Consider the following 72,089-nt stretch of genomic DNA (forward strand, 5'->3'; position numbering starts at 1 on the left):
GTATCTAAGGGTAATTATCTTACTGTTGTTTCAAGAATTCATATTTATTTTTCCTTCATTGCACAATAAAACATATTTGTTGAAGGGCACATTAGAAATAGCAAAATTTTAAGGTCATTCATCCTACTGTCCAAATTTAACTACTATTAAGGATTAATAGCAACCATTGACTTTAGTCACTATGTATAATATGTATACCTGTATTGGTTTCTTAAATGATATCATATAGTTTGGAAACTCATTTTCCTTAAGAAATATAAATCATTAAGACTCCTTCAGTCACAAATGACAGGATACTTAATGCCATCTGACTTAAAAGAGGAAAGTTATTGGCTTTTATACTAAAAGGTTGATAGATTGAGACATGGCTTAATCTACTGTAATCATTTGACACTTTAGACATCTCTGTGAGGTATATCGGCATACCTTGTTTTGGTGAGCTTTCCTTTATTCCACTTCGCAGATACTATGTTTTTTACAGATTGTGGCGACCCTCCATCAAGCAAGTATGTCAGTGTCATTTTTCCAACAGCATTTGCTAACTTTATGTCTTTGTGTCACATTTTGGTAATTCTCACAATATTTCAATTTTTTTCATTATTTATTTGTTATGGTGATCTTTGATAAATGACCTTTGATGTACTATCATAATTGTTTGGGGCCCCCCTGAGCCATGCCCATATAAGACAGTGAACTTAATTGATAAATGTGTGTATTCTGAGTGCTCCACTGACTGGCCATTCCCTCATCTCTCTCCCTCTCCTTGGGTCTCCCTATTCCCTGAGACACAATAGTATTGAAATTAGACCAATTAATAACCCCACAATGGCCCCTTTCACTGTTCAAGTGAAAGGAAGAGTTGTGTATCTTTCACACTAAGTTAAAAGCGAAAGATGATGAAGCTTAGTGAAGAAGGCATGTTGAAAGCCAAGACAGGCTGAAAGCTAGGCCTTTTATGTCAGTTAGCCAAGTTGTGACTGAGAAGGAAAAGTTCTTGGAGGAAATTAAAAGTGCTACTCCGGTGAACACACTAATAATAAGAAAGGGAAATAGCCTCATTGCTGATATGAAGAAAGTTTTAGTGGTCTAGCTAGATCAAACCAGCGACTACATTCCCTTAAGCTGAAGCCTAATCCAGAGCAAAACCTCAACTTTCTTCAGTTCTATGAAGGCTGAGAAAGGTGAAGAAGCTGCAGAAGAAATTTTGAAGCTAGCGGAGGTTGGTTCATGAGGTTTAAGGAAAGCAGTGCCTCCATAACATGAAAGTAAAAGGTGAAGCAGCAAGTGTTGATATCAAGGCTGCCTCAAGTTCTCCAGAAGTTCTAGCTAAAATAATCCATGAACGTGGCTACAATAAACAACAGGTTTTCACTGTAGATGAAATAGCCTTATATTGGGAAAAGATGCCATCTAGGACTTTCATACCTAGAGAGGAGAAGTCAGTGCCTGGCTTCAAAGGACAGGCCGACTCTTGTTCGGGGCTAATGCCGCTAGTGACTTTAAGTTGAATCCAGTGCTCACTGACCATTCTGAAAATCTAGGGCCCCTATGACTTATGCTAACTCTTGCCTATGCTCTAAAATTGCACGAATAAAGCCAGGATGACAACACATCTGTTTATAATATGGTTTACTGAATACTTTAAGCCCATTGTTGAGATCAAGTGCTCAGAAAAAAAAGATTCCTCTCAAAATATTACTGCTTATTGACGATGGTCACCCACGAGTGCTAATGGAGATGTACAACAAGATTAATGTTGTTTTCATGACTGCTAACATGACTTACATTCTGCAGCGCATGGATCAAGGGGTAATTTCTACTTTCAAGTCTCATTATTCACGAAATATATTTGGTAAGGCTATAGCTGCCATAGATAGTGATTCGTCTGGTGGAACTGGGCAAAGTAAATTGAAAACCTTCTGGAAAGAATTCACCATTCTAGATGCCGTTGAGAACATTTGTGATTCATGGGAAGAGGTCAAAATATCAACATGAATAGAAGTTTGGAAGAAGTGGATTCCAGCCCTCATGGATGACGTTGAGGGGTTTGAGACCTTGGTGAAGGAAGTAACTGCAGATGGGTTGGAAATAGCAAGAGAACCAGAAATAGAAGTGGAGCCTGAAGATATGACTGAATGGCTGTGATCTCATGATAAAAACTTGACAAAATGAGAAGTTGCCTCTTATGGATACACAAAGAAAGGGTTTGTTTTTGTTTTTATTTTTGTTTTGTTGTTTCTGAGATGGAATCTACTCCTAGTGAAAATATTGTGAAGACTGTTAAAAATGACAACAAAAGCTTTAGAATATTACATCCACTTGGTTGATAAAGTAGTGGCAGGATTTGAGAGGACTGACTCCAATTTTGAAAGAAGTTCTGCTATAGGTAAACGGCTATCAAACAGTCACATGCTACAGAGAAATCATTTGTGAAAGGAAGAATCAATGAATGAAGCAAACTTCATTTTCTTATTTTAAGAAATTGCCCCAACCACCTCAGCCTTCTGCAACCACCAGCCTGATCAGTCAGAAGCTGTCATCATTGAGGCCAAGACCTTCCACCAGCAAAAAGGATTATGACTCTCTAAAAACTCAGACGGTGGTTAGTATTTTTTAACAATAAAGTATTTTTTTTAAGATTTTTTTTTTTTTGAGAGAGAGAGAGAGCACATGAGAGGGGTAAGGGTCAGAGGGAGATGCAGACTCCCTGCTGAGCAGGGAGCCCGATGCAGGACTTGATCCCGGGACTCCAGGATCATGACCTGAGCCGAAGGCAGTTGCTTAACCAACTGAGCCACCCAGGCGTCCTAACAATAAAGTATTTTTAAACTAAGGTATGTATATATATTTTTAGACATCATACTATTGTACACTTATAGACTATGGTCTAGTGTAAACATAACTTTCATATGCACTGGTAAAACAAAAAATTCACTTGAGTTTATTGCAGTGGTCTGGAACTGAACCCACAATATCTCCAAGGTATGCTTGTGTACTGTGAAGGCAAAAACAGATGTCCACTATGTAATACAGGTACATATGTTCATGTGTGATTAAAATAGATATCGTTACGTATCAACAAATGTGCTTTTATAACATTTGGGGGGGGAGTACTCTATTTTTAGATATTTCATGATTTATTTAATCAATTTCCCATTGTTGAATGTATGCGGTAAGTATAAAACAGTGATTACAAAGACCAACTCAAAAACTAGCTGGTTCACTTTGGACAAGTTATCTAACTTCAGTGATCTCATCTGTAAATGAATATAATAATGGAATCAATGTAATGAAGTTATTTTAAGTTTGAAGTGAATAAATTCATGTAAATTATTCAGAGCAGTTCCTGGCATGTAGTAAGTATTTAATAAAGGGTGATGATATTACTACTACTACTATTACTTCTTGATGTCAAAGTAAAGAATATATTTCCATATAGGAGATAAGAACTTGAGCACATTGTTCCTATCTTCTTTTCCTCTTTATGTATAGAAGCCTAGATTCAGAATCTATAATAGTGTTAATAGATTTGCAATCTATATTAGTGTTATTATGGTTTTAATCTTTATCTTACAATTCGTTCACATACTTTGAAAATATTTTGACATTTGCAATTTGTTTTGTAGCTAAACCTACAGCTATGTGTGTTTAGAATGCTTCAGTGTTGACAACCAGCACTACTTTATACCATAATCTCTCAGCCGCTCATTTTATTTTCTTTCTCAATGTATATATTTAAGAAATGTTTTCCAAGATATATAGGTGTTACATGTTCTGTGCCTACTCATATTTGAGTATGCATTTCTGATTTTGTTACACATAAAAAAACAAGTTGACTAAGTGTGGAATTCTTAAAATTATTTCCTTTCAAAGTCTTGTGGATTTAACTCTATTTCTATTAGTGTGGTTGTTATTGCTTTGGCATTCTATTATGCGTGTCAAGACCACTTTTTGTTTTATTTGTAAGTAAACTGTCTTCCCTGAACCCTGTTTGGTTTTGCTTTATACTTTGCCAGGATGCATTTAGGCGTAAGCCTTTTTCATTAGTATTGCCTACAGCATGTTGATCTCCTTCAGTGGAAGGCGAAATTTTCTTCTCCTAAGGAAAATTTTCTTCTAGGATATTTTTCATTGCTTTCCTATTCCATTTGTGGGTTTTCTGGTTCTTGTTTTTGTCTTTGCCACACAGTTACACATAAGCTAGTTTTCTGCCCTTCTCCTCGTGTGTAATTCACTAGTTGGATAGTCTCCATTTGCCCCACAGATCTATTCTCCATCCTTCCCCACCACGTTCTATGCTCTGGGAGTTTGACCTCTGTGACCGTATAACTGGTTTTCCTGGCCTTCTGCCTTCCGGTTGTCTCTGGCCAATGAGAGATGTTTCCAGAATACAGGAGGGCAAGAAAGTTGCGTCCTTTTCCCTCAGCTCCAAACTTGCTGGGTCAAGGCTAGGCTGTGCATCAGCCACAGTGTCAGCAGAACTTCCACTGCCTTCTCTAGGTTCCATTACTTGCTGCTGGCTCAGCCCTTCTGACCCCGGGGGGGAGGTAACTGGTCTACATTATTGCTAGTTCTAGATGCTTCATCAATCTTTATTGGTTTCCCTTAGCCCTACCCATACCATTGCATAGTTCTTTCATTCACCCTCAAGTATTCTACTCAATTATCTATTTATTTCCTGCAAGAATGTTTTCTTGTTTATTCATATAACTTTTTTTCTCTAATTCTCCTCATATTTTTGTCCTTTTCTTTGTTCTGTGAAAGTTTCTTAGTTTGCCTGTGATAATGGCTCTTTAATGTCTTCAGTTGAGGTATTAATTCTACTCTATGCGTGTATAGATATACTATATATAGATACCTAGATATAGATAGTACACTTGATTTACTTACTTACCCAGTTTCTTTTCACTTCATTTAGATACTTTTTATCTCAATCTTTTTTCTTTTAATAATTGTCAGTTCTTGCTTTGTAGGAGATATGTTTTTCCTTGCTATTTTGCTAGGTTGCCAAATGTTTACTGAAATTTTTCCTTAAGGCTATAGACCATTTTCAAGGACAAAATCTTCTGGATCTTCTTGTTACCATTCTCTTCTTTTTAGAGTAGCTTTCCCCGTCTTGCTGCAGGATCCAGTTTTTTGTTTTGTTTTTTCTGTAAGTATCCTGGACTGAGGTGAAAGCTTTACAGTCATACTTGACCCAGATGAGCTCTTTCCCCTCTTTCTTCCAAGTACCTCCTGGGTTGTATGTTATTTACATACATGCAAAAAGATACTGGACAGTGGGGATGATGCACCCTGGAAAAGTACCTGGGGATGGAGCGTGATGGTTGCCCCGCTCTTCACTCTTACAGGTCTCATGTTAAAGTAATGAAGATATATTAGGACAGTTGTAAAGGGTTTGCCTACTTTTTTCAGGTGACTCCTTTTTTCATGAGACAAAACTATGATATACCAAGAAACAGTGTGTTATAATGACTAAGAATGTTCTAGGCTTCACTGTCAACATCATCATTTACTAGCTTTATGTGAGTCCCTTCACTTCTCTGTGCTTCTGTTTTTCTCAGATGAAAAATAGAAAAAATAATAGTAACTGAACTCATAGGATTATTGTGAAGAGGACATGATGATGAGAACAAGTAAAGTCTTAGAACAATGCCAGTCATATAGTAAATATGCCAGTTATGTATCACATAACTGTTTGCCATTATTGCTGTGAGTTGCAGCCTGCAGAGGTTTTCCCTTAATCTGACTCCTTTATAATTAGTGTCAATTATCCAAGATCTCAGTTGTGAGTCAGTTGTCAGTTACAGTTTCTGATGTTGCAAGTTTTTTGTTTCTTCTCTGTTTTCCCATGTACTTTATGAAAAAGGCAGTGAGAAGTTCAGGGATGACTTTTAGACCTCTTTGGAATACACTGGACCACCAGTAAGCTGCGATTCTGAGCCATCCTTTCTGGACACTGCAAAATTGCTTTCATTAAAATGAGTTTGGGAGTAATTTGCTAGCCTTTTTAGATTGAGGCTGAAAAGCCTAATTTATATAAGTCAACATTGCAATTTAGAATTTGGGAGATGTTTTATCCTGAGGAAAAAAGAAGAAATATCTGGTAGGAAATATATACTGCATTATCAGAGAAAGAGACACTACTAAGATGTGCTTCAGTAGAACACATCTCTAGACAGTCTGAAGCCAAGCTTCAAGCCCTACCTGGCTGCCTCCCTCTGTTTAAAACTGCTCCAATGAGCCCCACACTTCCCAGCGGAAATTGTAAAGGCAAAGATTATATTTGCTTTGGAAATGCTTGAACAAGTAAGAATTCCTTCCCCCCTCTATCTCCCTCAGTTTGCACAGGCTTATGCAGAATGATTGAAAGAAAAGGAAAACAGATGAAAAATGGCCTCGAACTTCAACTATTAATATTATCCATGTTTTTTATCCATGTTTTTATTGTGGAGTTTCTAACATGTTTTGGCTCATTTGAAGTTCCCACAAAAAGACATTAATTACATAATAAAAAACGGGAAGCAATTGGGAACAATATTAAAATCTGAAGCAGCTCAATAAATAATAATTTGTCTGCTAAGGTATCCAAATCCATGTTTGCTGCCTTTGACTTTTTGAGCCCAACTTTTAAATTTCGTGCCCTTTCTATAGGTACAGATTTGTAAGGTGACTTATGATTTAAATTACCTGGAACTACTAAAAATTACTATCAAAGCAACTATTGAACTCTTCAATTAGTCTTTACCAAACTAATATCTTATACTATCAGTATGGTTGTATTTTAAATAGGGTCAACAATGTAAATGAGCCAGAGAATTGATTGAATATGAATTATATAGGTCCAAAATACAACAGGGAAATAAATTGTTTCTACAGTAGCATTTTATTTAAGTTATGTGATAATTATCTCCACTCTAAACCAGGCATGCTGAGTATTCTACCAAAACAAATCAATGATAGAAATTTAGGACGCCATAGTGTGTACGTGCTAAACCTGATAGACCTACCTAACACATAGTGAAGTAAAGATTTGCCCATTGTCTACTTGTGTAATCTAATATGGAGAAACAAAATGAGAAGTTTTTTTTATTTTTTTAAGATTTATTTATTTATTTTTGAAGATTTTTTTTTTTTTTATTTGAGAGAGAGAGAGAGCACACGAAAGGGAGAAGTATCAGAGGGAGAAGCAAACTCCCCGCTGAGCAGGGAGTCCAATGCGGGACTCCATCCAGGGACGCCAGGATCATGACCTGAGCCGAAGGCAGTCGCTTAACCAACTGAGCCACCCAGGAGCCCCCAAAATGAGAAGTTTTAATTAACCAGAAAATTAACAAATCTCTGCTTGATTATGGCTGTGTAGATGAAAGCTCAGGGACCTCTCTGAGCGGTGTTTCGTTTTTAATGGCATGCTTCTTGAGTCTTTGCAAAGAATCAGTCTCAGTAATGTACACAGAATGTGGGTTATACATGTGTGCATTTTTCCTCAAGTGAAAAATATAAATACTATATTAAACTGTGGAAAAGAGAGGACCACACATGTGAATGAAAGAAACTTCAGAGACTAAAATAAAACTAATTGCGGACTTAGAGCTCTTTCTGGCAATATGTGCTTTGGTGAGGATGTTGGGGGAGTCAGGAACCTTCATGTGTGAGAAGCTGCAGGATAATCATGTCTTCAGCCAAAAGGCATGCAGAAGCTATGCTGCAAGTTTTGCTTCCAAATCAGTGGAGGGGCAGGTTTTATGTTCTAGAGTTTACCCATACAGGAAGCAATTGAGTTTCTGAAGATGAAAGCCTGTAAAAGGTCCTGGGAACTAGCCAACAACGGCTAATATCACTGACAGGATATAATGGATGATTTAAAAAAATATGTGAGGAATAGAGATATAATCTCTGGGTTACTTGATTGATCTTTCATAAAGAAAGATTTGATATATACTTAAATATATAAAAACTTAAGTATTTTAATCTAAGAATAAAGTTCTGTTTTCAGTGCTATTTTCCTATTCTCTGATTTTACCTAATAAGAGAACAATATGAACCACTCAAAAATGTAATTATATTTAAAGTGTTACTTTTTTTCAAAGATTTTATTTGTTTTATTTGAGAGAGAGAGTGAGCATGAGTGGGGGTGAGGGGCAGAGGGAGAAGCAGGCTCCCCGCTGAGCAGGGATCCCCATGTGGGGCTCGATCCCAGGACTTTGGGATCATGACCTGAGCTCAAGGCAGACACTTAAGGAGCTGAGGTACCCAGGTGCCCCTAAAGTGTTATTTTTAAATAAAAGTGACAAATTCTAGGTATGGATCTCAAATTGATTGGAGCATTTTGTGTAGAAAATGGAGTCCCATGTTGTCATTTACACTACTTTCATACATATATTTTAGCAATGGTGTTGCATGACTTTCGTAAAAACAGAAATTCTAACTTTCTATGTGCCATAATTTTATAAAAATCTTCTTTGTAAATTTAGAAAAAACAGAAGTTCTGACATTCTCTTTGTCATTATTTTACAAAATCTTATTTCTAAAACTAAGTCTCAACAATTGAAAACACAAAGTGAGTAAAATTTATGATCAATTTTCCTTCCCCTCACGTTTCATGGGTCTTTAAACACCACAACTTCCTGACTTTGCTCTAATGAGATATTCCTTTCTGCCTTTCTTTTTCAGAATGTATCCCCCTTCTTTCCCTGTGAAAACAACCATCTTGGACTAATTTCTTACTTAGTAGGCTTTGCTAGAAAACTAAGAAAATGATTCAACCTAAATCAAATGGGTGGTAACAGGGTTTTGTTGTGTTTTGGTTTTTTGTTTTTATGTCACTTTCCCAGCGAGAAAGAGAAAAGCAGTCCCTGACAACCAGTCTCTGTGATTGCTGGCTGGCAATCACAGCTAGGTCTTGGTGTTCTCCTGTTAAACACAACAATCTCACAGAACATCAACACGAGATGAGGGTAACTCTGGGATCATGACGGATCAAGGCAAAAACAAGACTACTCTGGAATAAGGTCTGAAAATAACAAAACATGAACATTGTCCCTGTCACAACATACCAAAGACCCCTCTGTCCAGATAATATGAATCACTGTTTCATATTTACCAATGACAGCTTTAGTGACCCTCTATTCTTTCGTTTTCTCTACTTAAAATTCATTAAGCTACTCAACTATAGAATTAACCCCATTTGCTGACAGCATTCAATCCACTGTGAATTTTCTCCTCCTTGAATCCTTCCCCAAATCACCTAAGACAAGATCAGATCCTATAAGAAGTCATTCCTAACTCTTTCTCTATGATTCTCTCATTGCAATGAGAAATAAATCCAATCCAATTTTATTTGCTTATAGGTGTGTTCTTGGTGGTCTTTTGTGTGGATGACATTGAAGCCAGGTAAACAACCAAAGTATAGCTTCCAAAATTCAAACTAGTGACAGAAGTGCTGATTTTCAAAAAATAAATGGGCAATGCTGAGATTCTATTGGTCAGATAAACTCTCTCTCCAAGATGTAAGAGAATATCGCTTAAGTTCTTACATCCATTTTCATTTACTCAATCCTTCCTTTACATTGTTTCAGTAAACAAATATTTACTGAGTTTATTTACTTGATCAAGGCACTGTGGTAGGATCAAGGAATAAAAACAAAAACAAACAAACAAACAAAACCCCAAAGTTCCTGTACTCATTAAGCTTACAGGTTAGGCCAGATATTAGAAAATAATTATCTATGGCACCTGGGTGGCTCAGTTAGTTGGTTGAGCGACAGCCTTCGGCTCAGGTCATGATCCCGGAGTCGCAGGATTGAGTCCCACATCGGGCTTCCTGCTCAGTGGGGGGTCTGCTTCTCCCTCTAACCCTCTTCCCCCTCGTGCTCTCTGTCTCTCATTCTCTCTCTCAAATAAATAAATAAAATCTTTTTTAAAAAAAAAAGAAAAGAATTATCTACAAGTGCAAAGAATGAAGAGATATTTGTCTTATTCACTTGGATATTTCCTCTTTCATCACAAAATTAAAACGGCTCTAATCAGATAGGTATTCCTATGTTGTGCCATTTATTCAACACATGGGGAATAAATGATCAATTTATACACTACTGTGTTAAAGGGTCTACAAGAAAAAGGCTCTCCTTGCTACCATAACTGAGATTTTGGAATAAATAGTAAATATTAACTATGATTCAAGGTATAATTTTTTAAAAGTTTTTCTTTTTTTTCCTAAAAATTTATTTATTTATTTGAGAGAGAGAGAGCACGCACATGAGCAGGGAGAGGCGACAGAGGGAGAGGGAGAGAAATCTTCAAGCAGACTCCCTGTTGAGCACAGAGCCTGACACGGGGCTCCCCACAAGGCTCGATCCCAGGACCCTGAGATCATGACCTGAACCAAAAGCAAGAGTCAGTGGCCCAACCAACTGAGCCACCCACGCGCCCCAAAGGCTTTTCTGATTTGATTATATAACCCTAGGTACCAAGAGTTTAAGTTCCTTTCCTTACCAATGGGAAGCAAGATGAATCTCTTAATGATTTTAGTATTATAAGATATGGAGGGGGATAAAGAGTAGCTTAAATTACAGCCTTAACACTTTGCAAAGTTTTTAGTGAGTGAATTTCTAGATACATAGATGAGCTATTGATAATGATGTTTTCCCACGGTAACAATGGGAGAAGTTTCTTGGCCAAGGATATGACATCACTCCAGAGGCCACGCATTGAGCTAAGTATGTATCATGTTATATCTCTTAACATTTATTCATGCCTATATTCATTCCTTCAATTATTCATTTATCAACCTAAATTTGTTGAGTATCAATAGGTTCCAATAGGTTCTAATACTGGTCTAGGTCCTGGGGACACACATTAATCAGAAAATCACAGACATATATATAAGGTTACAGCTGTGATAAATGCTAAGGAGGAGGGACACATGGTGCTCTGAGAGCATCTGATGCGGAAAGCAAAGTGACACTATTGGATGGATCGGGAGGATCTTTCCTGGGATGGTGTTAATTATGCTAAGATTTAGAAGAAATGAAGATGTCCACAGCAAAGTTGTCATATGTATTATCATAACTACATCTTAGAAGACAGAATAGAGTCTCAGATATATCTAGCAATGGAAAAGTGGGTGAGCCAAGATTTGAACCCCTGTCTACAATTTTTACAATCCAACATGTATCCACCACACTGAGTGACTCTGCACATCCACCTCTTAGGACATTGCTGCTGGAATTATGTGAACACACCTGTCTTCCCAATTAAACAGAGATATTCTAGAGGACAGAAACTGTAGCTTAACTGACACACAGTTCCAGATACATAGTGTCACTCTCTGAAGGTTGACTAGATGATAAATAATCAATATATTCAATGCAATTTTGTTCATTTTAGAGATCGTTTTTAGGGAGAAGGGAGTTTGGAGAATTTATGTATCTTAAAAAAAAATGTCTCTGGAAGTTTCAATTGTTGCTGTTTCTTTCTTTTCTCTCAATTACAGAGGTGTTTGTCCAAAATCTTTCTACTGAAAGTAGGACTCAACTTAGAACTACACTTTTTTAAATGGCCTTTGTGGTCTATCACTGTTCGAAGGCTTCCCTCTTTGATTTCCTACAAAAATCAAAGCCAAACCGTGGTTCATTTTAAAGCAATTGCATATTTATGTAATATAGGTCTTGATTCAAATTATTTTTCTTTCCTCAATTTTTTGTGTATTTATTTTATTATCTTGTTCTGTATATGTTTTACAAGTCACCTCTAATCCTTCTTGGAATATGGCAAGATATAAATGAATAAACAAATATTATTTTAAAAGGCTTCACAAAAGAATTTAAGATTTAGAGAATGAACTTCCATTAAATCTAGTTCCATTATTCTTCTCCTGGTTTGTTTTTTTTTTTTTTTAGTTTAATCTCTGTATCAGGGGAAAATTAAGAAAAGATCTTCAAGTGCAAAGAAAACAGAAAAGGGACCTAAAGGGGATGGGTGAAGATGAAGTTATAGAAGCAGTTAAGTCATTGTATCTTGATGATGATGATGGTTGTGGTGACGGTGATGAAGGAGGCATAGGGGATAATTGTGCGGATATTTTCCACAGGACCTTCGTACTAACAGTAAATGGTTCTGTCATCTGTTTCTGATTCACTGCCAAGTGCCAAAATTTAGTGGGTAAATAAAAGTAATAAAAAGTGAAGGATAAGGATATTAAGACCAGTGAATGAGCAAAGTAAAACGGGGAAAAAAGCAAAGCTAGGGTGAGGTTGAGTGGAAGAAAGGATGGGTGTTTTATGGAGCTGGTGTTATAGAGGATTTTGTTTTCTTTGTCTTATTTTCCTAAAACAAGAATACATTCATGGATTACATATGTAATTAATTTATTTCGAGAGCAGCTGCCTACAGAGCAAGCTCTGTGCCTGGGATTTCCACATTTTAAAAGTTCACCTATATCACAATCACTACATAAGCAGCAATCTAGGGAGAGCCCAAAACTTATTTTTTCCAAAGTCCTTAGGTCCTTTCAATCTTAAACTGATTATCATTAAGTTTCAAAACTGTGTTAACCTGAAGTCTCTTATACAGATAAATAACTAGGTCTTCTAAAACTGAAGGACACTTAGTAAAAAACCTAATCTAAGGTTAGTTTTTAAAGCAGATGCTATTTTGGTCAAACTCTTCTGTAAAGGGAAGACTTAAATAGACGATTTGTTGTTAACACAAAGGAATTTTCAGAATCACCAAAAACGTGAGAGTTGTACCAGTTTGATACAGAGAAAAGAACCCAAGTTTTGGGAAATTATGACGTCTGAGCTAATTTCACTGTCTAGTTTTATACAGAGCTCTGGACCCCTGAAAAGAAGAAAAAGGACTTTTTCCAGTAGTATTTTATGTTAACGTGTGCGCAAACACCAACACTATGGAAGATTTGGCTATAACAAAACCATATGGAACTCTAACAAGCCCATATGGAACCATTCCCTTAAAGGGGAAATGTCAGCTAATGGTTTTCACCAAATCATGCTGCTCATAAAAGTGGAAGGATCAAGAAGGTAGAACAGAAAACAGTGGGTAAATTAATTCAGGGAAACTCTTGTACATTATTTGTTCGAGCAACCAGGACACCAATAGTTAGTGAACATGTATGAAAGATGCCAAGGAGGAATAAAAAGAATATGACTCAGTCCTTACTCATCAAGAGATTTCAATCAGTACTCTCTCTAGACTTTAATTTTTGTAATGGCTTTAACAATTTTAATAATAATTTAAAACCTGCAAGTTGCTATATACATTGCTTCTATTCTTGAGAGAAGTGTATTTTTTTTTTTTGCCTTTCTGCGCCACTCTACTTTGATCGACATGAGGAGATTCAGAATTCCCTTCCATCTTTAAAATATTATACTACACTATACTACAATATAATTTGATGATTCTACTTCATACAGGGCATAAGTAAGTCCATTTTTAATTCTATCCAAGTGTATTTCATTGCAATCATATACCTTGTATAAAGAAGGCTCATGTTTTCAGTGTATAATAAATTTTTATTGTTTATTTAACAAAAACTTATTATATAATCATACACTAGATAATGTGTTAGAAGCTGGGATAGAATTCCTAGACTCACGGATCTCACAATGTAGTGATCTTTATGACAGTAATACACAGGACAAAGATTTAAAAAACTACTTTCTCAAGAATCTGCTTCCATTTTTCTTTAAAAATTTTTAGGGGCACCTGGGTGGCTCAGTCGGTTAAGCGGCTGCCTTCGTCTCAGGTCATGATCCCAGGGTCCTGGGATCGAGCCCCGCATCGGGCTCCCTGCTCGGCAGGAAGCCTGCTTCTCCCTCTCCCACTCCCCCTGCTTGTGTTCCCTCTCTTGCTGTGTCTCTCTCTGTCAAATAAATAAATAAAATCTTAAATAAATAAATAAATAAATAAATAAATAAATAAATATTCTTTAACTTTGTCGGAAGGAATCCATGATCTTTATTTGGCCTCAGCAGCACACTAAGGTGCTCTGGGAATATTATCAGGAGAAGTAAAACTATGGTGGGTGACACACAGTAACACAAGCGGTTCTAATGGGTTAAAAGAACAAGAACCATGAGACAGTGAGAAAAAAGCAGGGAGGATGAAAAATTATAGAGAAGCGAGCCAGAAAAAAAGTCTACTACTGTGTAATTATCTGTTACTTAAGGATGTGGTCCCTGTGGTTTCGGATAGACTTGTTTGAGGCATGTTTGTCTGCAGGGTTGGCGGGGTTATAGGCAGGGATCGGAGGACAAACAAAGATAAATCTTGTTGGGGAACAAACACGGAAGGAACTGCACTATGAAGTCTTCCAGCTTCTGAACATTCCCAAATATCTCCTGGATTAGCTTGTTGGTAGCTATAGAAATTACATGTGTTTCTGAAGAAGCAAGCAAGCAAAGAAATTAACTGAAAAAGTCCTGATGACATTTTCCCATGAGAACAAGGGAAATTTTACTAGCGAAGGGTATGGCAGCATCTAAGAGGCAAGGCACTGAGCTAAGGATGTGCCATTTTATGTCTCTTCATCTTTTTATTAATCCTAATCTTTATTCAGGTATATCTTCATTTTTTAAATGATCCGTTCATCAATCTAAATTTATTGAGCACCTACTAGGTTCCAAATGCTAGACTAGGAACCAGGGACACACAGTAATCAAAGACTCACATAAGTATCAGATTCCAGCTGTGATAGTGCCAAAAAGGAGGGGTACACAGTGCAATAAGACTGTCTGATGAGGAAAGTGACACCATTAGATAGGGGTAAGAAGAGCCTTCCTGGGATCACGCCAAGATCTAAAAGAAGTAGAGGAATGAGCTTTAGAGATCTACTGTACAACATTGTAACAACTATAGTCAAAATATGATATACTGCACTTAAAAATTAGTTAAGGACGTAGATCTGATGTTAAGTGTTCTTTCCACAATAAAATAAGAGAGGAAGGAAGGAAAAAAGGAAAGAAGGGAGATAAGGAAAGGAGGGAGGGAGGAAGAAAAAATAAAATGTTCATAGCAAACCTATGTTTAGGTATTATTATCCTTATTATCCTTCCATCTCTTAGAAGAAAGCAGGAAGTCTCAGTTATATCTAGCAATGGAGAAGTGGAAGAGCCAGGATCTGAACCTGTGCCTCCATGCTTATCTATCACATTGAGGTACGGTGCATATCATGAGCTCATGACGCCATTAATCATGATGCTAGGGCCAAAAGGAGCCATGCTTTGGGAAAGCATCATCAACCTCACCTCCAGACAGGTGGAGGTGTGTTCTAAGACTTCAGTGCTTGCTTCAGTATCCTTTCTGACACTTAGAGCTTCTCAGTGGTAAGTTCTTCCTTAGAGCAAATTGTATTCTGATTGCATTTTCTGTTAGCTTCTATTTCTTATTTCCTAAGCAAAAATGAAAAATGTTGACCATACTCTCTCATAGTTGAATGATGACAACAGAGCCATAAAGCCAAATTCCATGAGCCACCTTTGAAAAGCAAGTCTTGTTACTTCATTTTCTTATCTTGAAATAACATGGATTGCTTGAAAGAAATAACGACGTTGCTTTTCATATTTAGAAAAGTCTGTTTTTTGAAGTTTGTTTTATAATGAGGTCTACTCTGTACCCTCCCAATCCCTCTTTTGTTTTGGAGGCCTGACTCTAGTGTCACAATTCGCATTGACTAAGTCCCTCCGAAAATTCAGTGGAAGGTTAGGCCCAGGTTTCCTGAAGACTTTCGTCTGTATTGTTACCCCTCACTCCAAGACTGATTCTATTTTCTTAAACATAATTGCTTACTTTTTCTCATGTATTCACTTGGACTCATATTAAAAATGTCCTAGACCCTTTTCCTATTTCCTCAAATGTTGTTCATTATGTCTCATCTTCTATTCTTATGGTTTTTCCATCCTCCTTCCCCATCTCCACTCGGCACATGTTCTTGGCACATGAGTTTCAGTCTCCTGGCTTCAGATGAGCGTAGCCCTGGTTTGCTTTCTTCTTTTCTGCGGGAGTGGGCTAGTATTGGCAGGGAAAATGAAAGAAGAATATTAACTTTGCTGTTCCTTCAATAAACACATATTTATTGAGAGCCTAGTGTGTGTGCCAGAAACCAGATCAGATGTTTGGTTGTAATGATGCAAAAGGCAGATATGTCTCCTCATACTGTGACACATCCTGCGATATGGGAAGTCCCTTAGATCCAGAAAACAGGAACATCTAACCCAACTTGTAAGGTCAGTGGGAATATACCTAGATCAATGTTACCTGAGTTGAGATTTAAAGGACCAGAGCAAGTTTGCCAGATAACCAAGGTCAACCATGGGAAGAGAGAAGAATATTTCTGGCAGAAGCTATAGCATATGTGACAGAGAATATAATGACAGTAGTCATTTTCCTAGTTTTCATGCAGACTAAGGAATGCAGAAGAACATATATTAATATTTTATTCTTTTAGTTGGGACCGGGGTAAAAGCTTACATCCTATATTTAGTATTATATAAATAATTCCCTTATAAGCAATTGCCTCTACACTTTGGGATCAGATTATTACCTATGTGGGGGGACTAGTGGTCCATGGACTGTAAGAGTTATAGATTTAAAAGAACTTAAAGAAGCTCCTCAAGGCTGGAGCAGACCACAGGAGGGGAGAAAACCAGTGTCTGGGAAGAGGGAAAATGTGGTAAGAGATGAGTCTCAACTGGCGAACAAGGAACAGAGGGGGCTGTACCTCAGAATCCATGCAAAGATAGAACATGACCATAAAAGTAATGGGAAGCCAGTTTTAAGCCAATTTCTGTTGTTTCACAAGGAAAGGTAGCAGGCATTGTATTTTATCCATCCCCTTTCCTCCTTATGACTGACTTCCTTTGCTCTCCATTAAGCTACAAATAACAGCAATAAAGATGAATTGAAATGATACTGTCTTCTATCCCAGTTTTTTTTTTTAAGATTTTATTTATTTATTTGACAGAGAGAGAGATAGCGAGAGCAAGAACACAGCAGGGAGACTGGGAGAGGGAGAAGCAGGCTTCCCGCTGAGCAGGGGGCCCGATGCGGGGCTCGATCCCAGGACCCTGGGATCATGACCTGAGACGAAGGCAGCCGCTTAACCGACTGAGCCACCCAGGCGCCCCTCCTATCCCAGTTTTATGAGAAATAACCCCATTGATCATTCTAGGGTGGTTTGATTAGAATAAACCCAGATTCAAATTATCACCAAAAACACTTTCTTACCATCTCATCGTGGACAGCACTTAAAGGAGTAACAATGTGAAAAAAATGTAGAGATCTGGGGTCTGCTGTCTAAAAGCTTCTCGTTCACCATTCTGCTTGTGTTCTCCCGCGAACTCTCACCGTTCCTCCATCACTCCTCAACCTTTTTTGTGTCATTAGCGAACAGTACATCCAACCCAATCTTTCTCTTGAGTGATACCAAGAGATGCCAAGGAATTTGGCAGCATTCTATCTAGAAAGATATTTTCTTCCCACCCCAGCAGGACATCAGAGAGTGACAAAAGTAGCCATGATATGAAACCCAACGAGGTTTGGTTTCTCTTGGCTGACAACTTCATTTCAGGACCACGCTTTACCAACACACCCAGACTTATGCAGCTGGAAGGTTTATTTCCATAAATCTAGATGACTCTTTAAAAATAGAAGCAATCTGTTCCTTTTTCTCCAGACACCCATTTCTTTATAATTAAGTCAGTATTAAGGGGATTTCCCACCGTCTTTTATCTAAAGCTGCAGAGAGGATGACTCATTCCTGCCTAAGGTGGGTTTAACAGATCCTGGGTAAGCAGTATGAAAGTGTCACAAATTAAAAAATGGCTTAGTATGAGAAGAAAAGACGCCACTCACACTGTCCCTCGTTAAGGTTTGGGATTTGAACTGCTGAATTCTGTTCTTTAGGACAGCTCAGCTGTGACTGATGCTTTGCTCTGGAAGGTAATTGGTCTTACCGTATAGATCAGTGTCCTCTTTTCTCCAGCAACACGCACTCACGCTATGGTGCTTATGTCTTTATTGAGACATCATGTCACTCCTTTTATTATTGATTATGAAAAGTAATACCCTCCTGCTCCTGTACATGGGATCAGGAGAACACCTGTGCCTTCTCTCTTTTAATCCCAGGAAAAGTATGAGCTTGCATTTGGAAGACAAATGATCACTTTTTTTTTTCATTGACAGAATTGGACTAGTCCTAGTTCTCAACATAGTTACAAAGGGGGGTGGGGGGGAGTACCGGCAATTGTAATCTGATTTTATTTTATTTTTTTGGTCTTCTAATTCTTCTAAGAATCTGTCTTTGGAATATAGGACAGGAGCAGAATACATCACCAACAGTAATAGTAACAGAGACAGGAGAGAACTGTTTATACTTTCCCAATGTTACTTATCGCTCTGAATTCTGGTTTTATTTTTATTTGTCTTTCTCAGCATTAGACTGGCATCCATAAGGACAAGGGCAGGGTCAGATTTATCTCTCTCTATGCCCAGCACAGAACACAGTGTCTGACACAAAGAAAGTACTCAAAAAGCATTTGTTGGCTATGGAAATGACTAGGTCCCCCAAAGCATAAGACATCACCCAAACAATGATTTCTATTATATTATTTTTCACTCTCAGGAAAGTTCTGTTGCATTTGCCTGTGGTGCCACATCTGGATTTAGAAGAAACCACGTATTCCTTCACCATTAAAAGGCAAATGCACAGTGACTAGGCCTCCTCATGTAGTAGGCTGCTCATCGGTCAAGGTCTGGGAAAACAGTGACTCAGGAATTCCAAAGCCTAGGTTTTGTCTCTGCCAGTACCTTACTTCTAGCGACCTCCAGCAAGTCCCCAAATGTGACTGGGCCTCCATTCTCCTGTTTGCATAATAGAGAAGTTGTACAGAGGAATTTCTAGCTTGGAGAGCTTAGATTTATGGGTGAATATCAAAGCAATCCTGGGAACTTCCTGAAATTGTGTGTAAAATGTTATGGTTACATGGATAAATGCATATATGTATTTTCTGGGAGGAGAAAAGGGGTGTTTATACTTTTCATCAAGTTTTTTTTTTTTTTTAAGAAAAGTAACTTAAAAAATAAAGGTGAAGAAAATCCTGAATAGATAACCTCTGATGTCCCTTTCTCCTATAAAATGTCTACACTTCTAAGAAAACATCTAAAACTTCCTCAGCCACAATACTTTTTTTCCTCTGATTGTCCTTTCTGCCCCTGATCTTTCACTGCCTCATGATACTTTAACTACATATATGTCCTGCTTAAACTCCATCTACATTATTAAGTGTGGAACTAAGCCTTTCACTTCTCCAAAGGCCCACACAAATTTTTGTAGATGTTTTATCCCAGAACACTGACTATTTTCCTGCAAAACTCTGTCTTCCAGGATCAGGGCTATAAATATTATTGACCCAAAAAGAGCTCGGGAGATAGTAGAAGGAAAAAGCAGAAAAGGAATTCTTACAGCTAAGCATGAACAAGTGGTAAGAAAAGAGGGAAAGAACTATGTGTTTGGAGCAGAAGGAAACCCAAAGTTTTTAACAAGTGGTCAGTTGCCTCTGGGGAACATAAAGGATGAAGGAGTCCCCCCTCCCCAGCAATTTATCACATACCCCACTTCTAGACTATTTATGTTGGAGGATTTTCAAGTAATAATATAATATTATATATTGCAAATTATTATAATACATTAGCTGTGTGTTACAACTAAGTGAATTGATAATGTTCTGTGACATTCTCATAGGTTGATATTTTCCTGGCAGTAGAGATGTGTTGCAGTGGAGAAGGGGGCAAATGTGGGGTTGGGGTAATACTGGGGTGAGAACATTCCAGATGGCCACCGGTACACAAAGATTTCCTGCATAGTCTTGTCCTCCCCCTGTAATTCCAGACCCAGCAAGCTTCTTAGAGGCTGAGACAATCCTGAGAACTCTGCTTAACCCAGATTGTTAGACATGATTCAAATCAGGCCTTAGCAACCCAAAGAGCACCCTTTCATTTGGTAGTTCAAGTTGTGAATTAATTAGTTAACCTGCTACCTACTGTTGCAAATGATGAGTATACATTGGTACATAAAACACAGTCCCTTCCTTGCAGAGCTAAAAGTCAAATGCATTTCAAGACACCCTGGAGGTTCTGCTATCTCAGAAGGAGAAGACCTAGAGGTCCACACTCACAGACTGGGGAAAATCTGGGCACAAAGTGACCAAGAAAGTCCAGATCTTTTCAGACTGTCTGATGATGTTAAAAAAGATCATAAAGGTCATATTGGCTGATTGCCTTTGGCCTTCCTTCCACAGGATATGTTTGGAGAAAGATGAACAAATGATTAGAAATGACCACTTGGCCCAGTTGGACAATGAGTGGATGAAAGGCAAGGCCTGAGAAGGTTGGGAACTAGATAAACAAGAAGAGAATGACAAACCTCTTTTCCAGAAGTGTATAATGGCACTTAAAAAAGAGGAAACCTTACCACACGATCCTGATGACAGGTGCATGCAGCATTTCTCTCAGCTCTGTTATGGTTAGTTAATTCCCCCTGGTGATGATCAGTCAAATGGAAATCACTGCCTTGTTTGAATTGAGTCAAGTTTTCTCTGTCCATCTCTGTCCTCTAGAACTATGTCAGCTCCCTGTGAAGGAAAGTAAGTTTTAGCTATCCTTCAATATCCTTACACAGCAATTTACTGGGGGTGCACCCTTGGGAAACCGAAAGTGAATAAGAGTAGCTTCCCCTCTAATTGGCTTTCTTGGATTTTGAAACGCCTTATGTATCAACTATCCATGGGTCCTGCTGTGGACTGAATTGTGTCCCCCCAAATTCATATGTTGAAGCCCTAATTCCCGAAGTGACTATATCTGGAAGTAAGGCTTTTAGGAGGTAATTAAAGTTAAAGGAGATCATAAATGTTGGGGTCCTAATGCAGTAGGATTGGTGGCTTTTTAAGAAGAGGAAGATATCTCCCCCCTCCCACCCACTCTGAAGAAAGGCCATGTGAGCACACAGCGAGCAGGTGGCCATTTATAATCTAAGACAGGTCTCACCGGGAACACAATGGGGTAGCACCTTGATCTTCTACTTCCTTTCTCCAGAACTGTAACAAACAAATGTCTGTTATGTAGGCCACCCAGTCTGTGGTATTTTGTTACGGCAGACTAAGACAGGTCCTTTCGGCAGACTAAGACAGGTCCTTTCGTTGTCTCTCAACAATGCTCTCACCACCCAAGAAGCAGGGCAAACATGCATAGAAGTAAAGGCAGAGGTGAAAGAGGGAATACGAGTGTGAGGAGAGTCAGGAGGTAGCTGGGATCATGGGAAGGACTAGTAAGGGTGCAGACCTGGGGAGATCGGGGTGGATGTAGTTACCACTCTGGCTCAGCAAGCAGATGCATGGCCATGACGTTCAGCTTTCATGCACCTGGGAAACACACACCATCCACATGAAGTTTTTGTTATGGCGAGATAGTGTCATGGTAAAGAGCCTGGGATTGCAGAGCCAGACTGCCCTGCCTGAGTTCTAATCTTGCGTCTTCCATGTGATCCTAAAGAAAATACCTGGTTCCTGAGCTGAAAAAAGGGAACTTGATGGGACTTAACCTACTGAATATACGTGTGATGGGGAATGAGTTATTATATAAACCACTTAGAACCATGGCACATAATGTGTGCAATTTCAGTGGTAAGTATGACTTTGCTGGTATGGTTGACCATATACTGATCTGGTTTTCATTTCCACTGTGGAATGCCTTTGAAAAATTTTATTTCAGTGTTCATGAAGAAAGGCACTAATGATTCCCCTCAAAAGAGGGGAAACAAAATCTGAACAGAAAACAAACAATCCCAAAGAGTGGATTGGTTTTGCCAATCCTGAATTTTTTTGGTTTAGGGTTCATTAGAGTTCGTTTCCTGTGTTCCCAAGGGGGTCAGAGACAAAGAGTTTTAGAATTCACTGTTAGCAAATACTTTCAAAAAGATTTTTTAGACCCCAAATAAATACCTATTTTCAACATTAGATAAATAATGGGTTCTACATCTTCACTCAAAGTACTATCATAAATACCTCCTAATTTTGTAATCTCCCAAGAGTTCGTTTCATTTCGTAATTTTTTTTCGTTTATTTCATTTCACTTTCACTTTTCCAGTATGTTCAACAAATGAAGACTTCACAGAAAGAAAGTACAAATCTCTAACAATGCCAGCACATTTTATAACAAACAGATTGGGGGCCATTCAGGTTCAGATGGGAAGGATATTTTCCCCTCCTGGCCTTCTAACCATCCACAGAAATCTAAGTCATTATACAAAAACTAAAATGATGACTGGCAACCATCATTCACATTGTTCTTCCTGGATCGCCATAAATGGACTCCAGCTGTTAGGATCACTTGCAAATTCCTTTTGCACCATCGTTATTATACATAGAAATGCTGTGGAATATCGGTGGCTCTTGCGCTGGTGTACCTGGCTATGTGTCGGAATGTTTACCACCAACCCAGCACTTCCGGCTCAGTTAATATTGATGGAAATCACACCCAGACATTGTGCATCCTGTCTCCCTCTACTAGATTGTAAACTCTCGGGACAAAGATTTTTTTTAGTTGTGATTATGTTCCAAGCCTAAAAAATGCTAGGCACATAGTAAGTACTCAAAAATATGTGGTCAATGAAAGAATGACATAAATAAAAATTGGGGCAATTTAAAAGAGAATGCTAATGTCAAAATAATCCATCAAAAAGAGGATATGAAGCTTTCAGAGTTTCAGGAGTCTTAAGGGAATGAGGTGGCTTTTTTTATTCCTTTTAATAAAAAATAATTCCCTGGGTTATTCTAAATTTGCACTTAAGGCACATTTTCTAAGAGCCCAGAATCTTCCAAGCAGCTATTCCTGGAAAAGATTAACAGAAGTGAGAGAGCCACAATTAAAGTCTTACTCAAAGTTTGAAAATCACCTTTTAGTATTTAAAGAGGCATTAATCATGATCATTAATCAATAGAAAGGAATGTTCACAGAATGCTTAAAATAAATGTTTGCAGAAGCAAAAAGTCAGGAGAAAAGGAAGGCATACATGCTCAGGGCTGAAGACAAACTTTTTTTCTTTTTGGTTTAACAAATTAAAGCCACTGGAAAAGAACAATTCACTAGAGGGAAACATTACTGTACAATCTATAAAATACTGCCAAGGTCAGCAGAACCTCAGCTCTGAGTGTGTGTGTGTGTGTGTGTGTGTGTGTGTGTGTGTGTGTGTGTATGTTTCTGTGCCTGGCACTGTTGAGAAACGAGTTTCTTGCAAGCCTGATTTAGATATTAAGCCCAGAAGTTACTCAACACCAAGGATTAGGAAAGTACTTTTATTTCCTTTACTGCTTCCTGACAAGAATGAGCTACATTTTTGGTAACTTCGTGCTTTCTAGATTTTTTTATGAAGGCGATCCTATTATGTCTGTGCTCTTTGATGGGTTCACTCGTGCCAGCTCTTCTGGTTTTCCCCTTGGTTTGTGCTTCTGAGAATTATTTCCAAGCAAGTAACAATACCTCAAAGATTGCTAAAGGCATTTTTTTAAAAAGCCACAAGGATGCAGTTTTTGTAGGAAATGACTTAGCTATATAGAAAGAATAGCTGAGATTTGAAGTCCTACTTGGAGTATCTTTGGACATTTATGTGGAACTTATGTGTAAGAGTTTTAGCTAAGGACCGTGAACCAACTGGGTTTATGGGGACCAAGGCCAGTCTGGGTTCTAAGTTATTCCATGCTTTTATCTTTCAGGTCACTGGAGAAGCTTATATTGTCTTCCTGTGTTTAGAGATGCTGCTATCATAAACAAGGCCATTTTTTCTTGTGCCTTTTTTTTCCTTCCCTATAATTGTAGGTCCTGGGTCAGCTACACAGTTGGCCTCTGTGAACAAGAACATGCAATCCAAGGTGGATGGCTGGGAGGCTGGGGGTGGGAGGGGGAGGGGGACCAAGGGCAGGAAAGCAAACCAGGCCTGAGACTGTATCAAACCATCTCACGACCAAAGAGTTCAAGGAATTTCCTTATTTTTTACAATTTTAAAATTCTTTCCTTATTTTTTAATCTTATGCAGTATCCTAGCTCTTTTTGTCTGTGATCAAATCACTTAGTCTGATAATACTCCATTTTCTTCTTGTGATCTGAAATCAACATGAAAACCTCTTATCTATGCAGATTTATCATTTCCCAAGAAACTTTCACTACTGGCAAGAGTCAAAAAATTTCAAAGCCAACTACTTCAAGAAAACGTGAGGCCGGATGCTTTCATCATCTCTATTAAACAAAACCAAACAGCTAAATCAGGAAGTAGATAATAAAGGACAAATCACATTTAGACAAAGACATGGTTACTTTTTTATTTGAAGGAAAAAAAAAGTATGTTTTAATAAATACTGCGGAAACATTGACCAAACAAACATACAAAGTGACTTCAACATTTAAAAAAAATGCAACGAAAGTTCTGCTTTATAACAGTTATAACTTATTTTCTCTTTACAATATTTAAATACAGAAAGCACTTGCCAGCTATTTTGTAACACTGCCCAAAGCATAATGCTGCATCAATCAAAGCATATTATGTTGGTAAAACGTCTGTATTTCGTGGGAAATGACTGGAATGGTATTTTCTTGCAGAGACAAAACAAAAGTGCTTGTAAGACAAAGAACTGAGTGTTGTAATTACCTTAATCTCCTCTCCTGCCACAATTTAATGGGAGCACAGCTTCAACACTTCAAAAATGAAGCTTTTATCATTGGAAAGAAAGCTCGTTTTCAACAAGCGCCAACAATAAACAGGTCAGATCTGGTTTCTTCTCTGAAAGAAGCTCTAAAAGGAACTGGTCAAAAAATATCTGTAAACTATTTTAAATGCTGATTATTTTATGTAACAACAGCAATCAAGTATTGAACACGGGCCTTGGCTGAATCTGGGTAAGTGAGGTTTAGCAATCACTCTCTGGAAATGCCCTAGTATAGCATCGGGACTGACATCACAGACTTTTCCTCTAAGGATTCTCTAAAGCTTAGGTAAGAGGGTCCTTCTCTTATAGCTGTTCTTTTAAAGAAAGTGAAATAAACCAAGAGATCATCAGATGCTGTCAACTTCCGGAGCTTCATCCCAAAATAATAGGCCTTTTGCTTTGTAGTTTTGGTAACTGAATTCCAGACAGCTTTACTCACAAACTGTGCTTTCTGCTACTATTCCTTCATTATCTCTTCAGGCGAAAATAGTACCTACATTATTTTCCCCCCTTGGATCACTTTAGGACGTCAAACCAAGACACCTCTTATATGACTTTGCATTTTCATCAATGATGGCAAAAGAAATCACACACCCTCTTTTCTAAACAGCGCACAAAAATATTACATTGAGCAATTTACCACTTTTTCATGACAATCACAATGATGAACAGAACCATCAGACTGAATAAAAACGGACATCTTTTTTCTAGTTGATCTATTTGATCTTTGTAGTGCTGGTCTGCATATCTTGCAAGACCCCAAAAGCTTTTCTCCAGAACCATCTTGCTCGGTTATCTTCAGGAAGGCAAGATTTCGAAAAGCCTCACCAACTTTTCCTCCCGATATCCCATGGGTCCTGATACAATTTCCATTTTAATGATGAGCTAGGAGGAAATTAGATCACATCCTCTAGAAAACTAAACGCTAAGGTCACAGTGCCAGTTCCCCAGTGAGGACGGTATATTAATATATACTTTTTTTGCAAAGGAGACTAAAACATTTAAAAATCAAATCAAAGTAGAGATCCATGAATAGATTGTAAAAAAGAAAACAAAAACGCAAGCACCATTCAGAGCGTGATTCTTTTTCGGGGAGGTCGTCGTATTCCTCCTTATCTAGCCCATGTGAATCTCTCTTTTTTTGGCATATTTTTCAAGTCACACTTCCAAACGCTTCAATGTGTTCACGTCACCACCTGTTCTACATGCCAAACCTAAGGACAGGATTCCAAAAAGATGAGCATCTTTTCAAACACCTCCTAAGCCTCCAAAATACGTGACTTCGGCTGTGCACTTCATTCAGATTTCACCTTTTTGTTTTGTGGTCCGTGTTCTTTACAGGAGACTTCCTTGTCCTCCTTAAAGAGAACGGAGGGTTCACATCACAGTGCAACTCTTTGCTTTGTCCTTTCGTAAGTCCGTAGCAACCGCAGAGAGTTCCGGTCTGCTGGGCATGTGTGAGATCCGCTTTGTGGCCCTCTGTGATTTGTTCCGCTTAACGTTTTTATTTGTCTTGTTTACACACGCCAAAGTGGCAACGTGAAAAATGTCTCTGACGCTGTTTTCTGACTGTAAAGCTGAGCATTCGATGTAAGTGGCTGCCCCAATCTGTTTGGCCATGTTTGCCCCCTGAGAAGCAAAAGAATGCATCGTAATCAGCAATAAGGTTTGGGGGAAAGTGATAAAAGTGTCTTCCCAATACCACAAAATAATAATGCGGCGCAAAGCGTTTCTAATATGTGAACTGTATTTTCCAAGGGTTGCTGCAAAAAAAAAAAAAAAAAAAAAAACTGCCCGGTTTTGAAAATTTAATTATTTCATAATACATTTTAATAATAAATTATTCCATAAATATTTGCAGTCAAGACTCAGTCCTAAGATGTTCGATTATCATCACTCAATAGATAGTGCTTGACTTCCCAGAGGTGCGAAAGTCTGATTTTTCTTGAGTGTAAATGGTGCTCAAGACCAGTCAATAGACTGTATAAAAAACAGGGGTATGGGATGGGATTTAGAATCAATTTTGAAATGTATGGCCAAAATAAAATGAGGAAAGGAATAACACTGTTGTGGCATCTATAACTTTGGGAAACACAAAATACGGACTTTCTAAACCAGTGTAGACAGGAATAAGCACATGTGCATCAAAATGGCTTATTCCAGTAACTAGGTTTTTATTAGTTAGACATGTAAGACAAAGATGACTGCAGTATTTAAAATGATGAATACAAAGGAAAATTCTAGCTAACTCAACTTGAACGCTTTAGAATCTGGTGTTAAGTTTTAGGAGCAGGAACATCTGAAACCGATCCTCCTCGTTTCTAGTTGGGGGAAAACCCTACAGAAATGATGACTCTCTAAAAGACGGTTGTATGGAGTGTTCTACTTTACTGGCAGTGTTCTTCTTAAGTATTTTATTGTACTGCTGAGTGTAAAATAAGATTAACTCTCTCAAAGAGTATTACCAATTTGACCACATTCTCTCTTAGATCTATTTAACTTTAAACCCAGTGAGAGCTGCAGAGATATACAAAGTGTAGAATATGATCCACTGTTTATATACTCAGTAATCAAATATCATGTGATTACCCTACTGAATGACAGAGCATTTCACATTTTAAAAGATGTTTCCCAAACTTGTCTTAATTTATGCATACATATATATCCTTATATAACCCTTATGAAGTAAACTGCTAAAAAAATATTGGAAAGCTTTTTGAAAGAGTCAGGCATCAAAGCACCATCAAAATCTCAGCCAAACCCCTACCTGCCCCAGATCGCTTTGCAGTCTTCACCATATGAGCTATGGGCTGTCACGAAGGGCTTAGATGCTCAGTGTAAAGGCACGGGCACAAAATTGCCAGCCCCTTCCTCCAGATGTCACCATCTCAACACGTGGTGCTCATTCTGCATCGTACTCAAGAGTCTTCAACCTGGAGCTGACCATTGGTTGAGCCTTTAGAAAAGCGGCTACTTTTATTTTATTATGAGTGATATTCTACCTCTGTCACTCTTTCTGAAAACCACATTTGCACCCTGACAATACATACCTGATCATAGGACACTGGTGTCTGTCTGTGATTTGAGAGCTCTACTAATGTACTAACATCTGTCCGAAGGTCAGATTTGCAGCCAACCAAGAGCATTTTGGTGTTGGGGCAAAACTCCTGGATTTCACCTTTCCACTGTGGGGGCGGAGAAAGAGAAGAAAGATGAAAAATTAACAAAGTGCAGGCATCTATATATTGGTAAACAATTCCTCCACTGGCAGACACTGGGAATGGGACTCAAAAAGAACATTTAGAAGAAAGTGTCACTTCAGATGAAGAAGCAAATTTGCATTTATCTTTCAGTATCTTTCAGATACTAAGTTTCACCACTTTTTTTAAAAAGATTTATTTATTGGGGCGCCTGGGTGGCTCAGTCGTTAAGCGTCTGCCTTCGGCTCAGGTCATGATCCCAGTGTCCTGGGATCGAGCCCCGCACCGGGCTCCCTGCTCAACGGGAAGCCTGCTTCTCCCTCTCCCTTGGCCTCTGCTTGTGTTCCCTCTCTCACTGTGTCTCTCTCTGTCAAATAAATAAATAAAATCTTTTTTAAAAACAGATTTATTTATTTATTTATTTATTTATTTATTTATTTATTTATCAGAGAGAGAGAGCGCGCACGCGCTTGAGCACACAAGCAAGGGAAATGACAGGCAGAGGGAGAAGGAGACTCCCTGCTGAGCAGGGAGCCCGACACAGGGCTCGATCCCAGGACCCTGAGATTATGACCCGAGCCGAAGGCAGATGCTTAACTGACTGAGCCACCCAGGCATCCCAAGTTTTACTACTTTTTTTTAAAAAATTTACTTATTTATTTGAGAGAGAGATAGTGAACGCATGTGTACGAGTGGGGAGGTGAGGGGCAGAGTGGGGTGAGAGGTAGAGGGAGAGGGAGAAGGAGAAGCAGACTCCCCACAGAGCAGGGAACCTGACATGGGGCTCGATCCCAGGACCCTGGGATCGTGACCTGAGCTGAAGGCAGATGCTTAACCGAATGAGCCACCCAGGTGCCCCAAAGTTTTACCACTTTTTAAAGCGGACCCATTGGGGAACACGTCTATATTTTATTATCTATTCTCCTTCTCTGTGACTCATTATCCGTCCCTACTGCAAGAGACTTGTTGGGTGTTGTCAGAAGGTAGCTTCAATAATTTCTTAATTATTGGGGTATCTCTGAAAGATAAAAGTGCTTTAGGAATAATTATATATTCTAACAACTGACTATCTCCTCAGATATGTTGAGCTAGAACTTCCCAGCATGGAAGGCTGGGAATAAGGCAGAGCCAACACAAGCACAGGTATGCACCCACGAATCCCATCAAGAAAGACTGATCACTACATCAAAAACTAATGATGTAATGTATGGTGAGTAACATAACATAATAATAAAAACAAATAAAGAAAGACTGAACTGCCACCACGGGCTGAAATTTCTAATGAGATTTCAGGGACGGGAGACAATGTTAATAAACAGAATGCCCTGCCCTTAAGGAACCTCTACTCAAGTGACTGAATCAACACAGACCCTGACATTTACAAAGGCCCATCTTTTGGGCTCTCGGGAAGGCATCTGGTCCTATAGCTCATACGCCCTTAAGTTAGTTTTAAATTACAGAAGTTGTTCAATGTTTCAATTTAGTCCAACTTGGCTAGCTATCACGTGACCTAACGAGAACTATTAGAACCTCCAGAAATGCCTAGCAGGGAATTCCAACTGTCCTCTTAAAGAGCAAAAGGCTGACTTTTCGTGGTTTCATTTCCTCAAGCTTGAAATGACCATCAGGATGGGAGTCAGGAGTTCGTAGTATTCCCAGGAGAGTCTGGCTCCTGGGGAGGGAGGATTGGAGGGCCAAGGTCAGGACCCAGGCTGGCTCTTGCAGCCCACACGCACAAATATGCAGTAAGTGCTCTACTAGGTACTGTGGTCATTACAAAGATGATTAAGACACAGCTGTGGAATTCACAGAGGAGCGAGGGTGATGAAGCCATGAATATAATACTAATAAGAGGGACATCCCGCAGGAGTCATTTAAAAGACCACTAGAAGGGACATCTCCAGATCTAGAGGTGTACTTTGGGCAGACTGAAGGAAGTAACACACTTTCCACGAGAGCCTAATTTATCCAACTACCTCCCTTCCTTCCTTTCCTCCAGAGTTATTTAGAAGCATCTCCCATTTGCTAGATGGCACTGGAGTAGCAACTGGAAGATGAACCAGAAAAAAAAAAGAAAAAGATCTATCCTGCTTTATGTCACTCTAAACTCTTTGATATTCAAGGACTTAAAGAGTCAATTAATCAAGACAAACCATAGCACAGGTTATCATGAGCCTTAAACTTCGCACAGATGTAAAACACATTCATTAATATCTCTAAGGCCAAAGTCACTATTCATTAGGTCTCAGAAGACAAAAGCAAAATAAAACAAGAGCAAGGCTTTTCATCATAAATTATGCATAACCTGATACTACACATCCAGTGAAAACCAGTACATAAGCAATCTCTTTTATCTACAGACAAGCAGTAGACATGTTGTTATGTTGTTCTTCAGCTGTGTAATGACTCTGGCCTCCTCTGCATGTCTAGCAATTGCTCACAAGCCTTGAAGACAGGAAAGCTGTATTCCTGCCGGAGTCTGACAAACATTAGCATTATTTGTGTTAGATAACACCTTACTGAAAATTGAACGGAGTTAAAAAGAGCCTTTGATCTTTTAAGAAATTCATATTTCATTGAGCTAACTGTGTTTGTCATGTTTGGTAAGGAGACAGGGGTGAGGGGAGAATAAATCGCCTTCAAATCCTAATTTCATAGTGACACCTAAGACAAGCAGTCAAGTATAATAGGGAAATGTAAACTAATAAAAACACGCAAGATAGTGAAAACACTACCTTGCTCTCAACCACATCCTCTGCCTTAGTGCATGGAGAAGAGCGGGTGCTCTATAGAAGGGTCTGATTCTGAAACCTCACAGCACTCAGGCCAGGACTGAGAAAACAGCTAGTGGCTAATACATGCTGATTCATGGACACACATGCCTTCTGTGACTACCAGGAGGTTTAGTCCTAGGTTGGCAGAGGCCCAGGAACACTCCTCCCTCCCACTGGCCTCCCCAGGACCTGTGACCCAGCCTGCAACAGGCTCCCTTCCTCCTGACCTCCCCCTGGTTCCAGCCTGAGCTTGCTCAGGGCCCTTCTCCACCTACTGAACCTCATGAACCCCCAGAAACTAGGTGTGTTATCTACCTCATGTTTACAACTAGTGTTTTTATTACTCTGTGCTATCTCTCTGATCACAATTCACTCCTCTCCTCCTGTAATAGTTCTATTTCTAATAAATAACATCACTGCCGAAGCACAGTTTCTATATTAAAATGGCAATTACTGCATTCATCTCACTATCTAAATTGAGGCCAAATGTAAACCTGTAAACTAAGGCACAAACTATAGGGGAAATGAAGGATGAAAAAAGAAAACACATGCTTGAGAGTAATCAAATATAATTATTTTTAGCTGCACCATTTCTGCCCAAAGGATAAACACAGAGGCTCTTTAGAGGGTATTTTGTTTTTTAAAATGAAAGAAATTCTTAAGCAGGTTCATCATCAAAACTTGTGACATGTATGTGTGGAAATGCTGTTATGGTATGCGAGTGTTTTTTTTTCCAATGTTTTAATTACAAAATATATAGCACAGTATTAAGTAGAGTGTTGGGGCTCCCCAGCCAACCCCCCGTGTCTGTTTTACCCATGGGCCGGGACTGAATTGGGCCCTCATCCCCAGCACTTGCCTTTTTTAGGACGCTGTCCAGAGTCTCTGGCCTACTGATGTCAAAGCAAATCAGCACAGCATCTGAATCCGGGTAAGAGAGGGGCCGGACGTTGTCATAGTAAGGAGAACCTGAGAAGAAACAAAGATACACACATTTTCAGATAAAAATTCCATGTATCCATCATACATGAACTCCGCCCTTCTGAATTAGATCCCTTGAATATCACATGGCCCCATTCCCACCTCTTCTAGTTCTTAGAAAAGAATGCAAACCAGCAAAAGCCCAGTGGTAATATATTCAATTTCCACCAGAAGACAACGAAGACTCACTGGTATCTGTCTCAAATTCAAGGGGAGGAGCCAGGACCTTAAGTTGAAATCTGCACAGTCCAGAGTCCCTAAAGGCACCTGGGTGATGGGCAGAGCGGAAGCATCAGAAGTCAGGTGGCTTGGGGCGCAAATCCATCTCCACCCCTGAAGTCGGGGGCCAAGGTAGATTTAGGACTCTGTGTCTCTGATTCTTAATTCTAAAATGAAGATGACAACAGTACTACCCAGGATTAAATGAACCCGGGCAGTGACTGGCACTTAGTAAGGGACTGATAAGTATTAACTCTGGTTATGGTTGTGATGTTGCTATTATAAGCAGAGTGGTAACAAGCACCATAAAGGGAGCTACTTCTTGGGAAAGAGCCCAGAACTCCGGATCTCTCTGATAATAGGATGGGATGAGTGGGCGAGGGAGGAAAGGGCCAGCTCTGCAAAGAGAACCCCAGCAAGCACAGAGCCACCCTATGGCACAAAGTTACAAGTTTAGATAAGCCATTGACCTTTGAGCTTGCTTACTGAAACTTACCCCCAAACCCTGTATGGACTCTCTTCCTGTTACAACCAAAGAATGTAATAAATGCCATATTGGATGATGTCCCTTTTTTACACAGTTCCATCTCGGGAGAGGGAAGGATCTCAGCCCGAGTTAAATCCAGGGTACCCAAGAGGTTCAAGTTACCAGCCAATTAATACAACCCCAGAACCATCTCATCGTTTAGAAAATTTCTTCTATTCCTTTAAGAATCCCAAAGGATGGGCAATTACATGAAGTCAATTGTTAGAAAATGCTGTGAATATAAAATTAAACCCAGCTTGCCAATGTTATTTGTTCTTTAAGAAAATCATTTTCCATATTCCATATACTGACGTTTCACAGGCCATCACATGAAACTCGTTTCACATGCATACATATTTGAGTCCAGAAGAGGGAAAGAAAATCTAAGCTACCAACTGTTTTGAAACCCAATTTCATTTTGACATCACCTTCCATTTCCAGCAGAAAAACATGACATGTCCCCGGAGAAATCAAAACCCCCATAGTCAAAGTCAGGAGGAGAGAAAGACTGAAGAAGCTTTTAAAATAATCCCTTACAATTCTATCAAAACAACATTTTTCAGGAGGCTGCTCTGAGACCTCTAAGTTACTATAGTCAGGGTGCATCGTCCCTATTTACAGTGTATCTCCGGTCCCCAGCATTCACGACATGACCCCATGAACACGGTGGCCTTTTCACTAGCTGCTTTCAGGATGGATGTGACAACTTCAAGCTGGCTGTGTCTACAAGCAAGGAAGACAGGAATGTTCTAGGAACCAGAAAGAAATCTAAGCCAGAATTTTTCACGAGCTACAGTAGCTCCCTACACACATCTGGAATCAGGACTCTGGTGTAACAGCGACTGACAACTGAAAGACACTTTCCAAAAGCTTAAAGGTTTAGAGTTAAAAAAAAAAAAACCAAGTCGTTTTAAATATTAAGGCATACTGGAATGAAGCTGTCTCTGAAAATGACAAGTTGCGACTGCTTTTTCAGCCACCTGAAGAAATCTGAGGTCAAGAGAATAATTCACAAACAGCTCACTAATTTAAGCATTTTTGAGAGGTCTCAGAAATGAGATGGCTTATCACTATATCTGGGTATTATGGTTCTTTCTGTATTTGTTCTGTGAAGTTCCATTGCAACCTCTCTCGCTCTGGGTCCAAAGTCTAACTTTAACACAGCTTCTTCTGTAAACATTTAGAAAGTCTCTTGCCAAACAGAGTCAGAAAATTCCAGATTGTAGAGAGGAAGTCCAAATACCAGACACGTGCACGAGGACTTCCTCTGCTCTTCCAAGTTGGCAAGATAGGACATGACCCCAAGTCCATAAAGTATAGCTCTCCAACAATTCCAGTGGTCAGGAGCCCAACAAGGCCTCAGAGATCTTTCTTGGAAATCACTCACATTACAAAACACAACTAACTCACGGTGGCTACTTTCCAGCCTCTATCAGACCTGAACTTTGGAGAAAAGGCAACTCCAGGTGCTTTCAGGACAGGAGGACTAAGACTGGATGAGAGCACTCACCACTGGTCTTGGATCTAAGAGCACTCTACATAACAATGGAGACCATCTTTGCTCAATACAAAATTTAGGAAAGACATCTGGGGAATTACCAAGGTGCTAAAATAGAATAATTAACACTGGGACTACCAGTAAAATCCGGGAATGGTTTCAGCACTCAGGTCACCACGTGGCTGCAGAGAATACCCCTCCCTCCCTTTGTAGACTGGGCTTCCTTCCCCCACCCAGTTTATGGCCACAAAGAGGATCTGGCTTTGTCTTCAGGCCTCAGTCAAGGCTGAAGACTCCAGCTTACTACTTACAAATGAGCTGCCTTCTGTGCTTAGTAGGTATACCCATATATCTGCAAAATGTAGACACTGGGCTGACTTGAAAATGAAAACAGTTTGCAACCGAAACCAAATTCTTATGGAGGTTTGTTTCTGCCTTTGTTTTTATTTTGTTTAATATTTTGAATGAAAATACATTTGTAGGTAAAGGTTCCTGAGAAGGAAGCCACCTTTCTTGGTGAGGTAGAGAGGTAATTTTAAAGAGCTTTAACAAGATCTAATTAGGAATGACACTTTGATCCTGTCTTACTACTTTTGCTAATGAACGGCACTTTCAGATCAACAAGTGTCCCAACGGGGTAATAAAACTGATCTCCACATTTATTAGTTATAAGCATAATTTGTCTAACCACCAACTACAAGAGTAATTTGTCATTAAAAATAAAAAGGCCATTTGTTCATTTTATTTTTTGATAGGGTTAAGAGGAAAACTTTTTTTGGATTGAAAAATCTGTCTCTATTGTTTTGTAGTAAAGGAAAAAGAGACAATATAGAATTATAGAGAACTGTTCTACCAGGAAAAACTCGGTAACAATTCATCAGCTAAGCAGGGCCTTCAGTTAAAAAAAAAAAAAATCCTGTGTAATTTGACAGAGTCCACTCTGTGCTTAAGCACTTTGATTTCTTCCCTATTCTTCCCATAAAGCCTGTGCTACTGCACAGAGGACATAAGAAAAGCAAAGCTGGAGAGTGCAGGGTGTGATCACTGGCATGCCTGGGACAACTCACCAGCCAAGGGAAAATGAAGAGGAATTCCAGGAATGCCCCTGGGAAGTGACAAGCAATGTGGGGAGCCAGAAGAGACACCAAACACGAGCCCGGAAGTAAGCCGACCAAACAGACAATGTCTGCCTCTAACTTCTACATCCCTCCAGAAAAGTCTGCAAACATTCCATGTAGCCAAACAGCAAAACACTTCTATGGATTTAAGAGATGCACGTGAAAAGCTTCCAGGGTAAGTGTAGGACTGAACCCAACACAAGGAAGGGCGCCCCACATTCTGTAAGTAAGGAAGTACATATGGCCGGTACTCTAGCACCCAGCAATGTGCTAGGGCCTAATTTAGGTAGTCCAGGTGCTGAGCTTTGCTCAAGTCAAGTACAACTCTTTCTCAGCATGTGGGACTGGCTCCATGCCTATGGGAATTCCCAGGTGCTGCATTTCTGTTCCACCCCACAAAACTCTAGGCACACAGCACTATTCCAAAGTTCTTTCTAATTCACCTATCAGACCATCAAAGGGAAAAGTCTCGGAAACTCTATATTGTAAAGACACAGCTACAGCACATATGTAAAGTGTGTCCATCCCCTGCCCAATTCAGTCAAAAAGTTTTGTTCTGAGTAGACCAGAAGCAGTAGGCAATTGGGGTTCTCAAGAGTTCTCTCAAGCTTGGCAAACATCAGCAAAGTTCTAAAAGGCTTTTGAAATTTCAGGTCTAACCATCTTTGTCTTCAAGATCATTAATTCTGGGTGACAGCAATTATTTCCAGCCCAAGAATAGTCACAAAGTGCCTCACCCAGAAACTAATTCTGCAGACACATAGCTGCTTGCTTCAGTCATCCGTCCACAAAGATAGAACACACCATATATGTCCATAATTAAATGTATATGTAAGAAGATTCATGCCCAAAAGGGAGGCTTTCTGGAACCTTTTGCAAAACCAGTTCAAACACTGAGGCTTTACAGGAGCTTGAGAGCTGCAAACCCTTCTAGTTGAGTATTTCATAAACATAACTTCCTTCTCTTGAACGTAAAACTGAAAAACTTCCCCATCCCGCATAAGAAATTCCTACCAAGAACAATAAAATTGGGACTACTGTATAATTTTGGCAAAGAAAATATATTAACCTTTGGTATTTTTAGTGGCCAACAAGAGAACATGTGCACTGAACAGCAGCTAACATGTGAGCCTGTATGCGCTGCCCAGTTATTAGCAGATTCCATTTCCTCATGCCATCTCTACTGAGAGTGAAAACTTCAAATCAGCAATAATCTCAAAAATGTGAATCAAGCCTGGGCAGAACTTTTGTGTCTGGCTTAGTACAAGACTCTGTTGTATTATTTTTCCCAAGTAGTCTGCACTATGAGCGCCATGCCCATAAAAATGCAACAAACATTCCCACGGAGGCGATTTCCTTTGTTTCTTCAGAAGTTCAAATTAATAGGAATTATAAATAGATTTTATGAAAATTTGAGGGCACTGCTGTGTTGCTATAAAAACACAATCAATATTTTCAATTTCTGAGGGCAATGCAGGTCCATAGTTGGAGAGAAAGTCAAAGAGGCAGAAATGATTGCTATTTTTGAGCTTTAAATAAAACTTTGGATTTAAATGCCTAATCTTATTTAGATACTTAAAAAAGTAGAAGACTCAAAATATTTTACTTAAAGTAGAACCATGGTAGGTCACAGAACATTAGGGATAAGTACAGACGGGTATTTTCAAAATTACATTATCATTCCGTAATAGATTGAAGATTTTGTCTTTTATATACTAAAAGCATCTGATCCCTTGGAGGAGAGTCCCATGAGTGAATTCACCTTGCCACATGCTGTCTTGTGTCATCAGGCTCATTTTTCAAAACGAATGTGTACAACACCTGATAAAACTTCTAAGGCAGCTTACATTCCATGCCAGTGAAATTTCTATTTTGTCAAGGGGGTCTCTGAGTAAAGTTGCCAGTATATAGTAACCGAGATGTTTAAAGGGCCTCAGGAAATGGCTAAGGCACAACTAATTCATTTGGCACAGCCCACCAAGCACCATGAGCTATTTGGAGAAACCATTGGTCCTTGGTGTCATATCTATGTGCAGGAACTGTATCGATGAGGAAACATCTGGTTATTTCACATGGTATCTGAATAACCAATCTGGACACCTCACTGAAATGCGCAACTTAGCAAGAAACCAGACGGGGGGTGCGGAACGTGACTAAATGAGATTTTTAAAAAGGTCTAGAGATAGATATGGACTTAGGAAGGGAATTTATACTTTTTTTTTAATGCATGGTGGACAAATCTCCAAGTATAGTTTTATATATGGCTTATTGAAAATCACCATGCAAATTCAGAGGTCTGTTTTGCCTTAATCTGCATCTCTTACAGAGTTTCAGGGTGAACACTGAGTTGAGCCTGGTTTTGAAAGTCTAAGCTGCTAGGGATCATTACCACCTTAAAATCTAACTGGTTTTCTGCAATTTTGCCCTTGATATTCACATCACAAGTTTTCCTGCTTCTCTGGCTTCTTTGTAAATCCTTGCCCTCTTCCTTTCTCAAATGAGATTAATTTAAGTGAGAATTCTTCAACTTTCAGAATCTTGTTTTCACTGAGAGCCATTAAATGTAGGCATGTTTTCAAGAGCAGGGATGTTAAAGACTTCTTAAGAACTGAGTCAACTTCAAGAGATAAGGAAGGAATTGTGGTTTCATTGAGAATGAGTCACCAGTCAGGGGGTGGGCTGGACCTGTGGCCTTCAACTCTTCTTTGGATCTTCTTTCTGTGGGGTGAATCTGGCTTTAGAATCTCTGGACTCACCCTCCTATAAACAAGGACTAAGGTACCAAAGGGGCGGCGGTGGGGAGCAATGAGTACCTTGAGGGCAGGAACTGCTTTGCCCCTCCCCCCCTCCCCTGCTCCCACAGCACCTAGCAGAATTCCTGCACACAGAGTACCTTAAAAAACACGTCCTGGCTTTCTAATCATTTCCATAGGTCTTGCCTTGATATGTTAATTTACATGTTCAATTACAAAAAAAGGGACAGGGAACTCTTTTGAAGCTGCTTTTCTGGATTAATTACACACTAATCCCCAACACTGCTGAAACACTTCTATCCCTGTTAAGAAATATTTCACTTCAGTGCTTGTCAGGAAGACCATTCTTCAAATGTTACGGATAAGGTACAAATATAATATGCATTGACTTCTGTTTGTATAGGAGTTTGTCCTCAAAGACGGGCCAAGGGTAATTGAGATTTTTCTTTTTTCCCTTTTCCTTTAAGTATAAGATTTAAAGAATACTACATTCTCTGTTAATTATGCTAAAAACCAACACAGAAAGTGCTAACTTTAGCATCCATGGACTAAAAGCTTGTACCATGACAAGATTCAAAAGAGTGTTCATGAGGCGATAGCATAGTTATTGTGGGGGAATTTTAGCAGCTGAATTGAGTATTTTATAACTAATAATATGCTTTAAATAAAATGTGCATTAACTTGCACTGGTTAAAAGCTGGCATGAATGATTATTACTCCCTAAATCACATGTGCTGAAATTACACCGCAATCAAATCACTTGGGAAAAGATATGGCGATCCTTAAGTGACTAAGTTCCTATTATTAGTAGGCATGTGGCTTCATGCTATAAATTGCTTCTGTGCTTGGCAAATGTGGCACATTCTGAAACACAAGATATTAGAACTACTTTGGTCTCACTTATCACTTCAAAATGTTGAAACCATTACCCATTGCTTTGCAGGAACTCACTGAGTGAATCTGAAAGTCATTAGGAGCATTTCTGCAACTAGAAATAAAATGCTCACCTTATCAATGAAAAGGCAGTATTTCTCATTAAAGCCCAGAATATGATGGTTCTGCATCCAGAAACTACCTTTAAATATCCCCGCTTTTAGAGGATTTACTGCGGCATTATTTAAAAGAAGGTTTTGTTTACTTTGGGGGGGTGGCTGGAATAACTTCAAGAAGCTATAAGAAATTAGGTGGCAAATTGCCATTTGTGGTTGCTTTAATTGGTGTGTGCCTTGAGGGTGGGAAGGAGGAAGTGTTTCCTACCTGAGGAGGATCTAAAGGAGGCATCAGCACTAGGGACTCCTGACTAGGGAAATACACTGTAACCAGGTGGAACAAGGGCCTTAGGTAAAAGAACCAGACAAAATGAGCTCAACATAGGTTGAACAGCAGCTACACTAGGCAGGGAGAGCTTCTTTCTCCCCACTCCCTGCCCCATCAGGGCTATATGACTCTTAGGGACAAGACTATAAATTAACACTGCATCTCTAAGGCCTAGCAGAGGGCCTGTTCATAGTAGATGTGAAAAGAAAGGAGGGAGAGAGAGAAAGAGAGAGAGTGGAAAGAACTGTGAAGTACTGTGCCTCAAAAAGTGGGGAATGAATTCTCTTCTCTTGGTACAAAGAGGCCCCACATACCCTAATTCCACTTGATGTGCTTTCCTATACCCAAAGTAGCAATTTTGCCTATGCATCATTGCATGACTGCTGGAGGGAAAAGGAGACCCCTGATGAGAAGCTGTCCAAGCACAGAACCCACACAAGACAACTACTTCTGTCTCCTAAATGCCCCTCTGCTAGGAGGCTAGACAGGATGTGAATACCATGCAAAGAACAACGTTTATGCCGTCTCTCTTCCTACCTAAGGGAAGTGAGGCATGCCTCATTTTTCTTATTAATCGTTAACTTTCACAGAGTTCTAAAAGGGGGGAAAAAACCTGACATTTAGGACTTTAAAGACTTTGGCTGGAATGTTCTCTCCAGAGTTAAACTGACAGCAGTTGGAAAAAATAAACGTATCAAGAGTCATCAGGCATATGCAATTATTTTCACAACCTGAACTAAACAAATGTCTTAGTGGGCAAAGAAAATGTCAAATATTTGTCAAAAAATAATGCTGTTCAGAAATCTGTTATGAAAACCTTGAGATGAAGTAGGAAAATGTTCGGTACTTGATATGATTATCATATCTGCATCAGAGCTGATGCAATGGCTCTTACTAGGTGTTTTTCACTCATGGATGATAAACCATTTTTGGTGGAAACAATCTATTCTTAGAATTTAACAAGTGCTTGGTGACCGTGCTTAATTAACTAATATTTCACCTCACAAACAGCATAATAGGATTCTAAATTCCCTTATGCCTTTTTCCCCCCATTTGTATAAATCTAAATTCCAACTAAGATTTCATTACCAGATAATTCTGCAGTGTGATGTTTTCTTAATCACGGTTTTTTCAAACCTTTATATTTTAGTTAAACATGAATAGGTTTTGTTTCATTAAATAAAAATACCAGTGATTATTTCACTACAGACTTCATTTCAGGTGATTATCTATAATCTGATGAAAGGCAGTGTTTATAACGTTGCCATTCTTTGTGCACAGGTAATTCAGTGGTAATAAATGTCAGGGAATCTTATCTCCCTGGAAACTATGCATATGATTATTCATTTGTTCATTTAACAGATTTTACTCGGTGACTACTGTGTGCAAGTCATGATGTTACGTGTGCAGGGACTACAAACTCTCCGGCATGGATTAAATATTTGAGAATATCTGAAGTGCTTTTATCTGCACACGTGAAGCATAGCCTCCAACTGTAAACTGACAACATTTTGTTTTTCTAGCCTTTGGAAAAACAACGTGCCTCTTCTCTCCTAAAAAAAGTCAATTTAGCCCTTTGGTCGCTGAATCTAAAATCTCCATTGGTGGTCCTGTGACTCATGAAGCAGGACACAGGGGAGGCATAACCCAGCATTCCTGTAAGCCCAGCCATGCCCCCTCCCTACCCAACTGAGTCTCCTTCCTAAATCCACCAGGAAAGGGTGGCACTGTTCAGAACCTGGCTTGGGGGTAGTGGTGAAAACCCCAGCATGGGATGAGAGATCCACTGGGACTCAGAGCTGAAGCCCACAGAGGTCCTGGGAAACAAAAGGACTTGCCTGCCTGGTGTACTAAGGCCAAGAAGCATGGAGCTGGGAGAGATCCTGCACATTGTCTAGCTCTGTATCTTTTTTTCAGATGATGAAATGAGACTCAGGGAGGTAGGGATTTGCACACAGAAATCCCTGGTAACCAGTAGTTAAGATCTAAACACGGATTTTTATCAACACTGGATCAGAATTACAGACCCCATGCCTACATAATTCTTATCATGCATTAGGTCCAAACAGGCTGGGGGAGAGTTAAGTACTGACGCTAATTATTGGTACCATACCAGCTGTCCTGCACTCCAGGTATAACAAATATCACGATGTGTCTGGGAATTAGGGCCCATTAAGTACTAGGCTGTGTAACAATTCCGATAACAGGAACTACTGAAGTAAGAAAACACTTCCATTCTGTCTATCCACATCTTCCCTGTAGTCGTGAGACTGTGCGTGCACAGCCCGGTACAAAACACCGTGAGGTTCTGGTTCTGCTGCCCCTGGTCAAGCTTGAGGAAGAGCCTGACTCTCTAGAGGGAAACAAAATCAGCGCCTCCCACTGCAACACTATGAGCATCTGGCACCGGCCGTGGAGAGGCGCTCGTGCGAGACTTCTCGTTTGCCTTTGTGCAGGGACTGCCTCTGGCGACCCTGTCAGTCTGGTCCCTTCCTTATGCTCTCTAATCCCCTATGTCCCCCGGGGGCTCCTAAGGTTAAAACCAAGGGCTGCGGGAAGCTCGCACAGTCCAAAAGCACCTCCACGAGGCCACTCCCAGCTGGGCGCAGGTCCACCGCGGGGGCCTCCCTGCCTGACAGCAACGCCTGCGTGTTGGCACTTGCGCGCTCCTCCTTGCTAGTTTCACCCGGGATTTGGCTCGGTTCACCCGCAGCAGCCCAGCTCCCTGCTACGCTCCCAGACCGAAGCGCAGGGGCCTTCACCGGGCCTTCCCGGTGGCTCCTCCTCCTCCAGAGGCGACACCCTTCTGGGAAACGGGATTCTTCCCGTCCCCGCTCCGACCCTCCCAGCACCGCAGGGGGTGTGCGTGTAGGGGTGGGGGGTGGGGGACGGGTACCAGCCCGAAATTCCAGGGAGCCTCCCGCCCTCACGGCGCCTGACCCAGCCCAGATCCCTAATAGCCGCGTGCTGGGAGCCTCCCCCGCGGGGTACCGGTCCCCTCTACCACCACAGGCCAGGTAGGTGGGTGGGCGTAGAGAAGGCGATAACCCGGCCTTGAACCCCAGACCCTGGAAAATAATTCACCACGACGCCAATAATTCAACTGGGCAGGAAGGTCAAAGGCGAAGAGCGCTGCCCGCGGCCTTGTAGGCTGGCGGAGGGTGATGCAGTGGGGGGTCGTCAGGAGGGAACGGCGAGGGCCCGCGTGGGGGGGGGGGGGGGTTGCGGCGTGATCACTTGGGTCTGGCGAGGGGTGTCGCATCTGCAGATCCGCACCGAGGCTGCGCGGGCGGCCGGCGGCAGAAGACGAGGGCCGGCGACCGCTCTGCCGGGTGCTGCCCGCGCCACCAGCGCATTCCTGGCTGTAGGCGTCACGGGCGCCGCGGCAGCTTGCGCTCACATTGCTCTCCCCCAAGCGCTGAATACACACGTAACTGCATCGCTTCGGGGATTTTCTCCCACCTCCCACCACTCCCGCTGCGCTCCCCGACTCTCCGACAATCATTAGGTTAGCTCCTGGAGGGGCGCCCGCCGCGAGCAAGGTAGTTCTGAGGCGGCGCATGCATTCCCCCCCTCCACATCGGGCCGCCTGGGCCGCCCACAGGCGACTCGGGAACGACCCTCCCTCCCCCCGGGCCAGCCGCTCCCCGGCCACCTGGCTACAAGCGGTTCCTCTGCGGGGTCATCCGGCGGGCACACAGCGCCCTTCTCCCCCCACTCCCATTACCCCCTACCCATCATCGTCCCCCACCCCCACCCATCAGGGACAAAATGTTCACCCAGCAGGGACCGCGGGAATCCCTCGGAAGAGGCAAAGTTAACCCAGGGGCGCCGGCTGCGCTGGTGGTGCGCGGTTGGGTGCTTGGGAGCGTGCCACGCGCTGGGTCCCGAGACCCGCCACGCACCCTTGTGGTGCTGGAAACCCGCCCGCCCCAAGCGCCACGCGGTCCGACGACTCTCTTACCCGAAGTGTCCCACAGGCTCAACTCTATTCTTTGTGTGTCGATTTCAAAACTGGCTGTGTAATTCTCAAACACTGTAGGGACGTAATTCTGGACAAACAAAATGGACAGAGGAAGGAAAGAGGGCAAAAAGGTTATCTAAAATGAACGACACCCGCACAACACCCTCTGAAAATCGCTTCCTCACTCCCCAATTAAAAAAAAAAAAAAAAACGCACACACCAGACACGCGGACCCTTTCCGAAACCCGGGACTCAACACCCGTACCACCCTGCTCTCCAAGACCTGAGGATCCAAACCTCCCAACCCGGGGTTCCGCACACAGGACCGAACAAGTTTCAAGAGGCTAACAGCAGAATGTACAGACGCGTCCCCTGAACGCTTCCAGCTCACTTTCCCTTTCCGGGCAGTCTCACCAGGGGGAAAGTGGTAAGAAAGACTGCTTAGAAAATCGGGTAAAGGGGGAAAGCGAGGAGAAGCCCAACCCGAGACGGGGGGATTCCCGCAGGCCGACCCCCTCCCTCGTCCGAGCCCCGGCCGGCCACACTCACCTCGGGGAAGCAGTCTTTGGCGAAGACATGCAGCAGCGCAGTTTTCCCACACTGACTGTCTCCCACTACTACTATCTTGCATTTCACGTTCTGATTAGGATCCATGATAGATTTACTAGATAATTTCTGGCTGGCTCTTCTCTCCTTCATTGATCTTGCCTTATTTTCTCTTGGAACAGAAATTTTCTCTTAAGAGGAAAAAATATATATTTCTCTCTCTATAAAAAGCAGATATAAAAATACAACGCAAAGCGGGTGGGAACTCCTGGAGCGCAGCACAGCCGAGGGGCTAGAGGAGCCAGGCTCGTTACTCCCCTCCAAGTTTTATGCCTGACTCCACACCGCGCTTCCCAAGTCCAATTCCGATCCGACTGCTTTGTTCCACGCTCTCTGCGCGGCTTTATACGCCCGGCCTTCCAATCCTCTCTCTCAATGAGAGAAGGAAACTGATCCGCCTCCTCCCCTTTTATGGAGCCTGGGAGCAAGCGCGGTCTCCTTACTTGCCGAAAATGTAAACAGTGCGCCCTCTAGGGTGACCGTGTGGGATCTATTTCCAGACTAAGTCTCTGGGACAACTTGAACACCCCAACTATACTTTGCTGATAGGATGGGACTGTACAAGTCCAGGAGGAGGTGGGAAACGGAATGTCTGTGCATATTGATTTTTATTAGGATTCCTTTAAAAACCTTTTAATAGGGGCTGATTTACATAATCCTCATGAACATTTGTAAAAGCAAAAACATTTCTCACCCAAGTTGAAACATAGTTAAAAAAAAACAGGAAGTAAATCTTGGATTGGGTAGAGTTAAGTGGTTGTATTATAGGAAGCAAATCTTGGGTTGGGAAGGGTTAAGTGGTTGTATTTATTTATTTTATTTATTTATTTATTTTTTTTTTTTAGAAAGAAACGGTTTGTATCAAGTATATAGGCCATGGAACAATAGCTAAGCCAGGCTATTTCAGATGCGGGATCTGGCTTGTCTGGGTCACAGCAACACACTGGCTTCTGAAACCTGTCAGTTTCAGTCACTCAGGAGGAGGCAGAAAGGTTTTGAGGAGTGGGTACAGGAGGTGGGAGCAGAGAAAAAAGAAAAGCAGAAGATGCTTATAACTGAGTGCAAAACCCATTGTAAACTCAGCCCTATTGCACTAGGAACCCAAACACACAAGGCAGCCATTCCCCCTTGTTGCAATGAGATGGGTAGGAGGGTATTTGATCCTGCCCTGGTTTCTTCTCTCTGTAGCCTCCCCTTCCCAAGAATCAGAGATGTACCCAGAAAACACAAATATGCTTAGTTGGAAAATGCAGGCACAACTCTGCTCCCTCTCCCCCTCATTTTTACACCCATCCCCCTTCCCACCCACCCCCAAAATCTAAAAGGGGAGCAAAATGGCCATGTGTTTGTTCTTTTTTCCTTATCAGAAGTCCTTCTTTTCCCATTTTCATCTCCTATGTTTCAAATGGAAAGGTTTCAACTATTAAAATGTAGTAAGGACATTGGCCAAAAATCTTATAGGTACCCTTATGGTGACTTCTAGGCTTGTAAATGAGAAGGTGAGGTGAAAACCCAGAACGTTCAGGGCGCCTGCGTGGCTCAGTCAATTAAGCGTCTGTCTATGGCTCAGGTCATAATCCCGGGGTCCTGGGACGGAGCCTGGTGTTGGTCTCCCTGTTCGTAGGGAGTCTGCTTCTCCCTCTCCCGCTGCCCCTCCCCCTCCCCCCGCTTGTGCTCTCTCACTCTCTGTCTCTCTCAAATAAACAAAATTTAAAAAAAGAAAGAAAACCCGGAACATTCAGTATGGGGAATGAAAAGGCACCGAAAGGGGTTAAAAGCACAGATGTTAAGTATTGGATGCTAAGACCACGAAGGAAGCCTTGTGGATCCAAGGATGGTCTTATCTCCCTTTCAGAGCTGAGAAAACTGGAGCCCCGCCCCCAAAGGAAAACCCTGCCTCAGACCCAGTGTGTGGGTCTGTGTTTACATGCATGCAAGGCTGACCCACAGAGAAAGGGATAGCTGGCCCTAATCAAGTTCCCAAAGCAACATTGGCCAAAGTGTTCTCTGGAGAACGTTAGTCCTCCTCACAAAAAGTGTCCTGTGTCCCAATGAATGATGGAGACACTGTGCCCATATCACCATTTGAAGATGCACCAAGCACTTTGACATGTTACAGACACAAAAAGTTCTAAGGAAAAGTAGCCTACCTAACATAGTTTGACCTGGCATGCCCTGCTTAAGCACAGGAAGCTTTTATCAAATTATTTGTTCTTTCATTTGAGAAGCAATGGGCACAATGGTTGGGGACAGGAGATCACCAAGAAGTGTATCTGTGTGACCTTGGATGGATGAGTTCTTCAACCTCTCTGAGCCTCAACTTCATCATCTGTAAAATAGGAATCATAATAGCAATGATGAGGAAGTGCAAATGAACTTTGCAGAATAGTTTCTGGCACAATAAAGAATCTCTGCTCTATTTTATATTTTGCATGTAACTTCTATTTATACTTCTTAGAATTATTGAACATATCTTGGGAAATACTGGTCCAATTAGTGGACTCACTAATTGGAACTGGGAGAACAGATGCACCCTTTTTTTCCCTCCGATTTTTAACTTAGAAAGTTGCCCTTTTCTAGAGATATGATGTGACCTTCCACAATACTTAATTGACATAGCCTATGTGGGTAAGCCACTCTAACTAGCAATAATTATGAATTATTAGTATTTGGCTGACAGTGAAGAGGTATGTAATTTGTCATATAAGCTGGGCACTTTTGAGAGCAAAAAAAGGTACTACTAATGATTATGTCAGAACAGCAGTTGTAAACAGGGTCTATCCCAGGCAAAATGAGAGGCAAAATTACTTTACCAATGAATAATCTGAAATCATAGTGGATGACTATTTTTGGAAATCAGGTGACCTGAATCTCCAGGAATCTGCCAGTTGCTGAGTGAAATTTAATGGCTGTATAATAGAGTAGAAAACCAACTGCCTGAAGTTACTAGTCTCTGAGTCTCGTTAGAGCAAGAATTCTTTCCTTTTCTTCTTTGGATCGCTAGTGCTCAGTGTCTCATAGATATTCAATATTTTTTAAAAATTCATTTAGTATTTAGTTCAATAGATAGTTATTAAGCACCTACTATATGCCAGGCACATTTCTAGGAACTGTGCAGGTAACAGTAAACAAGCCAGTCCTGTTTGCTGCTCTCACAGAGGTACATATTCCAGACCAGAGAGAGACAATAGGGAAGTAAGTACATAAATAAGAATGAATGTGCTGGGCGCCTGGGTGGCTCAGTTGGTTAAGCGACTGCCTTCGGCTCAGGTCGTGATCCTGGAGTCCCTGGATGGAGTCCTGCATCGGGCTCCCCGCTCAGCAGGGAATCTGCTTCTCCCTCTGACCCTCCCCCCTTCTCATGTGCTTTCTCTCTCTCTCATTCTCTCTCTCTCAAATAAATAAAATCTTTAAAAAAAAAAAGAATGTGCTAAGCTCTATGGAGAAAAAAATGGGATAGCTTGATAAACTATAGTTTATCTGGATTAGACCCAGTGGCCTGGCAATGCCTCTCTAAGGAGCCTGAGTCTATAATGCTGAGCAAATGAGAGCAATAAGAGCAAATTGGCAATAAGAAGGTCCCCTGGAAGGCAAGGGAACGGAGAGTGAAAAGGTCCCATGCAGGGAAAGAGTTTGGTGGGTATCATGAACAGGAGGAGGGCCAGAAGGATTGGGGCCCCCAAAGGGGGGAGAAAATGGGTAGCAGAGCAGAAGGGAGCAGATAGGAACTAAATAATTGGGCCTTGGAGATGTGATCATAGAATTTGGATTTTTTTTAAATATTTTATTTACTTATTTGAGAGAGAGAGCGTGAGTGGAGAGAGGGGCAGAGGGGGAGGGAGAGAATCTCAAGCAGACTCCATGCTGAGCTCAGAGCCCATTGTGGGACTCGATCTCATGACCCCGAGACCATGACCTGAGCCGAACTTGTATGCTTAACCAACTCAGCCTCCAGGCGCCCTGGATTTTATTCCAAGGGTAATATGCCGTCAGACATAGAAGGGCTTACAGCTGGGTAATAACATGATTACTTGACTGACTGAATGAATGAATGAATGAATGGTTCCAAGTTTACGTCTGCACCTGTCACTTCACTAACTGTAAAACTCTGATGTAACTTCTCATCTTCAATGAGATTTTCAAATCTAAATGATATCTAAAGTCCTAGAAAAGACTAAACTGTTAGACTGCAATGAAAGTTTTTCCCTTAAGAAAACCATTCATTTGGAAGATGTGAAACCCCATCCAGGGAGCATACATTACCTAATGTTCTTCTTTTTCTTATTCTTCCTGTTTGTCTTCCTATTACTCTATCCTTTCTCTACTTAACCCCTAAGTTCAAGAGAGAGAAAAAAATAGCAAACATTTCAAAATGGATGGGCTAATAAACCATGTGTATTCAGCATTCAGTTGCCCTAAGAGGTTTGAGCTGACGAATTCTTTCCTTTGTGGTTAACCCTTTGCTTATTAGGGGGAAGCCACCCCTCCCACAGAAACTACATTTCATCTGACACAAAAAAGGGTTGGTGCCAGGCCTGGAGAGAAGGCTGAGAGAGAATAGCCATCGAAGGGTAGCATCAAAGGATACACAACAACAGCTCTGTGTTCTTTCTGTAAGCACTGGACTACAAGTCGGGAAATTTGGGTTTTGGTCCAGGTTATACTAATGCACTGTCTGACCTTGGGCAAACACTGACTGAATCATTTCCTTTAGTCTCATCCTTATAAAAGGATGATAACATCTGCCTCCTTCACGTTGCAAAATAAGGCTACTTAGAAAATCACGTGCCCTATACTTTCAGACATTTAGAAACACACTACAGTCACCCCCCCTTTCAGGTTCCGTGGATTTCTAGAGCTCTGGGCTCATGGGGGAATATTGTAGGGCATACTCCTAATTATTTATTCACGGTTGCTGCCTCTCTTCAGACTCCATCCAGCAGAAGCGTTTGAAGGAGCAAGTGCACCGTGAAGAGAAAGCACAGGTCTCTCACGGACATCAACAGCGGAGCGGGATGACAGAGAAACAAGAACATGGGCAGCATGCCTTCATAGACGTCATGTCAGAAAATAGGGATCTGAGTCACGGGCATTCTCTTTGAGAATTTAATTAAGATGATGGGTATGCAATAGCTTCAAATACATGAGGTTCAATATGAAAATAAGGGCAGATGCGTACTCTGTTCTGAAGTTGTCTCTTCTCTCGAGAGTCCCTCAGCTGGCCTTATGTAACATCAACAAAATGGGAGGGGTTTTTTTGGGGGTTTTTTTTTTTTTGGAGACAGAGGAAGGGAGGAAAGGTTCATAAAACTCAGTGGATTGAACTTGTTATCTGGAAAGAATTTGTTCTCTTGGAAGGCAATCTTTATCTGTATTTCCTCTTAGAATTATGGCTGATTGCCCTGTCAAGGGCATTGCAGTAAGCTATGTAGTCTGTTTGGTAAGGGTACTCCATTCAGGTTGCAGAATTTGGTCTTGTTTTTGCTCATTAATGCTGACTGCTAATGTGATTTACTGCTGCTGTGTAGACTTAGCTCTCACCCTTTAGCCAACAGGAAATGGCACAGCTGTGTGAGTGCTGAATAATAAGTGATTACCCAGTTGATCATACTTTTCTCGCTTATAGCAAATTTGACAAAGAAATTGTATTCTTCAGAGACCAGGACCACATAATTTTGGTTCTGTATATGATTGGGCACCCTTAACCCTTCCCAACTGTTCCTTCCAAACTTCAGTGTCCTTGACTCCTGATGGCATTTCTTAGGGGAAACAAAAAGATAAACACATAAAGGATTAATACAGGATTATAAGACTCATTGATTAGTTAATATACCAAATACCCATATACACTTTATATCAGTTTGTCAGTGCAATACGAAAAAACACTTAAGGAACTTCCCTAAGAAAATATTTTAAAAATGAGTGCTTTATAACTTGTTATCTTTGAAAAGCATATAGTATATTCAAAAGATACACCTTTTTCAGGATTCTAGGAGTAGTCAAAGAAAAGCAATTATTGCTGAGCACAGAACAGGCCATCTTTCAGATACTGCCAGAGCTTCATTGCTAATCTGATGTTATTTACAGAGCCAAGTTACTTATGGCTCTTGCATGGTCAAGTGGCATTCAATATTTTGATCCAAGACTTAAAAGATGGAATCAGAAATGTCCTGTGAAGTTTCTGGAAAAATCCTTTGTGGAAATTCTTATCCCTTATGATGAAATGCTAAAAATAAGTGGGGGGGAATGTGAAAATTTAGTTGAGGTTGCTGTTTGTTTAAAGAAAAGGCAGTAATTGTTAGATCAAACTTAAAAACAAAAACACCCAGTAACCACTATGTTATTATTCCTGAACTCAATATGAGGAAACAAAATAATTGGCCAGGTTGAACTGAAAGGATTCATTAGCTTAGGCAAAGACAAAGACAATAGGTTTCAAAGCTTAAATTTAACCTTAAATTGCAGATATTGCTCTGTAGCAGTAGCTTTAGACATATGATCGGGCAGAGGGGCTACTACTTTCATAAAAAACAAACAAACAAAAACAACCAACCCACCAACCAAGAAAAAAGTCCACAGATGTTCTCTGGGAGGCTACATCCAGAATTAGAGGTCAAATTGCAATCATTTTGATAATAAGCCTCTAAAGAGATGTCTAGGTCAGTCTGTACTATTTATTTAAAAGTTGAGTACCTTAGATGAGTTATTTTAGAACTTGAATGGCGCATGATGCATGAACAATGGATCACTAGTGATTCCAGACCTAGGATTTGAGAATTGCTGCTCTAAACCAGATTTTAGAGGGGGAACATGTCTTTTTTGACACTACCATTTTGACTGCAGCAGAGAGGATGCAGTACTTTAGATCATATTCTCTTCTGGAGGGGTAGGACTTAGAGTTTTTGGCTTACCTGTTAAAGACTATAGAATATATGACAATATCAATTCTTTCTTCCTTTTTGCTGCAGAAATGGGAGCAAAATTATTTTCTTTGCTTTCAGTGAATTATTCAAAATAGTTTATGTTCTTACCCTAAAAGATACTTCCAGTTAAATTTTCTTTATATCTGGCTATAAATTAAAACCCCAAACCTTATTCTTTCCTTTGAAGGACACCTGTTTAAAGGAAGAGGGCATTATGGAAAATATACCCCAAATACTCAAAATAATACTCAAGAATATCTAAGGTAATGCAGGTCCAGATAAGATCTTGCAACCACTGATTTTTTAAAGCATTTATGTGGGAAAGAAAATTACTCTTTTATCCCTGGCCAGCAAGAATCTTCTCTTCTATAAACATCTTCTAGTCTTGTGGGTCCTCTGGACACTCCTTCTCCACTCCAGGCTCCAAGGAACCCTCTCTGAAAGGCACTGCTTTTCCTAATGCCGGCCCTTACTGAGTGTTGCTGAATGTGATTATGAACTAACTGTTAGCGCCTTAAAACAGGCCACCTAAATAGAGGTCAAATGACTCACCACAATCTGATCGTGGCCCTTATCCAAGACGTTTCTGTAGGTCATATCACTGTCACCAAACCACAACAGACTGGCCATAAGTTAAATGCATATGTAAGCGTTATGATGCAATGTCTGGTAACTAACAAGATGTATTAAGTCACATGGAAAAAAGAAAACAAAAAAACCTGTCTTGTGCTTTAAAAGCAGAGAGGAGGTCCTAATACATCAATTATACAATTCATCTTAATTTTAATTCCAAACAGAAAGCTACCATCAGCACATTGTATGTAGCCATTGATCTTAATAAATATTTACTGAGGGTTTCTGCCAGTACACATTGTTTGGGCTTATAGCCTCAACGGTGCCTCAGAAAATGCCTCCTGGTGCTCTCACATTGTCCCAGCAAGGTTATGGGGTCAGTCAAGTGACTGCTTTTAGGAGTCCCCCGTGTCATCCAGTACACATAGAGAAGTCTAGCTTCGTGTTAGACAGGCTCACTAAAGGCTCCTAACATGTTGGCACCAGGGCATTTACGGCAGTTCATATACAATTAAAACAGACATTGGAAACCAAATTTTATAGTACATCAGAAATCTTGGCGTGGTGTGAAAGAAAAAAAATAAGGTGAACATGAATGTGTTTATTTTTATTAAAAAGCCGGAATTAGAAAGAAAGACTAATATTAGCATGCTAAAGAGAGGCTTATTTATTATAATGTACAATGGAAGTCATTCAACTTTGATTCATTTTCCCAAAAAGCTAACTAGCTTTTGCCCAATTAATACATCTTAGAAGTTTTCCCCAAATGGTGCTTTCCACATATATAAATTCATAGTTTTATTTCTCCCCAGAGTTCTCAGTTTGCATTTTCAAACAGCCTTGTTGAGTGCTACCGGGCCTATGCTTCTCAGTCAGAGGGGCTGGAAAGTCAGGTCAAAAGAGTTGGAGAAAAGAGAATCAGGAGCCTCTGCAGCTCCCTGGACCTCACTTACTAGGGCATTCCGAGGACTGTAAGACTTCCGCAGGCCTCTCAAACTGACTGACGTTGGTAGAACTTACCACAGGGCCCTTAAACAGTCTCAGGTGAATGAGGAGAAGACTCTAGGAGCAGCAATTCTAATTGTGCAAGTGTCTTTCTGGGGCTAGTAAGCCCCAAATGTCGGGGTGCAAGTGTAACAGAAGTCCTTTACAAAGGAGGGGCAAATTGGATAATTCCAGGCCCCTGATATCCACTGTCCCCCCAACACAAGTCCCCAAGGGCTTTCACTACTATGAGGAAAATCAGTTTGTATTAAAATATAAACAGCACGTTAGACTGCAAACCCTATCTCCAAAGGAAAGCTGGGCTGCAAGCATGATCTCTAGGTTTTCTAAAATCTCACAGGAGTAAAAACAATGAAGTTACCATTTGGAGAGCAACACTTTGCTTAGATCTTGAAAATATAAATGATCCTTATGTCATTTTAAAAAGCCCAAAAAATTACCGCTTAAAATTAAATGCAAATGAACAGTTGTGTTCACCTTGCCGAACAGAGGCAGGTTCGGTTCAATGATGCATTGCACTCCCCTGTCTGATCTTAAAACGTCTACAGAAAAGCTGCAGTAAGAAATTGAGATGTAGGTCCTTGCAATGAAAGCCTTTCTCAGTCATGAGCCAGCCCTAGAGGCTTATGGGCTCAGGCAAACACCATTAGTTACTCACTCTTTCCTCTCCCATCGAAATCTGGTTCAAATATCTCTCAAAGAAAGACTTAAATGGACGGTGGGAAACTCAAAAGGCAATGTTTCTACTGAAGAGTGTATGCACTGGTGGTCTACTCACTTTTACTTTGAAAATCATGGGTCATTTTATGTATGAGAGGCATCCATACATAATGGCTTCCCATACTGTTGGGAGTTTGGTTATTTTGATTACCACTAACTAGCTGTGTGATTTTGAGCAAATATTTAACATCTCTGAGTGTCAAGTTCTCTACCTGTAAAATTAGAAGGCTTACGACCCACATGACCTGTTAGATTTTGTACAACTCTGATATGCCATGATTTAAGACTTGGATTGTTGTTTATTTTTATTTATTTATTTATTTATTTAAAGATTTTATTTATTTATTTGAGAGAGAGAGAGAGTGCACAAGCGGGGTATGGGGCAGAGGGAGAAGCAGAATCCCCGCCGAGCAGGGAGCCCGATGCGGGACTCAATCCCAGGACCCTGGAATCATGACCTGAGCCAAAGGCAGACGCTTAACTGACTGAGGCACCCAGGCACGCCTGGATTGTGTTTGAGATCGATAGGAAGAACTACAACCTCCATGCCTACTTTCTATCAGACTACAGCATCTGGCTCACAAATGTATGGCTTTGGGCACTTTATACCAGTTTTCTGGGCTTGGATCCTCCACAGGCACTTTTATATTTTGACTCAGGAATCCAACTACATGTGTTGAGGTCATTGGCCTATAAGGCATTTAATTTCTGTCTTGTCGAAATAGTATCTTTTATAAGGCATTAAGAAAAATCCGTTCACATCCACTTCAGAAGAGCAGATTGCCACATGGTCAAATGAACTGGTCTCTTCAGATGCACACATGCAAACATAACTATAGATTATGTCATATCATACATGCCCCTAATGACATGTATCATACAGATTTGAGGGTTGGGGGACTTTTTTCTTTATTTTATTGAAGTATAATTACATACAGTAGTTAAGTATAGACTTTGAGTGTACGGATGAGTGAATCTTGACAAATGTATATGCTCATGTTATCAATGTCCCAAGAAAGATGTAAAACATTGCCTTTGAAATTTTCCTTAGCTTTTTTCCCAATTTCTCTTGTGAAAGGAACAACTATGGTTTTGATTTTATCCCCATAGATTAGTTTTGCCTATTCCTGGACCGTGTGTTGTTTATGATTGTTTAGATTGATCTATGTGATTGCATGTATTTGCAATTTGTTCCTTTTCCTTACTGCATAATATTCCATCGTGTGAATACACCACAATTTATCTATGCTTCTGTTAATAGACAAATTGGCTTGATTCCAATTTTTCATTCTAATGAATAAGGTTACAGTGAACATTCCTGTACATGGCTTCTTGGGGACTTACATTTTCTTTGGCAGGGGAGGGGTGTGTGTATATTAATACCTAGGAGGGAATTGCTGGGTCAAAGGTGAAGGAGATATTTAACTTAATGAGAAATTGCCAAACAGCTTTCCAGTGCTGATGTACTATTTTGCTATCCCATCGGCAATGTGAGTAATTCCATTGCCCTACATTTTTTCTGACATTTGGTATTTTTACTTGTAGCCATCCTAATGGATGTATAATGATATCTCTTTGTGGTTTTAATTTGCATTTCCCTTATGTATTTCCCATATTTTCATATGTCTATTGGGAATTTATATATTCTCTTTTATGAAGTATCTGTGCAAAACTTTTGCCCGTTTTTATTGAGTATTTTTACTGTTGATTTGTAGTTTTAAAAACTATTCTCCTATGTAAGTTATTTGTCAGGTGTATGTACTGGGGAAATTATATCCCAGGCTGTGGTTTACTTTTTCATTTCTGTAACAGTATCTTTTGAATTTTGGTAAGTTTTGTTTATCAATTTTTTTCCCTTTTTGCCTTCTGTTTATAAATATTTTCCTACCCCAACTTCACAAAGATACTCTCCAGCTGTTTTCTTTATAGGCCTAGTTTTTAGCTTCTGCCTTAGGTCTGTAATATTTTTACAGTTAATTTTTGTGTATAGTGTAAAAAATATATATGAGTATCCAGTTTATCTAGCATGTTACATTGGGGAAAATTATTTTACTATTAAATTTCATTGACATCTTTGTAAAAAAAATTTTGACCATAAATATACAACCTATTTCTGTACTCTCTATATCGTTCCATGAGTCTATTATCTATCCTTACACAAAAATCACATTTCTCAATTATAACCTTACATGAACTCTTGATCATACAGTGAAAATTTTCCAAATTTATTCTTCTTTTGGAACCTTGTTTTAGTAATTGAAGGCCCTTTACATTTTATTTTTTATTTTTTTATTATGTTAATCACCATACATCATTAGTTTTTGATGTAGTGTTCCATGATTCATTGTTTGCGTGTAACACCCAGTGCTCCATGCAGTACGTGCCCTCTTTAATACCCATCACTGGGCTAACCCATCCCCCGACCCCCCTCCCCTCTAGAAACCTCAGTTTGTATTCCAGAGTCCATAGTCTCCCATGGTTCGTTTCCCGCTCCGATTTCCCCCGCTTCATTTTTCCCTTCCTGCTATCTTCTTTCTTTTTTTTTTTTTTTTTAATGTATAACATATTATTTGTTTCAGAGGTACAGGTCTCTGATTCAACAGTCTTACACAATTCACAGCACTCACCATAGCACATACCCTCCCCAATGACTATCACCCAGCCACCCCATCCCTCCCACGCCCCACCACTCCAGCAACCCTCAGGTTGTTTCCTGAGGTTAAGAATTCCTCATATCAGTGAGATCATATGATACATGTCTTTCTCTAATTGACTTATTTCGCTCAGCAGAATACCCTCCAGTTCCATCCACGTCCTTGCAAATGGCAAGATTTCATTCCTTTTGATGGCTGCATAATATTCCATTGTATATATATACCAAATCTTTTTTATCCATTCATCTGTCGATGGACATCTTGGCTCTTTCCACAGTTTGGCTATTGTGGACATTGCTGCTATAAACATCGGGGTGCACATACCCCTTCAGATCCTTATATTTTTATCTTTGGGGTAAATACCCAATAGTGCAATTGGGGGATCGTATGGTAGCTCTATTTTGAACTTTTTGAGGAACCTCCATACTGTTTTCCAGAGTGGCTGCACCAACTTGCTTTCCCACCAACAGCGTAGGAGGGTTCCCCTCTCTCTGCATCCCCGTCAACATCTGTCGTTTCCTGACTTGTTAATTTTAGCCATTCTGACTGGTGTGAGGTGGTATCTCATTGAGGTTTTGATTTGGATTTCCCTGATGCCGAGCGATGTTGAGCACTTTTTCATGTGTCTGTTGGCCATTTGGATGTCTTCTTTGGAAAAATGTCTGCTCATGTCTTCTGCCCATTTCTTGATTGGATTATTTGTTCTTTGGGTGTTGAGTTTGATAAGTTCTTTATAGATTTTGGATATTAGCCCTTTATCTGATATGTCATTTGCAAATATCTTCTCCCATTCTGTCGGTTGTCTTTTGGTTTTGTTGACTGTTTCTTTTGCTGTGCAAAAGCTTTTTATCTTGATGAAGTCCCAAGAGTTCATTTTTGCCCTTGCTTCCCTTGCCTTTGGTGATGTTTCTAGGAAGAAGTTGCTGAGGCTGAGGTCGAAGAGGTTGCTGCCTGTGTTCTCCTTTAGGATTTTGATGGACTGTCTCACATTTAGGTCTTTCAACCATTTTGAGTCTATTTTTGTGTGTGGTGTAAGGAAATGGTCCAGTTTCATTCTTCTGCATGTGGCTGTCCAATTTTCCCATTTGTTGAAGAGACTGTCTTTTTTCCATTGGACATTCTTTCCTGCTTTGTCGAAGATTAGTTGACCATAGAATTGAGGGTCCATTTCTGGGCTCTCTATTCTGTTCCATTGATCTATGTGTCTGTTTTTGTGCCAGTGTCTTGATGATTACAGCTTTGTAATAGAGCTTGAAGTCCAGAATTGTGACGCCACCAGCTTTGCTTTTCTTTTTCAACATTCCTCTGGCTATTTGGGGTCTTTTCTTGTTCCATACAAATTTTAGGATTATTTGTTCCATTTCTTTGAAAAAAGTGGATGGTATTTTGATAGAGATTGCATTGAATGTGTAGATTGCTCTAGGTAGCTTTAACATCTTCACAATATTTGTTCTTCCAATCCATGAGCATGGAACGTTTTTCCATTTCTTTTTGTCTTCCTCAATTTCTTTCATGAGTATTTTATAGTTTTCTGAGTACAGATTCTTTGCCTCTTTGATTAGATTTACTCCTAGGTATCTTATGGTTTTGGGCGCAATTGTAAATGGGATCGACTCCTTAAATTCTCTTTCTTCTGTCTTGTTGTTGGTGTATAGGAATGCCACTGATTTCTGTGCATTGATTTTTATATCCTGCCACTTTACTGAATTCCTGTATGAGTTCTAGCAGTTTTGGGGTGGAGTCTTTTGGGTTTTCCACATAAAGTATCATATCATCTACAAAGAGTGAGAGTTTGACTTCTTCTTGCTGATTCAGATGCCTTTTATTTATTTTTGTTGTCTGATTGCTGTGGCTAGGACTTCTAATACTATGTTGAACAGGGGTGATAGTGGACATCCCTGCCATGTTCCCGACCTTAGGGGGAGAGCTCTCAGTTTTTCCCCATTGAGAATGATATTCACTGTGGGTTTTTCATAGATGGCTTTTATGATATTGAGGTATGTACCCTCCATCCCTATACTCTGAAGAGTTTTGATCAAGAAAGGATGCTGTACTTTGTCAAATGCTTTTTCTGCATCTATTGAGAGGATCATATGATTCTTGTTCTTTCTTTTATTAATGTATTGTATCACATTGATTGATTTGCGGATGTTGAACCAACCTTGCAGCCCAGGAATAAATCCCACTTGGTCGTGGTGAATAATACTTTTAATGTACTGTTGGATCCTATTGGCTAGTATTTTGGTGAGAATTTTTGCGTCCATGTTCATCACAAACCTTTCTCAAGAAACAAGAAAGGTCTCAAATACACAACCTAACCCTACACCTAAAGGAGTTGGAGAAAGAACAACAAATAAAGCCTAAAACCCAGCAGAAGAGAAATAATAAAGATCAGAGCAGAAATCAATGAAATAGAAACCAAAAGAACAGTAGTACAGATCAACAAAACTAGGAGCTCGTTCTTTGAAAGAATTAACAAGATTGATAAACCCCTGGCCAAACTTATCAAAAAGAAAAGAGAAATGACCCAAATAAATAAAATCATGAATGAAAGAGGAGAGATCACAACCAACACCGTTTACATTTTCAATATCAATTTTAGTTTCAGCTTGTCAGGAAAAAACAAAAAAGACTTGCTGGGTATGTGATTGGAATTGCATTCAATCTATAAATGAATATGGGGAGAATTGGGATCTTAGCAATATTCAGTCTTCTGACACAGAATCTGGCTCACCTCTCCATTTTTTTTTTTTTTTTTGGTGTTTAACTTTCTCATAAGTATTTTGTATTTTTCAAAGTACAGGTCTTGCACATGTATGTTAAATGTATTCCTAAGTATGTCATGTATTTTTGCCATCATTTTGAAATGTTTATTTCTGACTATTTATTGCTAGTATATAGAAACAGAATTGATTTTTTTGTATAGAAATCTTAAATCTTGTGACCTTGTTGAAATCACATAATCATTTATTGTTTTTAATAGGTTTTTTGGTTTTTGTTTTGGGGGTTGTTTTTGTTTTTTTGCTAAATTCTTTAGGATTCTCTTCATACAAAATCCTGTTGTCTGAAATAAAGACTGTTTAAATTTTTCTTAGAATCAATACAATGTTGGTTAGGAATGGTGAAAGCAAACATCCTTAGCTTGATGTTTGCCTTAGTGGAAAGTGTTCACTATTTCTCCATTAAGTGTGATATTAGCTACAGGTTTTTCATAAATATCCTTTATCATATTAAGGAAGTTTCCTACTGTTTCTGGTTTGCTGAGAGTTTGTTGGGTGTTGTCAAATGTTTTTTCTATATCTATTAAAATTTTGGGGTGAGTTTCTCATTTATTTTAATACAGTGATTTCAATTGGTAAATGTTTAAATATTAAACCAATATTGCAGTCTTCGGATGAACGCTATTTGCTTATAATGTATTATCTTTTTAATATATTGTTGAGTTTTGTTAAGGTTTTTGCGGGTATGTGTGTTCATGAGGAATATTGGTCTGTTTTTTCTTTTCTTATAGTGTCATCTTCAAATTTCAGTGGTAAGATTATTCTGGCCTCATAAAATATATTGGGATGAATCCCTTCCCCTTTATTTTCCAAAAAGTTTTGTATAAGATGTTTTTTCTTTTAAATATTTGATAGAATTTACCCTGAGCCAAGTGTCTGAGCCAGGAATTTTCTCTGAGGAAATTTTTAATTACAAATTCAATTTCTTTAACATAAATACTTTTATTCAGTTAATACAGCTTTTATTCAGGTTATATATCTTCTTGTATCCATTTTGGAAATAATATTTCTCAAAGAATTTTTCCACTTCATCTATGTTGTCAAAATTGTTGGCATAGAGCTGTTCATAGAGTTTTCTTATTTTCTTTCTGAGGATCTGTAGTGATAGTCCCTCTTTCATTCTTGCTTTTGGCATTTGTAAAAAATTTTTTACTAGTTTTGATAGAGGTTTATCAATCCAAATAATATTTTAGAAAAACCAAATTTTGATGCTTCCAAATGTGTTGATATTCTTACTATTTAAGATTTCTTCATTGATTTTTGTTTTTACATTTACTATTTCCTTTCTTCCACTTACTTGGGGCTTAATTTCCTTTTCTCTTACTATAATTTTTTTTTTTTTGAGAGAGAGAGAAAGAGAAGGAGTGCAAATGGGGGGGTGGGAGGCAGGGGGAGAAAGAGAATCCCAAGCAGATTCCCTGAGGACCAAACCCCATGTGGGGCTTGACCTCACAACCCTGAAATCATGACCTGAGCCAAAATCAAGAGTCAGATGTCTAAATGGCTGAGCCACCCAGGTGCCCCTTTCTCTATAATTTTAAAATGCAATTAACTTTAGACTTTTATTGTTTTTCTAATATAAGTATTTAAAGCTATAAATTTCCCTTTAAACACTCTTAGCTACATCATACAAATTTCAGTATTTGTGTTTTTTATTGTTCGATTCAAAATATTTTCTAATTTCTCTTCTGATTTTTTCTTTGACTAAAAGGTCATTTAGAAATATGTTCTTTAATATTCAAATACTTGGAGGAATTTATTGATTTTTTGTTTGTTTGTTTGTTAAGGATTTCTAATGTAATCCTGTTGAGGTCAGATAAAATACACTGTGATTTCAATCCTTTAAAATTTACTGAGGGTTTTTAATAGACTAGCATATTGGTTTTTTGTTTAACATTCCATGTGTGCTTGAAGAGAATGTGTTTTCTGCAGCTGTCAGATGTAGTGTTCTATAAAAGTCTGTTAGGTCACTGGTTGGTAGTGCTATTCAAATCTTATTTTTCTATTGAGTTCTGAAAAATCTCTTTGTTCTATCAATTTATGAGTGTTGCCTCTTAAAGTTTCTAGTGATGATTGTGAATTTATCTCTTTTCCCCATTTAGTTTTGTCAGTTTTTTTTTATGGACTTTAAATCTCTGTTATTAGGTGTATTATGTTCAGAATTGTCATGTCTGTCGATACATTCAATGTTTTATCATTATAAAATATCCCTCTTTATCTTGGACAATACTTCTTGTTTGAAGCCTACTTTGTCTGACAGAAATGCAATTACACCAGCTTTCTTATGATTTGTGTTTGGATGGTGTATATTTTTTCTATCTTTTTACTTTTAAACTCTTTGTGATTCTATATTTAAAGTGTGTATTCATATTGGCAACATACAGTCTTATTATTCATTCTGATAATCTCTGTTTTTAATTGGAAATTTTAATCCAATCACATTTAATATAGAAATTAATATAGTTCAGTTGGCTATAATATTTCTGTTGTTTTTTCTTTTTCCTTCCATGCTAAGTTTCCTTCTATTATCTAAATAGGTTCCTAGGTGTCACCCTCTTGCCTTAGGCTGCTTCTCTATCTCTCAAGAAAAGTAGATCAATACAGCATATATGCACTAAATATAATCAAATAAATAGGTAAATGGAAAATAAGTCTATTGGGAACATAGTCTAGGGTGGATCACATAACTCATGGTCATTTTGCAGAGAGGACTTTATCAGAGGATCAGTGTCAACATTAGTGGTACTACTCTGGGGCCAACACCAGCCCTGATACTGCTAAATATTTTCCTTGGTGATTTGTGAGAATAGCAATTAAGGAAGTAAATGATAACTGCCAGGTGGAAAGGTTGGCTAGTCCATGGTTGCCTAGATTATAAAAATAAAATAATATGTTGGAGAAATAATCAGTAGCAAACAAAATGAATGTTAATTAGATATGTCTTTAGCTGATACACTTAAAAACAAAGCTAAAAAATAATTTAAAGCTAGTAAGGATGAGAAAGATTAGCAGGAAAATAGTCTTGAGGTCAACGTGGATAATAAAATGATTCTTTCACCACTTACATCCAATAATTTTAAAATATTATGAGACCAGGATTCAGAAGTAGTAATACTATGAGACCAGGATTCAGAAGGAGTAATATAACATGTCCTGGTGATGACCTAACTTCTGTACTTAGCACCAGCATGCTGTGTCCACTTGTAGCTTCCCTAATTAAGGTGGAAGAACTAGACAGATTTCAGGGAAGCATCAGAAATTTGGTTTTAGAGATAGATGAATAGTTAGAGATGATTGTGTCCAAACTCCACATTTCACTGGTGACAAAGCCCAGAAAGTTGAAGTATTTTATCCAACGGCATACAGTTAATTTGTGGTAGAACTATGACTAGAAACTTAACTCTTAATTCCTTATCTGTTCCTTCCATTCTCAGAGTGATCTAGGGATTTTGAAATGAGAGAAGATGTGGAAAGAGGCAGGGAAGTGAGATTATTCATTGTAGAGAAGAATATATATACAATACCTATTATCAAGACTATGAAAATTTCTTAAAGTTTGGTGACTAGACACTCTTCATCTCCACTAACAAGGAACTTCATTTTTTTTTTAAAGATTTTATTTATTTATTTATTTGACAGAGAGAGAGAGAGAGACAGCGAGAGAGGGAACACAAGCAGGGGGAGTGGTAGAGGGAGAAGCAGACTTCCCACCGAGCAGAGAGCCCGATGTGGGGCTCGATCCCGGGACCCTGGGATCATGACCTGAGCTGAAGGCAGACGCTTAACAACTGAGCCACCCAGGCACCCCAAGGAACTTCATTTTTCACCGAGGACTAAATGGGAGGAAATGCACAATAAAGTGCAACAAGGGGAATTTAAGAAACACATAAGGGAACTATTTCATGCAGCAAGAATCATTACTTAGTAATGTGGTAACTTATAATATCTGTTATGGTCCAACACCATTCCCAGAGTGAGCTGACTCCCCGTTGAGCCTTTATGATTTCAGTTTTCATCTTCTACTATGAACTACAGGGTTGTGGTGTTAGGTGAGACAATTTACCTAAGCACTCCCTTGGCTGGCCAAGATCTATTGGAGAATATGACACTCCCTATCAGCAGCAAATGGAATTTTTCTTGATAAATGCTATAGCAAAATTTTAAATTGCCAAGTTGTGAATTGTTCAAAATAATAATTTGTGACCAGTTTATTGAGGAAATTAAAATAAAAAACCTAGATACTACAAACTACATGAAAAACTACAATTAGAAGTCATTACCTATGGTGGATTTTGCTTCTAAGACAGAGTTTTTAAATAGAAAGCAAGTTCAGTTAACACTAAAATCTGTTATTACATAAGTTCAGACATATAAATTTGGAGCAACCTTAAGGCTCTGAGAAATTCAGATTGCTTTTTGTTGTTATTGGTCTTCTTCCCAAAAGATTCTGTGCTACAAATAAAACAGTTTTCCCCCTTTTTTCCTTTCTTTTCTTTTTATTGTATTTATATGCGATGACAGATGTTAGCTGAACCTATTGTGGTTATTATTTCACTTATGTGTAAGTCAAACCATCATACTGTATGTCTTAAACTTATACAGTAATGTATGTCAATTATTTCTCAATAAAACTGGAAAAAAAACCAATATAGCATCCTTGATAGTTGAAAATTAATTGAAATTCTTTTTGAGGCAAGTACTTTCAGTCAAGAAAAATAACTGTTTTAGTTTATTTCAAGGTTGATTCTTTTCCATTATGGAAGAATGTTTACAAATGATTTTGACAAAGATCGCATAACCAAATCATTATTTTTCTTTCAAGAATGTACCTCTATAAGAGATAACAAAATAAGAACCAGCCAAGGAAAGTAAATAAGTTTGTTGACTTCCTCTGAATATATGTGAGGACCATTTGACTTGTCCACATCCTGGATAATTTATAAAGGAAGGGAAACAGTTACACTATAAGACGCAGATGTTTGAAATGGCTTCAGTGTTAAAAAGTATCTCGTATTTCAGGTTGTTTTCCATCAAGCAACATGCACCCATTATACGATGTTATAAAGCATTGTGTTATGCCATGGAGTCTGTGGCACACATCTTGTATGCCCCGTCATATTCTTCATGTAGAGAGAGGAGTTATGTGTCGTGGATGGGTAAGAGCGTGGACAATGCAAGTCGAGAGACTTGGTTTCCGATTTTGACTATTTATTTCCTGTGAATGAGCACTGTGGGCAGGTCACTTAACCTTTAGCTTCTCTGTGCTTGTGGATAATGACTCAATTACATTCTTTTGTTTCTAGTAATCCTCTCTGACTTCTGTAATGTTTGCTGTTTGTCTCTATGCTTACCTGCATGAAAGAAGGCAGAACAATGTCACAGATCCAGGAAAGCTGGTCAAGACAATGTCTTAGCTTTACGGGCTCCCCACAGTGTTCTCCCCTGAGGGAGCAGCTCTCCCTCTCTCCATCTTGGGCAAAATGAATCTTTAGGGATTCTCTTGAGTGTTTGTGAATAGACAGACTTCCCCATTGTTTAGTTTAAAATGACGCATTTGGTTTACATTCCCGGAATATTAATTCCACGAAGTTTTATGGGAATTAGAGCTATACCAGGGTTAGAACTTCCTTCTGACCACCCAATAAAGTGATTTTTTAGAGTTACATGTCATGATTTCCAAACAGCCAAGCATTCTAGACAGAACAACATGACAGCTATTCTGAAGACCACCCCCCCCCTGCAACTTTATGGCATATTTTATTCATTTCTATGCACTTTTAATAAATATGGAAAATGTCTTAGCTTGGCTGCCATAACAAAATACCACAGACTATATGACTTAAACAGCAGGAATTTATTTTCTTGTAGCTCTGGAGACTGGAAAGTCTAAGGTCAAGTTCTGACAGGGTTCTGTTTCTGATGAAGCCTCTCTTCCTAGTTTGTAGGTGGCCATCTTCTCGCTGCATCCTCACGTGGCCTTTCCTCTGCACAGAGAGACAGAAATGGAGAGACAGAGAAAGAGGTCTCTTTCTCCCCTTTAAGGCTATCAGTCCCATCTGATTAGGGCTCCACTCTTATGACATCATTTAATGTCATTACCTCCTTAAGATCCTATTTCCAAATACAGTCACATTGGGGGTTAGGGCTTCGACATATTATTTTGGGGGGCATAATTTAGTCCATAGCTAACAATAAATATGGAGATTTATTGGCATTGTCTCAATTTCTTAATGCATTTTTCTAAAGAAAGGCAATTATTTAAATGTATGATTAAATGTGATTTGATTTTTTTTAATTTTACTAGATTTTTGTAAAATACTTCTATATATTTGCTTGACTTTGCTAGCATCTTATACTTGTAAAGTATATTTAGATATAAATCTGACAATGACCTTTGTTATATCACCAGCTGTTGGGTTCAAAAAATCACCATAGCTTTATAAAGTGCCTTTAGAAAAACTACATGGGGAGCAAGACACATAACACCATCTTGTAAGGCCAGAGAAACTGAGTTCAGGGCTGCTTGAAAACTGCAAAGCTCGTGAACCTGAGGTCCAAGGAAAATCACAGACAAATAAGTAGCTGAGGCACTTCTGTAAACTTGATCAGCTTTCAGACTTTCACTGAACTTTGCCTTCCTCATTAATTCATTCACAATCCTTCTTTCTCCTAACCACGTTCTTTTAAGGTTGAGAATTAAATGTAAAACTCTTCCATGGAATGCATACAAGGCGTAACCCGAGCCTCTAGTGGAAGAAATTCTTGCGCTGTGAAGCGGTGGCACAATTCTGACCTTATAAATTGATCCAATAAATCTGAATTTCTAAGTGAGTAGAGATTCTTAGGCATTCAATAGGTCACAAGATGACCTTATTTAGAAGAATAAATAATGTAATCATATACAGCCCTGAAGAGAAAGACATCAACTCTGAACTGAAGCAAGTTAGTTAATTGTTGGCATGTTTAACACTCATCAGATGGACCAGAATACTGAGAAAGTATTCTACGGGTTATTTTATAAAATACATTTCTAGCAGTTATCTGATCAACAATTGTTGTTTATTGAGTACCTACTAGGAAACAGTACCAAATAGAAAAAATGGCATAATTGGTCTGCTTTCCAAATTGAGACAACCTTCCAAGTCACTTAAAGTATTTTAAACTAATATGAAACATACATGCGTTGTCTTATAAACAAAGGATTTCATAAGAAGGGCAAAATAATTAAAATTTTATTTATTTATTTATTTTTTAAAGATTTTGTTTATTTATTTGAGATAGGGAGAGCATGAGAGGAAGAGAGAGCATGAGCTGGGGTGGGGGGGAGTGGGGGGGGAGGGAGAAGCAGACTCCCCACTGAGCAGGGAGCCTGACATGGGACTTGATCCCAGGACCCTGAGATCATGACCCGAGCCGAAGGCAGCCACCTAACCCACTGAGCCACCCAGGCGCCCCTAAAATTTTAAAATGAAAATCATGGACAGTGAATATTTTATTACATCCCAAATTATTGAGTTCCATTGTAGTGAAAGCCGTCAATTCACTACTCAGAACAGGTCAGACATGGGGGTGAAGAGATACCAAAGGGAAAGGAAAGAACTCTAAATAAATGTTTGTCCTTGCTAAAGAGTCACTCAGGTCTCTCTTTGGGGTGCTGAAATCCACCTGCCCTCAGCATACTGTTTCACTTAACTTCCATTTTTCTCTTGCCCCAGTCTGAGTGCCTCAGTGAGATAGTGGAGAGAAGTAACTCTCGGGATCAGCTGGGGTTGTAAAATACTCTGGCTAATAATAGTGCAGGTAAGCACCTGGTTCAGAGGGGGTTAAATCAAGGGCATGGAGCATTCCTGCTTTGGGTAGCAGAAATCTCAAAGGTGTTACTGAGCTCAAATGTAATGTAAACTGCTGAAAAGCAATAATTAAACTTACACCTTTAACTTTGTTAAATGACTGATCTAAAAGCTCCACCCCTCTCTCTGAAAAAAAAAATAAATTAAGTAGGATGAGTCTGCTGTTGGCAACTGCAGTGATTATATGGGACATGCAGTCTGGGATTATTTGGATTAAGAACAAATTGTATGCATGGAGCATTCAACCACTGAGGAAATATTATGATTCTTCTAGGACATGTTCACTATTATATGATATAAACATATATCAGATAAAGCCAAAATCTCCCCAGAAAGGAAACAATTCACATTTTATAGGACTGTTCATCCAAAAAGAGTGAGAAAAAATTAAGTGTGCTTTCTTTTAGATCTTAAAATAATAAAATTCTCTATTATAAAATTTCCCTTAATGCCACTTACAAGGAAAATATTGTCAAAAGGCCAAGTGGAGGAAAAGTCAAGATTTATATTGAAACTATATTGAACTATATTGAAACTATATTAAACTATATTGAAAAGAGTCAAGATTTTCACAATGCAAAGGCAACAAACCTCAATAGAACAACAGCTCAAGAAACCAAAGAAACAGAGACCTCATTTAATCTAAGAGAGAGACTGATGGCTAAAAACAGTCAGGTGTTACATTCGGCACCTTCTGTTGAGGTTATGGAGATGGTAAAGAAGAATCTATGACCCTGTGCTTTTCCTTTAAATTCTGGCTAATAAGCGGCACATTTGAAGATTTTTCATTGGGCCTCAGATTCAGCTCCTGCCTCCTTCCTCTATATGGATTTGTCTTTTAATGTAAATGATAAAATTCTCTCTGGCAGACACCACACAACTTTGTCTGCTGTGGTACATACATTGAGCACTTACATTGAGCACTCAGCACGCTAGACATGGCTATCAGAGTCCCCTCTCTCTGAAACAAGAGTGGCCTCTACTAATTGATCTTTCCTAGAGAACTAAAGAGTAATCTTCCTGGGAGAAGTGATTCTGCTAACCTAGGAGAGATGATTTTGCTGGGGAAGAGTTTGCCCTCCATGCTGCTCCACTTATTTGGCACTAACAGAATTCTTTGAAGAAGCCTATGGCTTCACCAGTGCTCAGTCACCCCACATTCTGTACATAATACCCCACAATCACCTAGAGGCATCTCAACTAAGTGAGCATGACTGTCCCAATTAGGCAAGAGTCCTCACTATTAAATATTATTAGACTTAATTTGGTGCCCCGGGAAAATTCTTGATGAAGCCCATCCCACTAAGGACAGGGCACTGTAAAGTCACAACAACATGCTCAGAAAACACTTCGACAGTCATGTTGATTATGTCGCAAACAAGATCATTTGGTGACATGGTCACTAGGTGTATAGAAACATCAACCATGACAGCTGGAGAGAACTTTGGCAATGCCATCACATCTGACCTTGTCACTTTACAGATGAGGAAATAAAAGTCCACGGTGGTGGGCGCTTGGGTGGCTCAGTTGTTTGGGAGACTCCCTTCGGCTCAGGTCGTGGTCCTGGAGTCCCGGGATTGAGTCTCGCATCGGACTCCCTGCTCAGTGGGGAGTCTGCTTCTCCCTCTGACCTACCCCCTCCCATGCACTCTCTCTCTCTCTCAAATAAATAAATAAATCTTTAAAAAAAAAAAAAAAAGTCCATGGTGGTGTGGTTGACTAGTTAGGAGAAATAAGACTTGATTTTAGGCCTTCTGACTCTTCTAGCCCTAGGCTTTTTACACAAAACCATCATACATCCTAAAATATGCCAGAGACTGGGGCACCTGGGTGGCTCAGTTGGTTAAGCAACTGCCTTAGGCTCAGGTCATGATCCTGGAGTCCCGGGATCGAGTCCCACATCGGGCTCGCTGCTCGGCAGGGAGTCTGCTTCTCCCTCTGACCCTCTTCCGTCTCGTGCTCTCTATCTCTCATTCTCTCTCTCTCAAATAAATAAATAAAAAATCTTTAAAAAAAAAAAAAAAAATATGCCAGAGACTGAAAGCACATCTCTAAAGCTGTGATCTTTCAATATAGTTGTTGTTGGCAGTAGAATTATAGTACTTAGCTTTGCATTTCTAACCAGTGTTTTAACCTTGAGGAAGTCAATCTGACTGCATCTCATTTTTAATTGTAAATTAGAGATAATTTTGTCTATCTCAGGAAGTTGTGGTGAAAACGTAATAAATATTGCATGACAAGGTGCTTTCTCTAAATATATCCATTTTAATGGATATCCATCTTAATGGATAAATATCCATTTTAATGGAAAAATATCCATTTTAATGGAGATGAAGATTTGTCTTTGGAAGCTTCTCTGTGACTTTTGGTTCTAGGTGGTGGATTGAGTACATGTTTTGTTTTATGCAATGGGCAAGCCTGGTAGCTCACTATTGTCTAATTATTAGTGGAACTTATCTTCTGTTCATATGCTTATTAACCATTTGTATTTTTTTTTTAGTATCTTTCAATTATAACTATTTTCCTATTTAGCTGTTTGTGGTTTTCTTGTTATTTTGTAGTTCTTTATCTCTTAGAAATATTCCTTTTATTATATATGATGTAAGTATTTTCTCCCAGGCTGTTGTATTCTGTCCTTTTAATTTATAAGTGTCACAAACTGCCTGTGGATTATCAGAGAAGAAGTCATAGAGGGGAAAGAGCTAGTTTGTTATTTCTGTGAGTTCTTAATTTTTTATACACATCAGTTTGCCTTGACTATTGAATTTTTACTATATACTAATACAATATGAATCAAATCTAATCTGTAACTTCTTAGTATATGTCACATTAAATTAAAAACAAAATTAAATAAAACTCTTTTCAAAGATTGAATTTCCCAAGCAAACTTTTTCAGAAGTTTCTGAGGATCGTCTTCAGCAAAATGAGGGAATGGACCAAGAAAAAAGAAAACCATGAACTCAAGTGTATCCAAACTGGGAGAGCAGTTGAAGGAAGACCTGGAAGCAGCTGCCTAGCAGGCTCACAGAACAACCAGCACAGATGGAAGGAAGAACAACCTTCTCTTCCTGTATAATGTGATTTTTTAAAGCATATGCATGTATTATATTCACTAGAAATACTTAAGATAAAAAAGCAGCATATGTAATGTTACTGACTTTAAGTACACAAAGCCCCCCCCCCCCCCGCATTTTTATTTTTAAAACATTGTGTTTTTAAAAATTTAAGTGGCGGGGTGCCTGGGTGGCTCAGTCGGTTAGGTGAACGACTCTTGGTTTTCGCTCAGGTCATGATCTCAGGGTCCTGGAATCTAGCCCTGCATGGGGGCTCCACGCTCAGCATGGATCCTGCTTGAGATTCTCTCTCTCTCTCCCTTTGCCCCTCCCACTCATGTTGTCCCTCTCTCTCTCTAAAATAAATAAATAAAATCTTCAAAAAAAATTACGTGGCAACATCAGTCAATGCAAAAGTAAGTATATGGAAGTAAAATCAAAGTCTCTGGCTGCCTCCTAATGCTCAGGAGTCAGTAACTATTTATAGTATGCAACTTCTCAAACTCTAGTACACATAGTTTTTATTATGATTATATGTTTTACCATAAAAAGATCATACTATATATATTCCTTCACAACTGGCTTTTTCCCACAATGCCATGTCACAGATATCTCCCTTGTCAATGAACACATATTCAGCTTAATCTTTTTTATAACTGTACAGATTTCTGCAGATGGACAGACCACAATTTATTTAACCTACACCTTATTAATAGATATTTAGATTGCCTCCAATTTTTCACTAATGCAACAAATGCTGCCAGAAACATTCAGACACATGCTTCTTTGTACAAGTATTTTCTTAAGATAAATTTCAAGATGTGAAATTGCTGGTTTAGAGAACACATGTGTTTTAAATTTTAATAGATTAGAAAATGAAAACCTCTTCCCCCAAAATTGGCTGTACTATTTTACACTCACACTAAAAATATATGAGTAGTCATTGCCCCACATTTTACCAATCGCTGGTATTATTAACCTTTTAAAGTTTTGTTTTGTGAAAACAGCAAACATGATAGCTCACTATTGTTTTAATTTGGCTTTTTATTATTAGTGGGGTTTATCTTCTTTTCATATGCTTATTAGCCATTGGTATTTTTTATTCATATCTTTCAATTATTATTACTTTCCCATTTGGCTGTTTGTGATTTTCTTGTTATTTTGTAGTTCTTTGTTCCTCAGGAGTACTCCTTTTATTATATATTATGCAAATATTTTCTTCCAGGCTGTCGTCTTTCTTTTCAGCTTTTAATTTATAAGTGTCCCAATATCACCATCCAGGACTTTAAAGCACTTGATTAAAACATGACTTTTCTCTTTGTCTGCATTAAAAATAAATCAAAGCAAAACTAAGTTATTGAGCAAATTCTTATTGAATGCCTACTATATTCGGTAATCACATAGGATACTAAGGTAGAAAGATGAGCCCTGATTATAAAGATCATCTAGTACAAGGAGCAGAAAAACCTGAAAATACCACAATTCCACTATAATAACTTTATAACATGATATACATTGCAGACAGGGGGGAAAGAATGCCAAAAACTACCCATGGGATTTAAGAGAAGAACTCGTAGAGAGGAAAGAGCTAGTTTGTTATTTCTATGAATTCTTAAGTTTTTTGTACACATCAGTTTGCCTCCACTGTTGAATTCTTATTATATGCTAATAGTGTATGAATCAAATGTAATTTGCAACTCCTTAGTGTACTTCACTTTTAAAAATTGTTTATTCTCAAAATTTTAATAAGCAAATTCTTCAAAACTTATATATCTTATTACCATTAAATCATATAGGTATTTTTAAAGAACAATTGAAGAGTGAGTCATATGAATGTGAAACACAAAAACTATTTCATTTTTAAAGTATTCGTTCTAAATCAGGGAGGGAGACAAACTTGAGAGACTCCAGACTCTGGGAACCAAACTGAAGGTTACAGAAGGAAGGGGAGTGGAGGATGGGTTAGCCTGGTGATGGGTATTAAGGAGGGCACGTGTGGTGATGAGCACTGGGTGTTATACGCAACTAATGAATCATGGAACACTACATCAAAAACTAACGATGTACTATATGTTGGCTAATTGAACATAATAAAAAATAAATAAAACATTTGTTCCAAAACTTCAAATTTAATAATTTTTAAAAATCTGAAATTCTTCGTATTTACAGAAATCCGAACCACCTAGCAATATTCTCTAGGAACAGTTTGTAAACCCATGTTATATGAAAAATAACACTCCCTCCCAACACCCTACACAGCCCCTCCATCCAAACATACCCACTTTAAAGGAGGAGAATATGATAAAATACTTCTTTTATATCTTTGAAAACTTTCTTTTATTGGTTCCTCCCTCTCTGACTCTGGCATTTGCCTTGTCTTGCATGAACTATTCCACAAGGAACTCATAAAATGATGACTGCAACTGCTTATAATATCTCAAAACCTCTTCCATTATTTGAGGTGTTAAATACAATTGGAAGGCTAGCCTACCATCAACAAGAAACCATAAGGCATTGAAACACTTACCACATGCCGACCCACAGCCCTGTTCTGCTCCTGTGACCTTTACAGCATTCTTCATTCTTCTCTACCCCATGTAGAGAAGGAAGTATGCCGCATGTAGAAGGTAAGACATTGACCTAGGCAAAATTTCTTCTCTAGATGTCTATTACCCCATCCCAAGAAAGACAGAGCATAACCTTCGAATACCTTGAATGTTTTAATAATAATAATAATAAGTCCAAGTAAATCGGCTCTACCTATAGTTCTAAGCAATCAGAGATTTGTTTCTAAATAGCTCTGGG

At 39.3% G+C, this 72,089-nt stretch overlaps 1 protein-coding gene across 1 annotated transcript; it reads right to left on the reverse strand.

Annotated features, from left to right (window-relative positions):
* Window positions 1-24,371: 24,371 nt before the first annotated feature.
* RND3 (Rho family GTPase 3) lies at window positions 24,372-44,076 on the reverse strand. Its single transcript, XM_027590201.2, has 5 exons — window positions 43,670-44,076; window positions 43,121-43,208; window positions 31,604-31,713; window positions 27,821-27,955; window positions 24,372-26,399 (listed from the first exon to the last, which is right to left on the reverse strand). Exons 1-5 carry the CDS (start codon window positions 43,817-43,819, stop codon window positions 26,148-26,150), a joined length of 735 nt encoding a protein of 244 aa, XP_027446002.1. The 5' UTR covers window positions 43,820-44,076; the 3' UTR covers window positions 24,372-26,147.
* Between the last annotated feature and the right edge of the window lie 28,013 nt (window positions 44,077-72,089).

The sequence above is a fragment of the Zalophus californianus genome, chromosome 3 (genome assembly GCF_009762305.2).
Source record: "Zalophus californianus isolate mZalCal1 chromosome 3, mZalCal1.pri.v2, whole genome shotgun sequence".
Lineage (NCBI taxonomy): Eukaryota > Metazoa > Chordata > Mammalia > Carnivora > Otariidae > Zalophus > Zalophus californianus.

Coding starts and splice junctions, on each gene's coding strand:
- RND3 (XM_027590201.2), bottom strand. CDS start 43,819: ATGAAGGAGAGAAGAGCCAGCCAGAAATTATCTAGTAAATCTATCATG. Junction 27,956..31,603: donor TGGACAGCGTCCTAAAAAAG/GCAAGTGCTGGG, acceptor CCGCCCCCACAG/TGGAAAGGTGAAATCCAGGA. Junction 26,400..27,820: donor CACCAGTGTCCTATGATCAG/GTATGTATTGTC, acceptor TTTGCTTCTCAG/GGGGCAAACATGGCCAAACA.